Genomic DNA, 72,089 nt, shown 5'->3' with positions numbered 1-72,089 from the left:
TAGATCATGCAATAACCTAAATAGGTTTCACCATTTCTAGTATTTTAGCTATATTAGTTTTCACGATGAATTTCTACTGATGGCCCAAAATTTACGACGAAGTCACATTATTTCATTAAAATAATATATGTTAAAATTTTAATACAAGTTGAATGGTTGTTCAGACTCGTAATCTGTACTGCACGAAAAGACATCAACACGAGGCCTAAAAAATATGTTGTTTAATATTAAATCCTTCAATAGGCCTTTCATACTCGCCTGAAACATCAAACAAAAATAAATATCCTTAATCAACGCGTATATGTGTATTTTAATACGTATTTGTTATCAATAATTATAATAATAACACATTACAAATTACTTTCAATTGTTAAGAAAAATGAACAGGCTAAATAAAAAACTATTACAGAAAATGCAACGAACCTTGACATGCATGGAGGAGCATTTCACTGAAATTACTGACGGACAAATAATGAAGTATTTCAGGTATTGAAGCAAAATGTTACACTCCGCAGCAATGCATTCACTAGCTGCTGGAAATTCTATATAAATTAGATATATTAACGACAGGTATCAGCAAGGGGTGGATGGCGATATGACTTATCCTGGAATTCCTATATACTTGCGTGTTTTATGAATGGAGGAGCATTTCACTGAAATTACTGACGGACAAATAATGAAGTATTTCAGGTATTGAAGCAAAATGTTACACTCCGCAGCAATGCATTCACTAGCTGCTGGAAATTCTATATAAATTAGATATATTAACGACATGTATCAGCAAGGGGTGGATGGCGATATGTCTTATCCTGGAATTCCTATACTTGCGTGTCTCATGAACTGCTTTTAAGTTTATAATTTTTTCATGCATTCATAGTTATGCATGTTTGAAATGAATTGTGGTGCATGCATGCCTGTCATTTGCATGTGTATAAATGTAAAAAATTTTGAAAGCAGTTCTGGTGTAGGAATGACCGATACACATTTGGTAAAGCTTTTTGAATGTGTTTGATCCTTCTGGCTACGATTGAGCTGTAATAGTCTGGTATAATCCAACAACACTCTGAAAACTGCTCACTGTCTAAAGTAAATAATATGGCCATAAATTATATTCCCTTGTGATTTTGATAAATAGATTGTGTGGCGTCTTCTGCGTGGGTGATCAATAAAATTAATTACTGTAAATCCGATGAGTCAGCATGGCCATAGAAAGGTTATCTTCATCAATAAATAGTAACAATGCACATTAATAAATGAATGAAATTTGTGTAAATGTCTCTTACTCTACCTGCATTTCTCATTAATAGCTCTTAGAGTTAGCAACTGTGACAGAGCGCACTCTGCGTGATTGCTGGCGCCGCTGGTCGTGTTCAGTAAACGACGAAATACTTTTATGTTCGAATCGCACCATCAAAAATTGTGAATTCTGTTCAGATTGCCAGTGGGCAACCATTAGTCACTCCTTAGCTTCACATTTCTTACCAGCGTTGGATTATGTGAATAACTGCTATGGGTTTGCTGCCATTTTTTCCTCTATAATTCAAGTCTAATAGTGGGATTAAAAATTGCAAAGTTTTACTGGCTAATTGAATTACCACTTGATCTCAATTTTCAATAAATATCGTTTTATGCTATTTTGTCATGTCTTTGCTATGCCACGTCATGTATTTATTCTAACGACCAACACTCGCACAGGTGTTGGTCGGTGACATTCTTCTTCGATCATCAAGAAATCTTAAATTCAGCTTTCGATACACCATCTTTAATCTATCCTGTATAATTAATATTGAGAGGTTAAGTCGTTGTAACTTCTAAATCTAATCTCAAACCCCTTTACCAACCCTCTTCTTCAGTCTATAATACGGTTATAGGCCCATACAAAAGCAGCACCATGATGTTCTCCGGCGTCCGGCCTAAACCAAGAAATAGCGAACCTAAGACGCGCGTAGACATGCTATTGGCTCATCAATAATGACCTCGTCGCAATCAGAACCTGGCGTGATTTCGCTTATCGTCTGCTTTCTGGAGTATAATCGATTGGTTTAGGATTGCATCGTCTTTTATTACGCTAAATCCCTGATTCACTGACGACTGACGAGTCACCCAAGCCTAAGCGTTGTTGAACAATGACATTTAATTGCGTATGTTATTGATTTGCTAGATGGAATGTGCAGGCAGAAGTTACAGAATGAATGCTCATCACATATTATCTCACGTTATATTAAGTGAATTATCTAGGCTCAATTTCAATTTAGAATGCACAACCTCGTTTCCGAAAGAAGTAAGAAGATATATAAACTGAGTGTTAGAAAGTATACCATAAAATAGTTTTCTATGAAAAAGTAAAAAAAATATTCAATTTGAGCGTAAACTCACCTTGAGTTCTATCGTGAGTTCTATGGATCGCATCCATTTTAAATTATATTGGGCCCTGTTTTCCGCTTCATTTCTATAATTATTACTATTTCTTAACACGTACTTCGAACCTTCTAAATCTTATTCTCTGCCAACAGATGCAATTAGATGGCCAGTAGGCAGACTTTGGAGCTTTCCGATATTCTAATCAGCTGATATTTTTCTGCATGTTGATATATATCGTCATGCTTGTCTCTCAGCACCGTATCGAATCATCAATAATCAGGTTTTTTGAAAATTATGTTTTTTTTACTTGAGTTTCGTGACTGAGCAGGACAATGCAAACACGAAATCGAATGGTCTTGCAGTGACCTTGAGCAATTTTATGGTATTTATGTTATAATAAGATCCTTATCGAAGAATTATTTCAACGGCAAATACCAGCAATTTAAAGGTAAAAATGCTCAATCATCAACACTGATTGTCCTCCATACTTTCTTAGAACCTTCTCCACTCCATAGCATTCTCCTATGTCCTCCACCCCATGGCCCACGCATTGAAAATAGTCTGGAACATGATAGGAACTGGAGTTTTCCTACGGATGGAAACGGAAATATTAGATATACATAACCTATAAACAACGCAGACTTTGACAGATACACGAAACATGTGTAATATATTTATATGTATGACATTGACATGTATATATTCATGTATATATTCATGTATATATTCATGTATGACATGTATATATCCAATGTATGACAATGAATAAGAACATAATCTCACCTCAATGGGCCACGCCTCATGAAACAATGCCGGTTTATACTGAGGCTACTGTTAAATTTCGGCCGTGAATAGGTCTAAGCCTGAAGGTATTGTCGTGGCTACACATGAGACCGTTAACACACAACTAGCAAGTTTTGCTCGATGAAACCACTTAATTGTAGCGCGGCTAATCAATTCTTGTTTCCTAATAACTGCAAGTATTTTTGTTTCGATGGTAAATTTTTGGCAGCGATGTCACATACTGCATGTTTTCATACTATCTGTGAAGTATTGTGCCAATTTCGAAATAGATCTAATCAGGTTTACAAAAAATACTTTGAAACGGCACAAATATAAGCTATATATGGGGATAACTAATCTATGGCTTGTGTACCTACAAATACGTTGGTTATTTAGAAAGAAATTAAAATTTGGACGCTGTTTTTGTGACATTAACCAATTTCTTAACATTATTATCCCTCAAATAAATTGCGGTTTTAAATTTCCAAGATAGTCCAATTACGAAATTTGTAGGAAAATACTGCACATTTTAGTATCCGTAAACATCGGGCGCACATTTTGGGGAAAATGCGCATTTCAACCCTGCATGTTCTAAAAATGTGTAATAATAATCGTTATCGTAGAGCAGTGGCCTCGTAGGCATTGATTGTTTAATATTAGAGTAAATACATTTCCGCTTAATCAATAAGCGTCTGTGGCTAGAGATCACTGTAGATACCTTGAACAGCATATACGTACATTGCAGTTAATAAAGCTTGCGCTGGAGGCTGTTTTATTGCTGCCTAAATGAATAGGTATATTTCTGCTGGCCATTTTCATTTTCTTGTTCTAGGTGCGTTAGATTAATTTACTACTTTATGCCGTTAATAAAAAATAGTATTCCCTGTATCGCAATAATTAAATTTTCCCTTCACTGATCACCTTTTTCATTTGTACAATGCAATCCAGAAAAAAACTCGTAGGAAAAGTCACATTAAGCCAAATCTGCAGGGCGTGCCCGCCAAATGATCAATCGACATTCTTATTGTTACCCAATATCAACGTAGGCCTCGAACTCGAATTAGACATTCTTGGTCTAGACATTGAAGGTCTAATGCATCTATATATTCATACTTGTGAGTTAAAAACAGCCAACAAAGCATCGTTATCGAGGACATCGATATCTGTACCTCGGGGAAGTTTAAAAGAGACTTCAAATCTTAAAAGCTGAGATATTACTAAAACAAAAAAAAACAAATGTGAGCTAGACCCTGAATGTCTTTACATCTGTACTGTCTACTTCAAAAATTCTTGGGTGGCAGTGTTCAACTTTTTCGTTGAAATGAAAACCAATTTTAATAAAGTATTTTAATAATTTTACGTATATTATTTTTTCGTGACAATGTTTTGAGTGTGAAAATTTAGCGTGCCTCGATTATGTGATCTAATTCATAGTGAAAATATTTGCTCGTCTCTGGTAAACTTTTGCGTCACTTTTTCTCCCAGGATAATGAAGCAGGAAGTTCATAAAATTTAACTGTATATACACATTGAAATTCTTTATTAGAATCCTTTTACACGTACAGTAGGGTTGAGTGTAATTCAATTACAATTTAATTTTTATTTTAGTATAATTTATTTATAATAGATAACTGTATCATAATATAATATAATTATATAATATGTTTAATTGCATAAAATATATAGTTAAACTATAAAACCAGTAATGCCGGAGGAGTTTGTATATGCAAAACATTTATAAACACATGATGTTATTTGATATGTTTTAAACTGTTGCTTGTCACATGATGTTATTGATGTGTTCCCTACTGTTGCTTGTCACACGATGTTACTGATGTGTTCCCTGCTGTTGCTTGTCACATGATGTTACTGATGTGTTCCCTGCTGTTGCTTGTCACATGATGTTACTGATGTGTTCCCTGCTGTTGCTTGTCACACGATGTTACTGATGTGTTCCCTGCTGTTGCTTGTCACATGATGTTATTGATGTGTTCCCTGCTGTTGCTTGTCACACGATGTTATCGATGTGTTCCCTGCTGTTGCTTGTCACACGATGTTATTGATGTGTTCGTTGCCGTTGCTTGTCACATGATGTTATTGATGTGTTCCCTGCTGTTGCTGATGTTATTGATGTGTTCCCTGCTGTTGCTTGTCACACGATGTTATTGATGTGTTCCCTGCTGTTGCGTCACGATGTTCCGCCCGTTCGCGTGGGCGAGGAACGGCAGGTCGATAACGCAAGTCGTTGTCATGACAACCAACTGTGATCCCATTATGAGGCAGCTTTGTTCTTGCAACATTAAGATAAAATAAAAACAATACAAGTGATACTAATATTTCGATCACGGAATGATTTTTTTAACTCTTACTTGTTATATTTGCTAAACTTTTCCGTTTCTAATCAAACTTCTTGAATCTATTTGAACTATTTCGCAGATAAGATTGATAATTTGCTTTTGTTTTTTAAATCGATTTGCATCGTATTTCAATAATCTCTATTCGAATTTTAAGGCCAATTGATTCATTCCCTGCATGGTGTAAATATTTCCCATTGTTTGTTAAAATTATGTTAGATTATAATAGGAAACAGCTGTCGCGCAAGGCTCGTCATGCAATAGAAAGTGGGAAGACTCGAAGCGTCGTCTGCTACTGCTCTGAACTCCAGGCAGTCATTGCGCAGGCTGTACAAGCCTCTTGTGGTTCCAAGTCCGTACGATCACTCTTCTAAGCTCAGGTAGGTTTTTTTAGCCCTGAATATAGAAACTTGGAAGTTTTTTGTAGTGATGAAAACTTGTTGAAAGCAACGTATGAAATTCCGACATCATGGTGTTCTTTATCTGGAATAATTCGGGAAGGAGTTCTGGGTCTGTGAAGCCTCGACTGTAAAGACCAATTTTGACTTATAATAACAGAATAACTAAAACTAACTGCGACCTACGCGCATGGCCTTAAATATTCTAAGTAACAGTTAGAAAAAAAATTTTGATTCTTTACGCGGGGTCATTTGAATTCAGTTGTGAGAAAGCACAAGGAAGGTTTTCCGAAGCTCGCAAAACACCATCTGTTAGGATAGAATAGAAGTGTCGGCGCTGATGAAATAGACCCATAGCCTGTTGTCGATTATTGTACTTTTCGTGACTTGATTCACAGAAAACCTAAAAACCTGCCTTTTGACCACGATCTTTTCATTACTGACGTTAGTTTGAGGTAACTAATGGACTTATTACAAGTTCGTGAGGCGTTATGCATTTCAGGAGTGAACATATGCTCCTGCACAGCTGTGTCTAGTCTGTTCTTGAACGCGTCTAACTCGGAACGTTAACAATGTTATCAGAGAGGCTGTTCCACATGTCGGTGCCTCTATAAGCGAAAAGAACAGACAGATGCTTTTTGTCTTTCGCCTCTTCGTGATGAGAACTTCCTCTTTCTGCCTGTCTCTAACCGCAATATAATTCTAACTCAATTAGTTTCTTCATGCTTAGAAAATTAATTATTACGTCCTTTGTTTAAGACTTTCTCTGATAACAGATATGTAACGGGCATGTTATACTGGTGATTTGACTATACCCGCACCATTCCAATAAATAATAAGTCAAATAAATAATAAAAACAACGTTACGATAATATACTTCAAAACCCTGAAGTATACTTTTTGATCTATTCTCAAAGTTTCTATTCTTTGTTCTTGTTTCAAAAAAATGTATCTATTTTTTATGTGATGCATAAATAAAATATAATAAAATATATTTTGATTGGTTTTCTTCTTAAAGAAAAATATGCATTCTTTTATTTATTTCCTTAAGAAAAATAAACATAATTTAATTTATATAATTTATAAAAATATACATTGAATGTGTGTTAATGTTTGTGACAGCCATGCACGCGCAACGCAGGACGACGCTTGGAGCCTTCCTTCTGTTGCTGCTTGCCTGCGGTCACGTCACTGGTTACGTCACGGACAACGATGTGAGTGTGGCTTGTGTGTCTTGTGTGTGTCAAACATACAGCACAATGCTTGTATGTAATATCATTATCATGATGATGTGAGTGGGGCCTGTGTGCCTTGTGTGTGTCAAACATACAGCAACATGCTTGTATGTAATATCATTATCATGATGATGTGAGTGGGGCCTGTGTGCCTTGTGTGTGTCAAACATACAGCACAATGCTTGTATGTAATATCATTATCATGATGATGTGAGTGGGGCCTGTGTGCCTTGTGTGTGTCAAACATACAGCAACATGCTTGAGTGTGGCCTGTGTGACTTGTGTGTGTCAAACATACAGCAACATGCTTGTATGTAATATCATTATCATGACGATGTGAATGTGGCTTGTGTGTCTTGTGTGTGTCAAACATACAGCAACAGGCTTGTATGTTACATTATTATCACAACGATGTGAGCGCGACCTGAGTGGCTTGTATGTGTTATACATACCGCAATGTGCTCATAAATCACAGTAGTTTTGCAAATGGCTCATGATTGTCACTTTTGCCACTTGCTATTGCACGCAAAACGATTGCGAAGTAATGATGAAAGATTTAAAATGGGGAACAATTAGGGTCATTTGGATTATTTCAATGAGGTTTTTTAGTTACGACGAACTGCCTTGCGTTAATGGCGTTAATTTCTGTGTAACAATGACGCAAGACTAATGTTTGATGTCCTCGTGGTTCAAAACTTTACCAATGAGCTAATAATATCAGATTGAAGATTATAAAGCGCGCAAGCGATTAATCTGAAGGCGGTAATGAAGTAAAACAAATAATAAAAGAAAGTGAAGGTACGTTTGTTGGAGTTTAACGGTTTTGCGTGGAATTATATGAGAACATTAATGGGCTTAGTGATTCTGCTATACCGGTACCACGTAGTATGCTAGGTTGTAGTAAGTCCTCGACGATTCGTGAATATTCTCAAATATCATTGCATGGAATGAAATCTCCTTTAACTGTACTAATTCATACGTAAAGGATTTCTTTGTTTTGGTTACTGATTACTTCTCGGTAAAATATGTGGGTTCTCTGATCCGGCCAGGATGTCGGAGACGCTAGTATGCTGCGCGCGATGGTAGAGCGCATGGGCAGCGGACTGGCAGACTCAGCGGCCGCAGACTACCTACCGCTGCAGGCTGGGTTCGTAAAACTAGGTTCTGTTTTTCAGAAACGAACTAGGTTCTGTATTTCAGAAACGAACTAGGTTCTGTTTTTCATAAACGAACTAGGTTCTGTTTTTCAGAAACGAACTGGGTTCTGTTTTTTTCAGTTCGTGAAACTATGTTCTGTTTGACAGGGTTCTATTTTTCATTGTTGGAGGCTTCCCCTGTCGTGAGTGTAGTGGTAGGTTCAGTGTTCATTAAACGACAGTTACAGTAAAATACTTTATTGCACGAGACATCACATCACATGAAGAGTTTTAATCAAACATTAGAACTGTAGCACTTGTTCACGTTCATGGCTAGACAAATTGGCAGCGATTAGCTTTCAGTCTACAGGGACAAGCTTCACTAGACACAAGACGCTGCTTTCAAGACCACGTTCCTACTGCTAGAATAGAAGTGTCGGCACTGAAGATATAGGCCCATGCTACATTTTCCTATCCGCAATCTCTGATCACAGTTTCAATACTCTAAATCTAAAACATTCTTACAATTCCAACGCTGATAAATTCTAGAATGACAACACCTCTGATGAATAAAAGCTGATGTTATATACATTCAATTTCATTAACATCCTGGGAAAAATGTTTTCTGGTGAATATTTTTACAGGCACGTGCTTCAAATAAAACAATATTTAGAGATGTACTCTTTTTTGGACAAAATAAGGAACGGAGAACCCACATTCAAAACAACATTTATCAATAGGTATACCACCACGTGCGCCGTACCTAATCTTGCTCATGACTTAACTAAACTCAATTGGCGATTCTTGCTGTGTGATGTTGTTAGTGTATTGTTTGGACGTTATATATAGGTATTGTTGGGTATAACGGTATAGTGTGTGATGATGTTGGTGTATTGTTTGGACGTTAAATAGGTATTGTTTGGTATTACGGTACCATTATCAGAGTTACATCAAAAACGTGGTCTGAGCTACCCATAATAATGTGACTATAGCCTATACAGTTAGCCTTATATAATGGTTGACATCAACTGGGTGAATACGGCTGGTAAATACATTATTGCTGCAGTGGGACGAGAAACATAAACCAATTAAACCATACACATGTTCATTTTTAAATTTATTTATCTATATTTATTATTGTGAGTCAATTTTTCGGTTTTCCCAAGCGACATCAATATTTGACAGTTTAGCAGCTTGTCAAAATTTAGAAATTATGTTAAGTAGTAGTAAAAATTCAGAACTTCATCGATTTTCTGCATCATTTAATTAACTGCATCAATCAATCAATCAACAATAAAATAACGTTTAATCCAAGACCTCTACTGCCCAATTAAATAAAGATCCCAGCTTTTCTAACACTCAAAGCACATGATCGTCCGTCAAATTCCAAACTATCTCTACTGAACGATGGATTTTCAATAAAAAAAATATAAAATAAATCTATATTAGTAACAAGAAAAAATATACTCAGTACTCACTGCAGTGAGTGACAGAGAGCGCATTTTCTCGTCGACGAAAACTTGAGGTCACGGACAGACGGACAGACAGACAGACGGACATGGCGAGCACAATAGTGCATTTTTTCCATAAATGAGAAAATGCGCTAAAAATGATACAAATTCAGAAACTAAACACGCCTAATTAATAAATCTGAAAAATCTATAACCTCAACCGTGCGTTTCGATCTTTTATTTGCTCTCAATATTTCCTTTAGTTTAAGTTTAGTTGGCATTCGAGCGATTGAGGTAAGTTACATGTTCAGAATTCAGAAATTGAGGCCTTCCTGCAATAGAACCATACAACTTTTTTTAAAATACCTAATTTGAATAATGAATATGATGTAAATAATCAAAATTTATACACAACATTAATCAGTATAACACGGCACGATTCCCTACAAAAATTAAGCAATAACAAATAATTGCACTAAACTTTCTAGAAACACACCACAGCAAGATTAGCAGATGTAATGATCATTAAAGGTCACATGAAAGGTAATTGGAAATTACAATAACAAAAAAATTCTTAAAACCTAATACATGTTAACTTAGAAATTAAATATGCAGATATTAAGTTAACCTATTACTTCAAAATCATCTCATTGGCTTTGGTGCTATTTCATTTCATTTTGGGACAACGTTAAATTTTTATTTTCCAAGTCCTTTCTTCCGTTCAATCTTACTGTGCATGCAACGTACAGACGCATCTCTAGCTAATCAGGATTAAAGAAAAAGCTTTTTCGATTTTTTCGATACTAAAAAAAATAACTAAAGCTGTTTCTAAATTGTTTATAATTTAAATCTCCCTAAATTGAGCCATTGTCTTCCTCTACTTTTTCTTCAGTAGCCCAAAAATTCCTGACCGGTAAAGTCATCGTACATTCTATAATCACGGCGCTCACGGTTAATCGCCCTTCTAAATAGGAACTTGCATAAATAATTACATGAGCACAATTTCACATTTTCTGATGCTGCCGTACCCGTACATCAAGGCTCGACGTAGAAAAACAAGCGAACCTTGATGAAAACAATATAAGAAAAACAAATCAATTCACGTGCGCAGATACGATGCGCCGTCGGAGGCGATGAAGGCGTCGTTGTACGAGCGCGGCCTGCCGTCCGACGAGCTCAGCCTGCACGAGGCCTTCGACCTGGGCGGCGCCGATGACCTCGCCGAGGCTCTTGAACTCAGCGCTCGACGAGACCTGCGAGACCGCGACGACTTCAGCGCTACGCGTGACCTCCGAGACGGTTAGTTAGTGGCTTCTGTTTACGTGAATAACATCTTCTCGAGCTATTTTTATATGAACTTAATCAGGGTGAAATATTAATTAAGCGTCGGTGAAGACCAATTATCCAGCGGATGGCTCGATTATCAAGGGAATAGATCGGATATACGAATTACCTGCTTATTAATGCACCCTCCGGGATAAGCATTAAATTATTGAGCTTAATTTAGGCAGATTGTCTTTGAGTATAGATATGCAGGGGAATAACCTTTGTTTTGTGAATGTTTGCCAGAGTTGAGCGTTCCGCGCAACATCAGGGATAAGATAGACTTGAGTCTTGACCGATACGAAGATCAGCAAGCGCCGTACGGGGTGGAGCTGTCCGTGCATCCTTCCTTGCGTGACCAGGAATACCTGCACCACAGCCACCTCCTCGGCAACAGGATCACCAACTTCCAAAATGGCAAGTCGAAATTATACTCATTACGTCTCAATTAAGTACTTATATATATTAAGTCTGCATATATCGCAAGTTCACAAGGAATTTAAATCAAAGAAAACGCCAAGAAAATTCACGTTACGTTTTCAACATCGACATGGAGAATTTTCTTGGCGTTTTCTTTACTTTTAAATTCCTTGTCTCAATCAAAAATAGGACAGCAAAACAAAAATATTTCATATGCGTGAGATATCCCACAAACCTACGTCGGGATACATAACAAAGTTTAAAAGAATTTCAAGTTAATTCATTTATCATATTATTATATATTCTTAAGTCTTATTTTAACATTTTATACTGACGATGGTACGAGGACGAAGGATGCAGTGTTTGCTATCGATGGTTATTGAAATTGAAGAGAGAATTGACTCTGAGCTGGATAACTTTGCAGGAAACGTTATCAAGCACTAATCCTATTACCATTAAAAGCACTGTAGAATATGGAAAGTTAGATTTCAAATTCTTAAACTACTTTCGTTAAATATAATGCCCGCTTGTTGCGGATGTGTAATGCGCGATCGAACTAAAATCGATTTTAATCCATGATGTTAATTTAGTTTGATGCTGGCTCTCGACTAACCTGGTTGGAGGAAATACTTGGTACTTGGTTTAATTGTGATTCGTGTTCTGAACATTTACTCGCGAATTTAGGGGAAACTATGAGGCAATATTCGAAACAAAGCATTTTACATAGCTTGCTTACCACATGTAAAATATATACGCAATTATTTTTACCATTGTATCTCTTGGTTTCACATAAACTGGTTCTAACAAAAAAATAACCCAAAGTCATGAATTCAAAATGCTTCGAAATGAATACACAATGATTATTTATCCTAAATCTGAGAAATCGTTTGGAAAGAACAATGCTCGTCCATGAAAAGAATTTGGGAACTTCAAGTTTGATGCCAAGCTCATCTGTCGTAGTGGTGATACCAGCTCGTTCAGACCAATATAAGGCGTTCAAAAGTTGTCTGAAATATTTCGAAAGTGGCCTGTCAATTCAACGAAAGTTCAAAATGGATCCAAATTTTCAACGTCGTGAACGTCATAAGCAACGGAAAATAATGACTTCGATCCGAGAAAGCAGAAAATTGCAGAAGCAGGAGAAACTACTCAACGAGCGTAAAGCCGAGCTGAAGCGCCACCGACTCTCCCTCCAACTAAAGATACTGCAACTGCTAAGGCTGCTTTTGAGAGAAGTGGCAAACTTGATCCCGAGGCCGCAATAATGAATAAAATGAGGGCGACTTTTTGGAAGGAATTAGTGAATCACAGAGTACAATCCGTTAATAGGGAATAATTGCAGAAGAACTAAAGGAGCACGGATTTTTTTAAGTTTTCTTGAAAGTATCATGCAACCGCAAGGAAATTTTCTCCAAAACTAAGCGGAAAAATAATGTTGGTCGTCGATTCAGGAAAAATTTTGTTCGGCCTCACCTCAGCAGCAACTATCATCAAGACCAAAGGAAGTTCAGCTGGTTGAGTTTCATTGTTCTGGGAAAAGCTAAAGCCTCGTCGATGCTCTGCCGTCAGCGTCCGAAAAAATCATCGAAGTGATCTCAACGGCAACAACATAGGTACCTACGATGAAGCCAGTTAAAGTTGGGATATAGTTCATACACGAGAACAAAACTTAATTCGGATTCTTGGTTCAGTGCAACGAATGTCAGAAGTTTTTTTGTGTCGCTTGATTAAAGGAATGAACTCATCGACGAGAAGGAAGCGCCCATCAAGAGCATTGCTGTAGATGGCAAGAATTCGAGCGCCAATGAAAGAGCTATATTTGTGCGCGTCAAAACAGTTGAAGATAATGTGTCCAGGAAATAGCAGCGACACGCAGAGAATCAGCAGGAGGATCGAGTCATTCCTCCGGCAGAGAAGTGACCTCGATACCGTGGAACCATCGTGCCTGTGGTCTTCGAGACGATCTGCCTCTACCTCGTCATGCTCAATCCTGAAAATGCTGCCTCGACGTACCATGGAACCATCGTGCCTGTGGTCTTCGAGACGATCTGCCTCTACCTCGTCTTGCTCAATCCTGAGAATGTTGACTCGACCGCTAGCGAATCAGTGTGCAGCTCAATGCCCTGATGCAGTGATGGACTAGTTTGTAAAACGAGTTGCCTCTTTCATTTATAATGTCTTGGTGTTAAAATTAATGTTCTGTTCAATGCTGTAATTTTAAATTAATGGAAAGATCTTGTAAATACTTGCATAACTACTTTTACTGATTGTATAACGTTATTTAAGGCTAATAAAATGTGTAAAGGACATTCTTCTATGCATTTCTTTGGGAACGTTAGCTGAGCTATCCAAAGACGCGCCATCATGGCAGGATATAAAACGAGTATTCCATGACGTACGGTTTTAGAAAGAAATGACAAATATACATAAGAAAAACATACAAGAAAAAAAGTCCGCTATTTGCATGAAATGATAATAAATGACCTAAAATAAATCAACAATAATTAAACGGGATAATCAATAATTTACGAAATCTAACAATAAATCGAAAGAACTGAATATTGTAGCTTGGTTCCTCTGGTAGTAGAGGCATCCGTATTTAGGTCTAACAATGAATGCTGTGACGCTTGTGAAATTGACTGCGTCGAGTGGGCTTATTCTATTGCAACAAATTTCAGAAAAAATTGAAAATGGCGGCTACATATCTAGCCCCTATAAATTATTTAACATTTATACATCTCTAGCTTCACACAATAAGATAAGCTTATCAATAGGCCTCTTTATTTCTATAGTTTTGAAATTAGTGTTCTTCGCATCCTTATGTTTAGCAATCTTAACCTTAGCTGAACGAACATTGTAATCATTATCGGGATAGACTTCAGTCACTTCGAGGCAGTAACTGATCCACAACGAGAACCAAATCGTTAGGCTGAAGTGAACGACTGCTTCTCGTCCACTTCTGTCTCTCCTGCAGTAGTGGCAAATTCTGTCTGTGCCATCTAACCCAAAATAAGTTGGCTAGAAAATGAACTTGTTTCCATCTTCTCTTTGCGTAAAGATCACCTCGCGAAAACAATCCAGGAGGGAAAGTGACGCCTGAGTGCAGAAGAAGATGGTTGGGCGTGAGAGCTTCCAAGTCTGATGGGTCGTTCGTTAGTTAGGTTAACGGTCGAGAGTTGAGAATCGCCTCAACTTCACAGAATAGCGTATTCAATTCTTCGTCCATCAGTCGAATAGACTGCTCCTTCATCAAAGTGTTGAGGGTTTTTCGAATGGTTCTGATCTCGCGTTTCCAAACTACCCCGAAATGCGAGGCCGATAGAGGTTGAAATTTCCACTCAATTGTTCTTTGTTTCGTTCAATTCTTCTTTGTTTCGTCCAATTCTTGGAATTGGAATTGTTCTTTGTTTCGTCCAATTCCAAGAAACCGGAACGCTCTCATTCCGGTTTCTTATTTCTTCGGCCATCTCTTTATTTCCCGAGGTGAAATTTGTTCCGTTAATTGTCGGAGCGAATGACCTTCACGCACTACCCCGTTTTGACATGAATCTCCAGAAGGCATTTTTAAATGAATCTGTATCAAGAAAAAATAAGACTTCAATGTGAATTGAACGACTGCCTAAACAGGTGTATATTGAACCATACTTTTTTCCGTTCGACGACCATTCGTGACCATAAAGGGACCGAAATATTCTATTCCGACGTTGGTGAATGTCGGATGATCCCCCGTTACTCACTCGCTGGAAAGATCCGACATCATGCATCTGCTCACCTGGTTTTCCTTGCAGCCTTCGGCATATCATACATTCGCGCAGCAATCTTCTTACCAGCGTGTGAAGGTCCACAATCCAGAACTTACGGTGCATGGAGATGAGAGACGAGCATTTCTCGTCCCAAATGTCCCAGCCTTACGTGGAGAGAACGCACTAATGCTTTGACAACAGGATAGTCACTAAGCAAAATTATCGGGTGCTTCAAATTAGTGTCGTAACATGTTTCCCTAATGCGACCTCCGACTCTCACAAGGTTGTCCATCAAAATTGGTCCAAGCTTTGACAGATTGTGCGATTTAGGAACCTGACTTTTCTTCTTTAGGAGGTCAATAACGAACGTAGGGAATGTTGCTGCCTGAACTCTTTTCCAAATTTCAGCCTCAGCCGCTCCGGGTTCAGCCACCGTCAACCCTCCCGATTTTCGAGATCCGCACAAGTTCTTGAACCTCAAAAACCAAGTAACTTTGAATTTTAAGCGAAACGTCGATGCAAGTAATTTTTCTGTTGGATTGCATTCGTCAATTTCTGTGATGTTTTTACTGCGGTGCACTTCTTTACTTCTGGATCCCCAATCGTTGATCACACTATGTTGCGTCGATTGTATAGAANAGCGATTCTATGGGCCAAAATTCTTCTCGCTGTTGTAGGAACGATGGACCAGTCGAGTTCCAGTCGTGGAGTTCCTTCATCTTTTCCGGAGCAACTCCTCTGCTATAATATGGTAGGCCGGGTTGAAGTCGCTGGGTAGGTATCTCCATCTGGATCTGTAATACTCCTAATGAAAGCCACCCTATTGGAGACGAATCTCTGGAATCTCGCGGTGTCATTCCAAATATACTTCAGAACCGTCAAGCTGTCTGTCCAGAAATATGCTTTCGAAGGCATATTTCTTTCATTCTCTTTCGAGGATTTGGTGAAGGCATACTGCCAATTTTGCTGCATTCAACTCGATACGCGGGATTGTGCTCAATGTAGAGTTGTTTAATTAGCGGAGTGAGTCGGGCCTTGGCAATCAGAGGCGAACATGCAGCTGAACCGTCAGGCCTGATGTTCCTTGCGAAGGCGATTGCACCATACGCCGTTTCGCTTCTGTCTGCAAAGTAGTGAAGTTCGTAATGCTAAGTGTAGGCGTTAATTAAATTTCTTGATCAGCCCTAGAGTCTATTTACATAGAATTATTATATGAACTTGGTTGACATTTTACTACTACTGGGGACTGTAATTTTTCTCATGGCATCTTACTTAATCAAATTTCGTTACCAAAAATTCTTCTTGAATGGTTTTTTTATTGAATACAATTCTCTTTTTCATTTCTTACGCCTGCACTAGCGAATAAATGAGATAAAACTCTAACTACGTGAAAACTCATAGAAAATAATTAAGTGCATGTAACGTGAAATATAGCTAGCCATAGAAATATTATTGTGACCGGCGCTTTATATAGAAATGATACGCTGCTTCGTGGTAGAAAACGAGTATATACATAGTGAACCTAGCAAACCCCCTTTTAGCGATGTTGCGGATGCTCTCAAATTGCTGGCCAAAGTTTAAAATTAGAAAACATCTTGTTTTAGACGACAACCTTCCATCTAAGTGCCTCTACCAACAGAATCTAGTAACCCTGAGAATAGTAAATCCTGCAAAATTTTTAGCACCGTCGAGAGATAGTTTTTATAATTCAGAAAACCAGAAAGAGCATCTGAGTGAGAGCATCACTATATGAGAAAGAGCATCTGAGCGAGAGCATCACTGCATGAGAGAGCATGTGAGCGAGAGCATCACGACATGAAAGAGAGCATCTGAGCGAGAACATCACTGCATGAAAGAGAGCATCTAATGCTCTGCATGAATTATAACCGCTTCGGTATCTTCTTAGTGGATGAACCAAGATTCTTGTGGTCATTTCTTCAGGGCTGCTGGTGATGCAGCTCCCTTATAGCACTGGTCAGATGATATAGAGACTCGACTAAGTCATCAATTGAAAGGCTTTAACACTTTGAGTGCGACGTGCGCCATATATGGTACATGCATGCATGTCCCAAACTGCGATGTGCGCCATATATGGTGCACGCTTAAAAAATTTAATTTTTTAAAAAAAGCTCTTTAAAATATCAGCCAGATCATAAACTTGTGAAAAATATGATGGATAATTGACAATAATGTTTTCTAAAACCTATATGAACGTCGTACAATCGAATCTTAAGAATCTTAGTAGTTGGAATGTAGCGTGAAATAATGAGTGGGTACGAAAAAGAAAAAGTATTAAATTAAGGGGGTTATCCTGTTCCAATGTGTTGAAAATCATTTTTTCGGTAGTGGTATGGATTATAGCAGTAGAAAAATAAGTATTAGTCATTCGAAAGTTGCCTAAGCTCACACAGAAACAGAATGGCACTGTAAAAAGCAAGATAAACGGTGATACGGATTCCGAGTACTGGGCTAGCAATTGATAGTTACTTTTCTTGTTTTTTGTCCCACTTTAGCACCAACTAACTTCCTTTTTTTGCAATTATGTTAAAGCAAGACTCAGATCAGTAGCTCGTCATGGCATGAAGTTCAGGTCCTCAGCTTTAAATACTTTAGAGCTGGAACGACAACATTAAAAATTATTGTGATTTGGTTATAGAAATATTTCTTCACGTGTCTGACCTATTACTAGTGAAAATACACTAGTAATAGGTCAGACACGTGACACGGACAGACACGTAATCTTCAACAACTTCAGCAATTCACATCAATTTTTACTGACTATAGAACTGATCACCAAGCACCCAGGCATTTGCTACAGTTTTTGCCAACAACTTGAACAGTTGTTGGTACCACTTCATGCGTGCTTTGCTTAGAGCAGTATTGTAAGAAATCATCTAAATGAATTATAAACTTCACATTTAGCAGCATTTTACCCCAGAATGATTTGTAGCTTGATTATTGCAGTCACAATCCGATTTCATTTGCACAGAAAATGTTTTTTTCAAGCGTTAGTACCCGTGTGATGCAAATTTTTTATTGTAGTTGAATAAAAAATGCCGTGTACCTCATATGGCGCACGTTGCCTAGAAAGATGAAAGTTTCCATCCCAGGCGACATGCACCAATAGAGGCTCACAGTTTTTATGTCAGAAGCTTGTAGAACTTGCTCAGACAAGAGCAGCGCACTTGCCCTGATCTCGCTGCCTTGTCTGTAACTTGAGTTATTCAAGTTTGAATGAGTCGCACCACTGGAATACAGGCTATTTTGTGAGTCGCAGTCAAAGTGTTAAAGGAGAGCGGTGCTTTAAACTTTATGTGTTATTCATTCCTGTCACTAAAATGAGTGGCATTAAAGAAAATTTGACTAATGGCACGAAGTTTGAGACTTTAAACAAATAACGCAGACATTTCCCTTATAAAGTTCTTGTACTGTATATCCTAATGCCAAGATTACTTCATGATAGAGACGGCCGCATGAAGTCATTCATGGATTCAAAAGATATCTGTTCCGTGTTTCTGAACATTACGTGACGGCAGAAAACGGACGAAACTTGCTTGCAACATCAACTAGAAGAAAATTTTATGTTGGGTTTGACCTGACGGATTACATAACTTATGAAAGGAATTAAAAAGGTGGTGTCAAAAATGTTGTGCGCCATTACACCCTATATAATAACTATTGACAAAATTGTACCGCGTAAACCGTGTTTTGAACTGCTTTGCCCCTATATACCTATGCTCCTATATACATGCTCCTCTTATATAGAGGTATATACCTATATACCTATATATGTTACGTGAATTTTCAAAGCCGCGTGAGATACAAAATACATCATGTGACCACCAGGTCCTATACATATATAGTACAGTACATGTAGCAGTTTCATAGAAAAATTTATAATTTTCGTATAATGACGTAAACAAATCAGTTTCTATAGATTCTAATCACCAAAGGAATAAACAAAATTAGATTACCTTGGGAATTACTTGGTTTAATGTAGAAAAGAGAACTAAAAGATCAATAAAAATTGCTGCAATTATTTTCATAAGCAAATGAGTTCTTAATACTCGGAGAGCAGCGCCAGAAGCGCGGTCAAAAATACACGAGCATGCATTATTTGTATTCAACTGAAAATTTGTTTGATAATAAGTGATGTGTGAGAAACGTAAGCCAAATAATTAACATGGAAATACCGGAAATGAAATTGCTTAATGCTCTGAAATTCTGCTTGTGAATTAGTTAAACACCAAAGCATGAAATGCTCAAAGACTCGTTAGAATGTACCACTATAATGTTTGGTTATTTTTAATTTGCTTCAATTGAAATGTACTCAAATAGTTTCTAAGTCCATAAAAGTAATATCCTATATAAATATATGTTTATTTTCATAATACAGATTTATTTGCATGGAAGTAAGTTCAATATTTATGCTTCGGCACACGTTTTCATTTAAGCAGAGCTAAACATAACTTGCATTCGTTCACTTTCTTAATGCTCATTAGTTAACCACATTACAATCCAAGTCTTTTAAAATGCACGCATGGGTGAACTTCAATAAACATTTTCGCAAGTTAACTTGAAAAAACTCGTGCAATTCTTCATGGAGCATGAATTTGTACTCCCTGCTGTGCTGACAAGGAAGCTGAGATGCAAATTTATTTGCCTTCATTGCACTAATTGGCCAGAAGCCTGGGCGTACGGTGCTTCTGAGACTCACGTGTCAGTCAACTCGCGATGTGTCTTCTTGAATTCTATGCATGAGATTATTCATGGCATGTGACTCATGCATTTTAATATTGTCTGTGGCTCCGTGCTCCAGAAATACATGTCCGTGTTCTTCAGTTATACTTTCTTCGTTCATTCTATCATTGATGCAAGAGAAAGTAAATTCAATATGCAACAGAAAGTAAATTCAACGAGCGAGTTTATCATAAGATTCAATCAAAGTTCGATAAGATGAGAACTGGTGCACAGAAAATCATGATGATGAAAACTGATCTTCACAGAAGTGGAGTTCATAGGCCTCCAGAGCTTTGATGTTGCTGCGAAGCACACTTTGCTTCGATGTCTCCCGAGACAAGTGACACAAATTGACTCCAATGTGAACTTAACGAAGAGTCGTGACGTCGCCTCAGATGTCTCCTTCTTTGATGTCTCAAAATAAACACAATTTTCCTCACAAGCGCCTAAAAAACATGCGGAAGCCGAACCGGAATTCGTCAGCTAAAGTAATTTATGATTGCATGAGGAAGATGCCAGCTCGGAATTGAGAAGCGAATAACTCATCATGTTTGTTAATCTTTTTGTGTATATTTATTATATTCAACAAGCTAACTTGGTACTTAAGATATCTCATTTAATGTCCGGAGGAACAATTTTTTTCTGAATTTAGAACATTCCCGATAACATTGCACAAGTCCAGGCTCAAAAAGTGTTAAGCAAATGAACTGCATGACAGTGAGGACAGAATAAGCCAAATTTTCAGAGCATTTGCAGTATTTGGCCATGAAATAAATAATAGCAGATAATTCATTGAAATTTGTGTGATTTAGCACCCCGTAATGCAGCCATAATTTGCAATAGGGATGATGCGCATCAAGCCTTCAGGCGCAGGCGCTCCGTCTGCCACCTCAGAGCGCAAGACAGACGGCGTCCTGCCGGCCTACTGCAACCCGCCCAACCCCTGCCCCCTGGGCTACACAGGTCAGTGGTGACCTGCCGGCCTACTGCAACCCTCCCAACCCCTGCCCCCTGGGTTACACAGGTCAGTGGCGTCCTACCGGCCTACTGCAACCCTCCCAACCCCTGCCCTCTGGGCTACACAGGAGGCAGGGGTATTTATTAATTAGTATTTTTCCATACTGATTAGTTTATTCCTTTTGTATGAGGCTCATCAGTGTTATAGTTTATCATTTATGTGACTATATACATCATAAATGCGCAGAACTAATTTTCAAGAATCACCAGATGAACTTTCGAGTTGTATGAAATTGTGAATTTTAGCCTAATTTTTGCTTGGATCATAATTTATGCAAATTTCCTAATAATCTTACACCTTGAATTATAATCTTTTCAAAGTATTCATCGCGGAACTAAAGTTATTCATGATATCAATTGCAGTTGTTGCCTTCAATGTTTTTTTTAACAAATATGTAAATTTCAATCGTAATTCCACTTTGTGAACACGTGTATAATATTTTCTCTACAGTTGATCAATTGACTTTAAACATGTTCTCTCGAATACTGCATAACCTAATGCTATAAATGGAGCAATTTCTGCCACCACTCGAGCAGCCTCGGACGGCTGCCTGGAAGAGTTCCAGAACACGGCGGCGTTCTCACGAGTAGAATATTTCCATAGTTGTTTAAATGAACTTGAACATTTTCTCTCCAATACTGCATAACTTGAAGCTTTAAATTAATCAATTTCTGCCACCTCTCGAGCAGCCTCGGACGGCTGCCTGGAAGAGTTCCAGAACACAGCAGCGTTCTCACGCAACTACCAAGCGATGCAGGAGTGCATGTGTGATACCGAACACATGTTCGACTGCCCCGACACGACGCGTGACACAGAGATCGGGGCCCTGGCCCGGTCTATCCAGAACGAAGGCGTTCTTGATACCACCATCGATAAGATAGTCAATGAAATGGTGAGTTATTTGACGAAATAAGGCTTGACATTGTAATCAAAACGATTTGTTTTTAAATGGGTATTTCAGTTGAAGAAACCTTTGTTTCATGACAATCGATGCGATATTTGAAATGATTGTAAAAAAAGGTTTCATCACCACGATCGTCAGTGAAATAATTGACGAAACTGTGAATGTCAGCATTACAATTCTGAATAATATTTTTTTTACGTTAGATTCTCATTTTATCTTGCAGAGGCGCAACCCGTATATGAGCGGCGAGAAGCTCCCAGTGGCTGCCAAGAAGGGGTCCACGCTCCCTTAGACGCTGTACCTACTAAACGCACCCGATGGCTTAATTTAGTTGATGTTTAGGTCTGGAATTGCCATCAAGAATGAAGAATGTTCTATAATATTGCTGTAAAATTCTCGAGTGTTTTTAATACTTCGAAGACAGGCTTTCTTAAGTATTTTGCAGTCTCGTGGGGTTATCGCTTGGAGCCGATCTACTTGGTGCACATAATTTTAAGGAAGTGTTTTTGAAAATTCACATCTCTCATATCATGGAAAAGAAACCAATATATAAATATCAGGGAATTTCAAGTTCAATAATACTAGTGGTATTCATCACAGTTTTGCCCAGTAATTAAGAAAGAATATACATAAATTGATGGAAGATACTAATTTATAATCTAGTGCATCAAACTTTGATGTTCGAGATGCACAAAGCACGCTTTTCATCGTAATGAAAACCAAAAAACTTACTGTCTCGTATTACCCGATGATATTCAGTCGAATTAATTAATGACTCTATACTTGATCTACTGGTTGGATTGATGTGCTGGTGAATTGATGCGTTCAGTGATGTGCTAGTGAATTGATGCCTTCAGTGATGTGCTGGTGAATTGATGCGTTCAGTGATGTGCTGGTGATGTGAGGCGTTTCAAATGAGGCCAAGATGCTGCTTTACTACGCACTTATCGCTTATATGCGCTCGTATGGCTGTTTGTATGAGATACGTCCTCGTACGATAGCACTATTTTCTCACCATCGAACGATACCGCGTCAATCTAGCAATCTCAGACGATTGTTTCAATTGTCTTAGTCCATGTTGGTGGCTTATCGCACCATTCTCAAGGACTGTCAGTGGTGCTGTTAGAAACGAAAAATCAGATTTGATATCTTGCATTAGTATCTACTTTAATTGCCAAGTTTACCGTAAATATCACTCGTGATCATTGGAAAAATTTGTACCCTCAATCTTAACCATCTTATTCAATATCTGAGGGTACAGCGGGGGAGTACATGCAGCCACCGCCCCTTGTATCTCTGGGGAGGTTTCTCCCCCTAAGCCCAGAATTCCCCTTGTGCTACCCGCTTCTCCCAGCGTCGGCTCTGCAGGTCTCGTGTCTCTTTGACATTTGCGCCTCCGACGCTCCCCTTGAAAACGGGCGCGTCAGGAGCGTGCGAAACCCATATCCAGTGCCGCTATTACTACACATGCTCTGGGTACGTGGCAATGGATGAATTATTATACGTTGAAACCCATATCCAGTGCCGCCATTACTACACATGCTCTGGGTACGTGGCAATGGACAAATTCTTATACGTTGGTTCAAGTGACTCGGTCTTCTACTCGGCATATTTCCAAAGTCGGGATCTCTGTGCAGTCGAACTTCTGATAATTTGGTGAGGTATTTGTTCGCTTCTTGCACAGGCCGGTTATCAACGTGCCAAAGCATAATAATAAATAAGAAAAATAGCAAAATTAAGAGAAATGTCAGCAAATGAACGCGCATTCGTAAACCAGTTGATATTTACCTACACGATTATCCACAACCAGCAACACTACCAACTTTCCAACGTTGATGTCATTGTTTTAGTGGGTCCTGATTCCTATGCCTTACAGACAAGATATTCCAAGACCTTTACACATATATTTTCAATGCGTTTCACTAAATACATCATTGGATTTAATGGGCTTTCCATTGATCGGAAACTCTCATTACACTACTACGTTTTCCGGCGTTTTCGTTATTTGCGCGCTCATATTTGAATCAATACCTACTCAGTAAATTGTTTATTAAATTTTTCTACTGCAATCAGAAACTTGAATACAGTTGAATAATTTTGAATATTATTTTTGCAGTGGACATTGCTTGCCAGCATTTGATAATGTATGTATCAAAGAAATCTGTTCACCAATGTATTGCATCAACAGCTCTATTTCACGTAGCTGGGACACTAGTCTGCATCACAGCTTTACATCACGTAGCTGGGACACTAGTCTGCATCACAGCTCTACTTCACGTAGCTGGGGCACGAGTCTGCATCACAGCTCTACTTCACGTAGCTGGGGCACGAGTCTGCATCACAGCTCTACTTCACGTAGCTGGGGCACGAGTCTGCATCACAGCTCTACTTCACGTAGCTGGGGCACTAATCGTGTATGCATATTTTAATTGCGGTGGTAGCATGTAATTCTCGCGTAGCTTGCACTCCTGAGCAGCAGATGTGACCTCGCTGCCTCGCATTGACCTCGCGAATGCAGGAATGACGTCATAAGGTTGCAAGCATTCATTCGAGGACAACTGAACTCTCAATGTTCGACCTTATCTATTGTCTGAATTTGATGCTCAGTACATAACTTTTTCCTTCCAATATCTGAATAGATGATCTTTTGGAAATTCCAAAGTCCCTACAACTCTTAAATTTTGTTCTCCTAAGCCTTTTATTAAACGTTACATGAAATTTAGCACATGAACAAAACATTCCAAGGTTGCTCATTTCAATTATATTGGGATTTGTATCTGAAAAGAGTCAAACGTCTTTTGCTGTATGATCTTGGTAACAATTTTACCTGAATTTATCGGTACAATATTCTATCAACCCAAAAAAATCACGTATGCATGCGCCATGCTTCGATATAATATTTGGGCAGTATTCCGTGTTGTTTAATAAATCGCCATACATGTTCCATATTTCAACATTATCTGTACGTTATTTAATCTTGTCTGAATAATAGACTCACTTGCTTCATGCCTCACAATTGGCATCTCCTAGAGCAGCTACGTGTGAACGAACATAATCTATATACGTTGTTCCTATTGATATAAACAATGTGTCGTTGTACTGACCAGAACTTATACGTATATTATCTGAAAAATTATATTATATATTCACAAATGATATATTAGAATCCAAATATACCAGCCTAAAACAGTGTTGAAATTGCTCTTCATTTTCCTCTAAATTAATCGGTGTTTTAAAAAGCTCCCGAAACTAAGTAAAAACGCTATTTGCCCTTTGCATATGAATTATTTTCAAAAGCCAATGTTGCAGCGAACTCAATCCTCTAAATACATGAATTTTTCAACTGCCGATCTGAATTATTATAATTTTTGGTAAGATTTTTATTCGGCCCTGCGATAGATATTTGTGCACTCCACACCGAACCAACGAGACTTTGAATAGGCAACATATGAATGGAAAGAAGATGCATGCAATTGCAAATAGGTTGCATAAGAATGCAAATAAGTTGCATAGTATGGGAAAAATTTTGCATAAGAATTCAAAAAGGTTGCATAAGAATGCAAATATATTGCATATTGCATAAGAATTCAAATAGGTTGCATAAGAATGCAAATATATTGCATATGAATGCAAATAAGTTGCATAAGGATGCGCTATATGTTGCATAAGAATTACTAGCATCAGAGTAGAGAATGAATATTATGTATAAAGGATGCAAATAAGATACACTCTCCTCACAAGGTTTAGGCATTTTTCGATTGACGCTAATTAAGTTCACTGTTACGAGATCTTCACTCCATACAGCTTTTTGAAGCCCCGCGACAGGTGTTGATGCCTGAGTCACCATTTAGAAAACCCTGACATTTGATAATGCTTGTAAAACAACCTCGATCAAACCATCTCACCCCCACACATCTCACCCCCACACGACTCACCCCCACACATCTCACCCCCACTCCACATCTCACCCCGCAGCCCAATATAGCTCCACGACGCCCACACCCTCTCGTTGCCCTAGCAACAGACCAGCCTCTTCTTCCTCTCTCGCTCTCTCTTCTCCCTCTCTCTGGAAGCGACACTCTCTTCCATCAACTCTCACTCTCTTGTTTTCGTTCACTTATTTATCTCTTTTTCTCTTTCTCTCTCTCTCCCTCGAGCTGTTGCTGATTCTTTTTTATTTCTACGTCTTCAATTTCCGTTCCTTCTGGTCATGTAATTCAAATCTCTCTTCTCCATTTATTGCTCTCGCAACGGAACGGTTTCATCATCTGTCTTCGTTCACCTGCAGCGACTCGTCTTTATCTGAAGGAATTACAGCTTGCTAATATTTTATCTTTATTTTTTTTTATCATAAACGAGATGCCAAGCAAGATCCATTTGCTATACCTTGAATTTTTCAGCCATATGTTTCAGCCGTCTGCTCACGAAATGACCTCGCCTAAAAGTCTAACCTGATCTTATAGCATGCAACTAAGATGTCTTGATTTCTTATGAGGTTCATCTAAAAGCCGGACCAATCGACTGAATTATCAGAATTTCTGTAATTGCGTTATGATTGTGCAACAAGCGGTAATTTTTTCTCTAAAAACAATTTTATTATGTTTTTTTTACTATTACTGGCAGAGAGTGCTGGCTACCATTTGACTCCGAGGTATCGATTTCTCTGCCGATGTGACAACTTCTAAGTTTTCCCATCGAACTCAAGCGCTTCATAGCCAGGGATTTAATCTATAGCCCATTTCCTGAAATTTCTCATGAGAAGTTAGATTTTCGTACCACTGTGCCACTAAGAGCATGCAGATAAATCACATATATCTTTCGATTCTCTACTTCAAATGATCGAAGCAAACTTCGAAAATATAACTCAGTATTCACTGCAGTGAGTGACATAGAGCGCATTTTTCGTCGACGAAAACGTGAAGTCACGGACAGACAGACGGACAGACAGAAGACGGACATGGCGAGCACACTAGTACATTTTTTTTCCATAAATGAGAAATGCGCTAAAAATTGGTCATGCCCAACTGTAGCGGTTGGTTCTCACAAAACCTTACTATTTCAATGCTCTTAAATTGCCGCTAATTGTTTAAAGTTTCGTTTTTGTGGTTTATCGTTTAAAATTTTCCCAGTTGTTATGATGTTGGCACCGATTTCATGAACGCAAAGTAAAAACTAACGAGTGATTTCAAATTCTGAAAGAAATTTATGGAAAGCGATTCAATGCGGGCACAGCAATCAGATTTTACTTTACTTGTGCAAGAATTCATCTGAACTCAACATGATCGCACTGAGCGAAGACATGAGCGCTCTGCCTTTTGTTTTCATTTTTCTTTTCAAAGGACTCGCATTCAATATTTGGAAAAAAATTGAAGCATTAGAATGGTTCGTGTCACTAATCAAACTGAAAATAGCAAGAATCTAGTCATAACTGGAATTGCTGGACGCCGCCTGATATTTTAAAGTTTCTTCTACAACTTTACATAAAAGAAAGCAAGTTTCTTAAGAAGAATGAATAGTGCTCCTTCAGAACCAAAGGATCAGTCTTTGTGTAAAATATTTCAGAAATACATCAATGGGTTGAATAATTGATTTATTTATCGATGAATAATTAAATTGATTCCAATTCTTGTCACTCAGGTGAAACGAAATCCGATTGGTAAGCTCGTCTGAGTCGGGCTGTCGTGGATCAGCGGTGCGTTCGTCTCGATTTTCGACGTCACGCTCCCACCCTCGCTACAAGCTTAAAAACCCGTTGCAAGTTTGATCTAAAAATACACATTGAAAAGCATAGGAACGAGCGGGAATCTTCGACTGTGAGACCGAGTCTCTCATTGGTCAGTAAGCTCCAATGAACTGGCTCCTCGCATCAGCTTTAGGCGGCTTTGCGGCTGAAAATAGATCATATCCTTTCCATATGCTGCTATGAAGCATTCAATTGCATTCATTCACTGGATGAGACAGATTGATTCAATGTCTTTCCTAATCAGTCAAATGGCATACGTCAGTTAGAATACCTGTTTTTTTATCGCATTATGAACTGCTTCGTATTGATTCATTTTTAAATCAACGACGCCGTACATTAGAACTACAGAATGGTTACGGAATGGATTAACAATATGTGAGGATACTATAGCTAACTGTTCACTACTTAGCAGTTCTATTCTTTCGTTATACATACGTGTATTTTTGTCTGCTGAAGGTATTCGACTGAGAAGAAATAAGAGGATTTACAAATAAAATGCGTCTATGAAGATTAATAATGCTCCCATGACATTTTGTGAATTTTTCTAAAAGAATTCGTTATCTTTCGACGCGACCCGAGCAAGTACCGATCATGTCGGAAGAGTCCCATTGCTGGCAATTGTAAACAAGTGAATCTCACTTCAGGTCTTGTCACGAGAAGCAAACAATATTGAACTCTAGCTGAGGACGACCAAGTGGAAATTATCTAAATCGACTCACATGCACTGTTTGAATAATTTTACGATATGTGCAAGTGTTGCAAATAATTATTACAATGAATTTAAACTAACGATAGTCAGCTTAATTGCATACAGAAACTTCCACCACATTCAAGTGTGTCGTAAAGAAAGTTAAGGCAGTCGAAAGACAATGCGTAGAACTCTTCATTCACATTTACGTGATTCGTACAACAATTGCAATAAGACTCGTACATATTCAACGCTTTGCTCAATCAAACTGGTATTGTACAGCCGCAAACTTTTGTGCATTCAACACTTCACTCAATTCAACTTGCTTTGAGCAACATCTGCGAGCACACATTTGTGTACATAACATTTCACTCCATTCAACATGATTTGATGAACAAATACAAACACACTTTTAAGAATTCAACACTTATATCAATTCAACTTATTTGTGTGAAACAAATGCAAGCCATTTTAGAGAATACCCGACCGTTGTGCTGGTCAACCTCCAGGGCTTGGAATTCCAGAATGAAGCTGTCCGCATCGATCCCTCGGGATCGCTGGACCGCGGAACGAAATTTGGACCGGAGCCAAGAACTGGAGCTCCGTCCGAAGCCGTGCAAGGCGAGCTTATATTCACAGATCTTACTTAATTGGTCTGCAATCGAATGTTATTTAACTTCTTTGCCTCCAATTAGTGTAATAATCAATGAATTATATAATTATTTGATATTTTTTGTTGCCGTTTTAACAATAGCTAAGCATCAAATTTAAAAAGTTATAGAAATAAGCAGAAAGATTGTTCAATATTGTCATTACGAACGTATTTATAAGTGAATTTACGATAGCTTCAGCTGAAACGCGATAAAATTGAGATATCACAAAGAACTACAAAAACACGTATATACCGTATATATTAACTTCAGAATATCTTGCTTTGCAGCACTGTGATAAATTCCACGATTCGAAGAAAATGTATGCTCTTCAAATTTCTGAGCCTTAATCCAGTGATTCCAGGATTTTCTGGAATGAAAATTGATCTTTTTACAAACTGAGATTGAATTATCCGTAACGAGGTTAAATTTTTGTCTCGCTTATCACGCCCCGCGTGCAGAGAATGGCTAAAAGTTCATTTTACCCCAGACAGTTCATTTTACCCCAGACAGTTCATTTTACCCCAGACAGTTCATTTTACCCCTAGTCTCCTCTTGACTCCTAATTACCTTCTATGCACCACTGAATTTATATCAATCCGGATAGAAACCTGATTGATTACAACCTACTGAAATTACGCTATTCTGAGACTATTTACTACTGAAATTACACCTCAATGAAATTTTATCCGACTAGAATTACCCCCTACTGAGTTGCCCTACTAAACTATACTATACTGTATTTACAAAAGTATTTCTGATGCCAGTCCGGAGCCAATGGCTATTTTTTAGTGCACCCAAATGTATGCTACTAAAAATTTATAAATTAATATTACCGATTAAGCAATGATTGAACTTTCTTGCTTAAAGTTAATTAATATATTTTTCAAGCTATAATTAATTTCATAAAGCACAGCTCTACTTTTCTGCAATTACTATGGTTAATGATTTTAACTGAAATGTAAAATTATAATATGACATAATTAATTTTCTCAAAGTTTGAAACTCGACACTTGGACTACGCATAAAGTTGTCACCCGTGGTCGAGAAATTGTTTGCAATCCTGACATTCTAGGCCAAAAACCGCCGTGTCCCATTGTTCTGGTTCCGTTTCGAGCTTTCCGCTCTCATTGTCATAGTTGCTGAAGATTTCTTCCGCGATTCAGGATGCAAATTCTTGTCTAACTAGCTAGAATCCACACGCAGGTATTAAGTAATTTTGGTTCAAGCCAAAATACAACTACTAGATTTCAAATTAATTGTTATATTTCCTTCAAACCGGTGATGCGCATGAAAAATTTTGATGCTGTTTCAGTGCTCATCCAATGTTCAGGGACCAATGGTAGGTCACGAAAGCGATCCCTTCACACAACAACTTACAACAATGAGTTGTTACAACAATTGTAACAACTCATCACAATTCAAAATTACGCTGACGGACTGGTATCTCAGACACTTAATATTATAGCACGAATTGTGTGTTATTGATAGCATGCAAATACAACTGCGACCAACAATTATAGTCAGGCATGTTAAAATTTCTTCCGGAATAGAATGGTTCTGAAAATGATCTTCCCGCCATTAATGCAATATCTGCTAATTTACAAATTGATTTATGCTGCATATGCGTTTGCATTAATAAGGTGACCTCAACTTTGTGAAAATTCATTATACTTAAATACTGTCACCAAAGCCCGTAGATTTTATGGGCCGCATATCGTACGTATTAGATTCAATGCAAATCGTATAGCATCACAAGACAAACAAACCAATGAAACAATGTAAATTCTAATTTGTGTTATATATCACAACCATGATATAACAGATCCGAACGGTCCTTGCCCTGTGGATTTCAGCACAACACTTGCATCAATTTCGAAATTTTTAAAACATATTTTTCTGCCAAAATGTTTTCAGTTTGACCTGCGCGGCTCCTAGCAACAGATCTGGCTGAGCTCGAGTCACGTACGCAGGCTTTTTTCCTGAAGCTTTGGACTCCAGATCCTAGCATACGACCCACTTATACCTGGTAAAAACATGCCAAATTGCGTGCCAAGTATTTGAAATACAAGGAGACATGTCAGCCTTTCCTACACTTCACCCCTTGCTACTGCGAACAAAATGTTTCAACTCATAGAAATAGTTTCAATGTATACACAAAAAGTTCATCTCCATGACCCATAGCTGCTCTAAAAATATTATATCTCACTGACTTTTAATTATAATAAGCTCGTTTCCATACTTAAACCGTGTAATTTTCATTCTACATTAGAATTACTGTGGAATAATTCTTTACAGAGCTGTAGAAGTGCGGACAATAGCTTTAGACCTTGAAGTGCAGACAAACAGTTGGTTTCAATGCTGTAATTTCTAACAATTGTGTCATTGAAAAGAACAATTAGAATAGAAACAGAGAAAGCAAGTGCTCTCCTCGTAATTATGGTTGTAATTTAAGGAATGTTAAAACGTTATGTGGTATTATATCTTCGAATTCTAGCGGTCTTCAGAAGGTACAAAGGCTCAACGGTACAATAAATCCATGGGGTCTAACGACTTGTTTGAAGCCAGTACAAACAAATTTTGAAATATATTTTTCTGCCAAAATACTTTTGGTTTTAACTGCGCTGCTCCTAGCAACAGATCTGGCTGAGCTAGAGGCTCGTGCGCAAGCGTTTTTCTGAAGCACAAACAGATGTGCACAAACTTAAGATGAGAAAACGAAAAGCAAGATTAATCGCAAATATAAACACGTTAGAGAAAAGGTCGGAAGGTGGCTCATAAAAACCATCTTAAGAAATATTTTGGAGGTGAGCGGATAGATGCTACTCACTCAAATAACGGAATCAAGTTTTGCTCATCATATTTTTAAGCTAGTTGAAATTTACAAAAAGGTCAAATTTACATAAAGGAAAGAATTATAAAAGCTGTAAAGTTAGAGATGAACGCAACTTTTTGCGTTTCACATTAAATGTCTCAAACATTGATATATACTTTGTATACTTCTCATGAAATATTGGATGAAATGTCCAATTCGTAAAGATATACTTGTTGTTTGATATATACATATCATATTTCAAACGGTGTCACGATATCATATATGTCTAGTCATTAGAGTTATTGACCTAAATGGAATCCTCAATACAAATTTTTTTTGTTTGCTTACAGGTTGGCGAGTCATGGTATAGAAAAAGTCGTACATTTCGCTATCCCATCAATTTGCTGTGAACCGACTGACACTCAGCAAATTGCTATTTTCATTTCGTATATCTTCCAAACGCCGCACTATAGGAACAACTAGGAAGACTAAGAAGCTGCGACATATCCCGCATTCCTTCATACATTGTCGAACATTCCAAGGCCCTAAACTTTCTCTATGCCAACGCCTCCAGAACTTTCAAAAGCACCCTCTGACATAAACAGAGGGCATCTCCAGGAATAAGTTGAAGATGACGATAACTCTCCATGAGCAGATGAGGGACGGAAGTCATTCCATCCTACACAAACTATATGATTATAGACTTATAGCTTGGTCTCACCCAGTGGTCTTGGTCTCACCCAGTGGTCTTGGTATCACCCAGTGGTCCCAGTCCCCCCACACTCAGTTTCTGACATCAATTAAGGTCCAAGCACGGGATCTTATTAAGTGAAAGCGTCCAAGTCGCCGGTCATAGCAAGCGTATCCATTTTATCCTAACTTCTTTACGGATCAAGAAGTACTGAGCTTCTGCAACAATGTTGCCAACACGAGCCTATTTGTACCTCCTGAAAATAGAAGGAGTGGAGTCGCTTTATCTAGGAACCTCATGCCATAGGAAGCCCCAAGACGGGGCTGTTCCGTGCAGTATGGAGAAAAATATTCATCTCTCCGGCACCCCGTTGCGCCGGATAGAGGCCCATGTTAAAATGTTGCTGTGTCTTGAATAATGATAAGAAAGGTTAAGAAGTTATTGTAATGTGCAGTTGTATGACCCTCACAGGGTGCTGATAACGCCACTACACTTCAAGCTGCGGTACAATGCAATATTTCTTGGCTCCGGATGTCTTCAGGAGCTCTCAATTACCGCTATAATTAATCTTTCTTCAAATCTCTGTCAACGATCAAAGCTTACGCCTGCGTTGGACCACAAAACAGGGAGATTTAACAAAAATTTAACTCCTCGTGTTTTTATTCTATAATTCAAATGTAATGATTAAAATATAGACCTTGCCTTCCGAATGCCTGTTCATGATACCCTGATAATTGTTGATGTTGATCATATTTCTTATCAATCCTCATACGCTAACTCTTAGACAAAATTAAAATAATTCAACCCCGAGATGTAAGCTTGAAACTGAGCTATAATATAGCCAAATATTTTGCAAAATATTCGGTATGTTTTTATTCATTTCAGACACATTCGTTGATTAGCTTAATTGTGTCGGTCCCGTGGTTCTTGGAAGCGAGTAATAACCGGAAGACATGTTCCACGTGGCCACATTCTCGTTAGTCTCCCTCTTTCCTTATTGCTTAACCCACGTGACGCACTCATGAATTTCAAATTAGTCGAATCCAGCATAAAATTATAGTTCTTCTTGTTAAAAACGTGAGATCTAGTTGCTGCTACGTATTTTAAAAAGGCAGGAAGCCTGAAACAGTTATTTACTGATATGTAAAAATGCCGAAATTTTAAGTTGCATCACGAAATTTTAAGTTGCAGGTTGGCATTACGTTCATTAAATTTTTTTATATCTGCTCATTCTTAGATGATAGTGATGGCAGAACTTTGGGGGAAATTCAGGTACAATTATTACATCTGGGAAGTGGACTAATACATCTGTTACGAATGCACTTGTGAGATTTTTAGCATGCATGCCTCTTAAGTAAGCCAACTTGAAAATTAAATTAAAAATGTATAAACCTCAACATCGTTCGTCTAAACCCATTCCTATTATTATATATAAAACCTTTCTAGATCGGTGAGGTCAATATTTCTTTCCAGAGCGAGCGAACATTCTGTCTGGGAGGGGGCGAAAGTGACACAATTGTTGTCCATGGCAACTTTTATACTTGAGGGCTGCTTACTCTTATGACACAAGTTAGAAGTTACTTGGAAAATCAAATTGCCTAACGCTATGTTTGGGACTGATCTTTTTATCGTTTTAGGCCATACTTGAATGACTGAGCTTTTTTGAATAAGCACTTCAAAATACTTAAGGCGCCAACAGCATGAGCATCATACAACAAAGACGATCAAGAATAGTGCACTTTATGTTATAAGATATATTTTTCTCAAACTCAAAATGGGGAACATTTGCAACTTGCGACTAAAATTCCTCATGGAAGGGCCTGTAACAAATTTAATTATCATATTTCTCGCAGCTTCCTTCAAATGTTAATCAAGCTGCGGCTCAATTCAGTAAAAAATCGTAACTTCCGACAAGGACTTCCTCAACAACAGTTTTGTTAGCCATAACTTTGGGGAGAAGCTAATTTCTCTAAACCTAACTTTAATAAATAAACTATGGTGAGATCATATGAGTTGTATTAGTTATTTAACACGATATTTTCTGCACGTAGATTTGCTCGACTGCTATTAATTGCTAATACTGCTAATTTCCCTTCTTGGAACTTCTCTACGTCTCCACTTCGTTTCATTTCACGCCCTCTCACACCTTACATCGGTGTTTCACCTATCGGATTCGTTAGCCAAATCTCTTTTTGGCCAAATTTTTGTCCTTCTGACATATCCAACCAATTATCCTATACTCTTTGATGTTTTCGATGGTTATCTGTTGCAACAAATGTCATATAAAACTATACATTTTCTTGTGTCTGCACTATCACTTATCTGCGCTCCTACTTTCTCCTAACTCACGTGCACCCTCGCATCCTTTTACTATCCAGTCTGGTCATTCCGTTATTCTTCTCGCTTCTACCACTCTCACCTTTTTCGTCGTCTTTAATAATACTTTTCCCAACCATATTTCCACTGCGTTGTCCAACCTCTTTCCCATCTCTTAACGCATTCTACCAACTTTTACATCCTCTTCCTTTCCTTATTCCCTTCCCTTCCTTATTCCCTACCCACTCCTTCCACCCACTCCCACCACCCACTTCCACCACCCTCCCTTCCTTATTCCCTACCCACTCCTTCCACCCACTCCTTCTTCCAATCATTTAGCCCTCTCATTCAACCAAATAATTCCTATTATTCCATTTTTCCTCCTCTTTTTTACCCATCAGCTTCTTTCACCTCTTCCTCCCACTCCCCCCATTTTCACCCATACCACCCCATCTCCACCCACTCCTCCCCTCCTCTCCACCCACACCACCCATTTTCACCCACTCCTCCCCTCCTCTCCCACCCACTCCCCCCACTTGCCCCTCTCATCTCATCGCGCTGAGCTGGAGCGCAGGCGTCGATAGCTGAGCCTCCCACGCGTGCTGCGGCTGAAGCAGCAAGATGTCAAGTTTGTTTCTACTTCTACTATTGTATCTACTATTATTATATCTACTGCTGTATCTATTGAGGTTATTAACGCTGCATTTAATGCAGCAGTGGCTATCTCCTTCACATTTAAACAAATTTCTGTAGCCACGTCTTCTAATGATGTTTAAGGCGATCCGTTCACTGCTGCTGCTTCCGATGGTAGTTCTTCGTCTTTAGTTTAGCTGCAGCACATGCAGCATCTACTGCAGCACATGCAGCATCTACTGCAGCACATGCAGCATCTACTGCAGCACATGCAGCATCTACTGCTACGTATTCTAATGCGCTTTAGAATAAACTGCAGTAGATGCTGCATCTATTGCTACGACATCTAGTGGTGCTAATATTGATTTAGAAAAAGCTGATGAGATGCTGCATCTGCATGTAGATGCTGCATCTACTTCAACATCTACTGCAAAATCTATTGCTCATGGCGCTGAAGTTGTTCGATTCTTCATATCGCTGTGTTATAGACATGACATTGCAGATTTTGCTAAACGTTTAAACACAGGTTAGAGCCCAATGAGAAAAAAGGTTAGCATTTGCACTTTTTTATTAATAATCCTGAAGTCATTACTTATCTGATTATAGTCTATGTAAAAAAATAGACTATTGTAATAGTCAACTTCGACTGTGAATATTTGAGCAGCATCCTCTCCATCTCAGTTATATCAACACTTAGAACACCGCTATCTCCACTGCTACGCTTGCTCCACTGCACCGCTTGCTCCACTGCACCGCTTGCTTCACTGCACCGCTTGCTCCACTGCAACGCTTGCTCCACTGCAACGCTTGCTCCACTGCAACGCTTGCTTCCTGTCTCTTATACACATCTANTGCTACACTTGCTACACTGCAGCTCCTGCTACACTGCTACACTTGCTACACTGCAGCTCCTGCTACAATGCTACACTTGCTACACTGCAGCTCCTGCTACACTGCTACACTTGCTACACTGCAGCTCCTGCTACAGTGCTACACTTGCTACACTGCAGCTTCTGCTACAATGCTACACTTGCTACACTGCAGCTCTTGCTATAGACTGCTACGTAGCTATTGTGATCTGCTTCATCCTAATCGATATTTTCCCTTGAACAAGTTACCCTGAATTTATTACTCTAGCAAACATCGTTTGAATGCTCCCTCTGCTGCTCACACTTATGATTTATAGTTAATTTTCACGAATTTCATGTATTGTTATTCATTCCGATGCTATCAGTGTAATAACAATCAGAACAATTCAAGGCACGAGCTTTTCATTAAAATGAATATAAGTTGAATGCTTTATAAATTGAATGCATTGACTTCTGAAATTGAATGCATTACCTCTTGAATATATTTGTTTGATATTTTGAAAACATCGCCTAAATCCTCTATGTAACGGGCTCCCAGCTCGGTCAAATCCTTGTGAACTGAGATCTCAAGCTCTGATTTATGAATGAAAAACATCAAGTGATCATTGAGGCTACCAATACATCAGTTTCGATCCTTTGAAGGCAACCATTTAAAATCTTTGACTTACGCCAAGTTTTGGATCCTGGAGCTGTCTTATAGGGTCCAAGTTATTGCCGGGACTAGCATCGTCAAATCGTTCCTATGGGTAGTCTAAAATCTTCTTCCTGGTTATTTTGCTAGTTCATCGATAGTAACGAATCTTAGTAACCTGTATCAGTCTTGCTACAGGTTACTTTGTCTTGCGATACTAGGCCTAGTACTCGTAGAAGTCCTAGTGATCAGTCTTGAAACTTCACTAAGCCTTCTACGAGTTTGACAGTGTGGGCAGTAAAAAAAATTATATCACTCACCACTCCAGTGGTAGGAATGAGATGCTGCATCTACTTCATGTTGACAAAAATTTTACATTTTCACATAGTCAGGTCTCAGCCACAGAAACAGCTTCAGAAACAAGAAGATTGCACCAGTCATAGTGAAATTAAGTCTATATATTCTTCAACAATCTATAATCTTTTGATGATTAGGCCTCAATATCCTGGCTCAAGAGAGGAATATCCGGATACTGCGGCTCGGTTAAATTCCATTCTAGCAATTACGTATAGAAAAAATGTTGAACAGGATTGTCAAGGCAAAATATCAAAAATTCTTTGAATAAATATATTTAAATAGCAAAAGTTTACAAATTTTAATGATTTAACAGATTAAAGATACATTGAAACAATAGGTCAAGTAGATAGGGTGAAAAGTGGATCGAACCTGATAAGATTTAGAAGCAGTCCTAGAGGAATGGCCTGCACTTAAGAGATGAAAAAGACGATTGGCTTAGGATGGTTTAAATCTTTTTTATGGCACAAATACGGAAAACAACAAAATTAAATAAGCGCTATTACAAGATAAAAAGCCTCATTTGTCATGTATGGGAGGAAGTGATCGGCAACAAGTGCATGTCGTAAGATTTCGAACTGCAACACGTGCTCCATATTATTATTTATGAACTCTTTTTCTGCTTCGTTAAAGGCGCCTTCTTAATCCTGATATGTGAGGCATGTTAGCTATAGAATAGAGTTTATGAACCAAGTGAATGAAAAGTTTGGTATTGAATTTTGCATAGTTCGTTCACGAATAATGAAATAGTTATTTCTGTATTATTCTCTACGTATTCTAACGCTGTACAAGGGCTCAGTAACGATAATTGTAATTCATACGAAGACCTTGAGAATAAATGAAGAACTGAAATGATTGGCCGTACGACCAGCCAATGAGACAGTGGCGCGTGGAGCAGCAATGTGTGGGCGCTCGCCTGTGCCATCAGGTATCATTTAACACTTAAAATAATTTGCTACGTTTGAATAATATTATTTATAATATAATAATAATATTATTATTATTGCATTATTGTTTCCTTCTATATCTCATTGCCTCTATTCCGATAAATCATAAAAATCACACAACGTGCATCTTTCGCATTTTTATTAGTCCCTACATTATATAATTTTATCGATTTAGAAGTTTCATGCAGCTCCCAATAGTCCAGAAACTGTCCCAGACTGATTATGTTACGTTAGATACCACACATTGCATGAATAAATCATAGATGCTATATAAATAAACGAAATAATGATAATTAATCAACAAATCTAATATGGAATAAAATCTGATAAACGATGGAGAATAATATAATTGATCGCGTCATGAGCGCGCCGGGTAAGCAAGCGTGGCGAGTGCAGCAGCCGCAGCGTCAAGCGCTGCCCGCCACCCGCGGCCGCTGGCGTCGCGAGCCGCTGCTTCTGAACAATCTTTTCCCGCGCTAATAACTATTTTATGGAAGAATTATTATCTTATTATTTAGATTATTTCAACATAAATTATAAATTATAAACGCGATGATCTAGGCATTTCGCGCGATTAGTGCAGATCTAAAATGCGTGGAATCTAGCATCATTGCAGAATTTTGAAATTCTATGAAAAATCATTAGAATTTGTGACCGGATTAGGGTCCAATGCCAATAATTAAAATAAAACTTTGGATCTAGGTTTTTTGTATATTATTCTGCGAATTGTATATTGTATATACAATTCGAATAATACACGAGCACGAATAATACAATTCGAGCACGAATTGTATATTATTCTGCGATTTTATGCATGAAAAGTTTTTTTAATTTTTATTTATTATATTATCAATTAAACTGTCAATTACTTAACCTAAATTACCTATTATTTTATTAAATAAACAATTAACTAATAAAACTTGGATAATAAATTAATCAATTAATTAGTTAATCAACTATTAAAAAATAATTAAACTATTTTCCATTGATTATCTTTTTCTTTAAATAAGTTCTTGCTTTACATTTCTTCTTAAAAGCAGACTAGTTATTGTTATTCTGCTTTTGAAGCTTTTGTCCAAATTTTGTTGTCATACCACGAGTAGAACACCAGTTTTCGTATGAGTATTGTTCTAGGGACAGAAGTGCGACTGGTAGAACACGCAGTAAGTGTGCAAAAATAGCAGGAGACTTGGATCGTCACCTTATTGTGCTAAAATTGAAGAATTTTCCTTCGGTTAGTCTGCTTCCTATTCCATTATAACCGTTAAATATTATTCTTTGTAGGGAAGTCTACCAAATTCACTCACAACTCAAAAAATATTGCATAACATAAATTGCTTAAAATCGTTAACGACATTTAAATGATTTAGTTTTTTTCCTGAATATCTCTCATGTGAAGATAGTTTGGTCCGGTTTCGTTAGTGACTGGAAAGCAGTGAACATCCTAACGTAGGTAACACTTCAAATTGCCATCTGTTAAACTATACAAATTTATGAAAAATGAATTCGACTTCGCCTCTGCGCAACAAATACAAGAGCCATCAATTCGACTCAAGGTGCCATAAAAAATATAATGAAAAATTCAAAAGCAGGGCACAGAGATCAACAATCAGAGGGAATCAACATTCAAAAACAACTTAGTCAGACTGACCCAAAATCAGAAATGAGTCAGAATGGCCAGCCATTGAGAGCATAAAACAGTTCAAAGAGATAACAACTAAATTCGTGTCACGGTGACCAATATTCCCGGATTTCATAGATCACGTACGCTCCTGATGGCCAAGCTTTACGCTTCATCGATTACGTGGTCCTACTTAGGCTAAAAATACGCCAAAACACGATAACGAGCGGGCTAAAAATACGACCTGTGTCATCCGCAGATGCACACGATGTCGACCCTAATAGTCTTTGTGGACGTCCAAAAAATTTCATTTTTAAAGCAATATCTTTATTTTGAGGCACAATAAGTGTTGGTGAAATTTATTATGTATTTGAGGAAGTTTGTGCGTGCGAATGTATTATTTGAAGCCTGTTTGTAGAAGTACAAATGGTGAAATTTTTGGTGATGGAATCATGAGTTGCTATGAAAACCGGAGGGTGAGGGGTATAATACAAAATATTTTTTGTTCATTTTTTTGTTCCATTTGGCAGATTTTATTGTTTTGGAAAGAAAAATTAAGAAAAGTATTTTAAACTTTGTAGCGGTAGTTTGTTCAATGCGAGTTCGAAGAGGTCATGATAGTATTGTCGTCAATTTCCTTTAAAAACAGCTTTTGGTATTTTTGAATTCGGTATAGCGAGATTTTCTGTCATCAGAGAACAACAATCACGAGCGATGTCAGGAGTGACACTAAATTGGAAATAAAAATGCCTTCTTATAAATAAATCTGATTTATGTTTTTAAACAAATTGCATAGAATAATTGTCACTTCTTAATCTTCACAATATTTGATCTGGTATCTATTGCTGATCTATATTTCCTATTACTATTTCAATACTGCACAGAAATTCGATAAATAAATTTCTCTCAAGCCCCACGACGATAATTTACCGTATATTTGTAAGAGAAGGCCTATTTCGTTGCAATGCGTAGTAACGTTCGATGGACAACATTGGCGTAGCTAAAATCAAATATTTTAAATCAAATTTTAAATCATTTTCAGTAAGTATCACCCTTATTTTAAAAGTTCATCGCACGACGATGCGGCGGGTAATAGTCATTTCTTAGAAGACGCCGACCTCCGCAGAAAACAAGGAACTGCCAGGCAGCGCTACAACGGTGGAAGAAAATCAACAAGTGGCACACGTATGCTAGATCAAAGAAGCATACGCAATTTTTGATGTTACTTCGAGACAATTGTTGCAAATTTAATTCACGAAAGGAATGTAAGCGCGTCAAGAATCTATTAACCGGTGCAGGTGCCATGGATTATTTTTAGTAAAAGACAATTCTTGAAAACTTTGTGCAAAGTATTTGTTATGTACACTTGTGGAAGAAACATTTTTATCATATCGACGGTCAGCTAATTCTAATGCACACTTGTCCCAGTTAAGACTAGTGTAAACACTAGTCACCACTTTGAACTTATTATATGAACCAATTATATGAACACCAATGAACTTATTATATTCAGACTATTGTTAATTTTGGTGTACAAACGATTGTCGGCAACTGTTTCCAATACAAGGCGGGTGTTACAGCAGCAGCAGGCTGCAGGGGTCAGGCGGAGTAGGCGTTTCTATCGGAAGGCCTAAAGGCTATCCCATACGGCATATAGCGCTGCAATAACTCTTTGTTTTCCTGCACTCCTTCTTAAGTGCTACGCACTTGCCTTATTGTTGTGAAACAAGACTCTAAACAATAGCAAACAAATCTTCCTAGTGCTAAACCACAGAATTTCGTCATTTTAGATATACATGCTATTATTATTATTATTAAACCAAAGGAGTCCATTATGCGAAGGGATTTTATCTGAAATATTTTTTAAAATGTAATGATATGAAAAATATTACTGAAGTTGCTATACTTCAATGATATTATTAGATGATAAATTAATAAGAACAGGTATTCACTTCTAAAAATTGTTAAAATAAAACATGACTTTGTCTCACTAAAGCGTATTTTTAACTCTAAAATTAATGAACTTTAAAATTTGCTGCCACAACCAATTTTGTGTGCCTGGTGGATAACTTGTTAGTTCAATTCCCGTTCTTCAGTTCCCGTCCACATTGAAATGTCCTTGTGTGAGATTGTCATCTGAAGCATCAAATTACGGCACCAAGTTCCCATAAATAACTCCATTTTACTTGTTTTTCTAACGCTAAATTTATTAAAATTTGACCTTTATTCAATGTGTTTCCAAATTTTAGCACATAACATGTATGACAACTACAGGTCAAATTAATTCTGAGTTGCTATCATCTCATTGGATTGTCAAGGCAAAATATCAAAAATTCTTTGAATAAATATATTTAAATAGCAAAAGTTTACAAATTTTAATGATTTAACAGAATAAAAATACATTGAAACAATAGGTCAAGTAGATAGGGTGAAAAGTGGACCAAACCTGATAAGATTTAGAAGCAGTCCTAGAGGAATTGTCTGCACTTAAGAGATGAAAAAGACGATTGGCTTAGGATGGTTTAAATCTTTTTTATGGCACAAATACGGAAAACAACAAAATTAAATAAGCGCTATTACAAGATAAAAAGCCTCATTTGTCATGTATGGGAGGAAGTGATCGGCAACAAGTGCATGTCGAAAGATGTCGAACTGCAACGCATGCTCCATATTATTATTTATGAACTCTTTTTCTGCTTCGTTAAAGGCGCCTTCTTAATCCTGATATGCGAGGCATGTTAGCTATAGAATAGAGTTTATGAACCAAGTGAATGAAAAGTTTGGTATTGAATTTTGCATAGTTCGTTCACGAATAATGAAATAGTTATTTCTGTATTATTCTCTACGTATTCTAACGCTGTACAAGGGCTCAGTAAGATAATTGTAATTCATATGAAGACCTTGAGAATAAAATGAAGAACTGAAGTGATTGGCCGTACGTCCAGCCAATGAGACGGTGGCGCGTGGAGCAGCAATGTGTGGGCGCTCGCCTGTGCCATCAGGTATCATTTAACACTTAAAATAATTTGCTACGTTTGAATAATATTATTTATAATATAATAATAATATTATTATTATTGCATTATTGTTTCCTTCTATATCTCATTGCCTCTATTCCGATAAATCATAAAAATCACACAACGTGCATCTTTCGCATTTTTATTAGTCCCTACATTATATAATTTTATCGATTTAGAAGTTTCATGCAGCTCCCAATAGTCCAGAAACTGTCCCAGACTGATTATGTTACGTTAGATACCACACATTGCATGAATAAATCATAGATGCTATATAAATAAACGAAATAATGATAATTAATCAACAAATCTAATATGGAATAAAATCTGATAAACGATGGAGAATAATATAATTGATCGCGTCATGAGCGCGCCGGGTAAGCAAGCTTGGCGAGGGCAGTAGCCGCAGCGTCAAGCGCTGCCCGCCACCCGCGGCCGCTGGCGTCGCGAGCCGCTGCTTCTGAACAATCTTTCCCTGCGCTAATAACTATTTTATGGAAGAATTATTATCTTATTATTATTTAGATTATTTAAATATAAATAATAAATTATAAACGCGATGATCTAGGCATTTCGCGCGATTAGTGCAGATCTAAAATGCGTGGAATCTAGCATCATTGCAGAATTTTGAAATTCTATGAAAAATCATTAGAATTTGTGACCGGATTAGGGTCCAATGCCAATAATTAAAATAAAACTTTGGATCTAGGTTTTTTGTATATTATTCTGCGAATTGTATATTGTATATACAATTCGAATAATACACGAGCACGAATAATACAATTCGAGCACGAATTGTATATTATTCTGCGATTTTATGCATGAAAAGTTTTTTTAATTTTTATTTATTATATTATCAATTAAACTGTCAATTACTTAACCTAAATTACCTATTATTTTATTAAATAAACAATTAACTAATAAAACTTGGATAATAAATTAATCAATTAATTAGTTAATCAACTATTAAAAAATAATTAAACTATTTTCCATTGATTATCTTTTTCTTTAAATAAGTTCTTGCTTTACATTTCTTCTTAAAAGCAGACTAGTTATTGTTATTCTGCTTTTGAAGCTTTTGTCCAAATTTTGTTGTCATGTATAGCCAGTTCAGAATGTAAAAAAGTCATGGCGATATTAATCCGGTTTTGATAATAAGCAGGCATTATATCGACAAGAATCACAGCAAGCTCGTATATTGATTAAAATTTTGTGCATTATACATTGCAGCTTTGACTATATGACGTCAGTCGAGGTATATATGCAGTCGAAACTGCCATGTCATATCAGGGACTCTAACGTCTCTCATATGAGCATATATGAGGGATTCTCACATCCTTCATATGAGATGCCTTGGAACCTAGGAGATCTAAATATAATGAATACAGTGAGAGCCTTTTTATGAAGGATTTGAATTCTGCAAGTTTGGCTTCGCCCAAAATAGTCCAAAATTTGTGGTTTATAAATATACATTTCAGAGTATCAAAATATGTACAAAAATTTTCGAATTGAGATTGAGAGTTCAGTTCAGTGATAGGTGTTGACAGTTGGGACCGAGTTATCAATAACAGAATGTTTGGCTCTTGAGCATCCAACGCAAGACTTGAATTATGCCCAAAATATTCCATTCTCATGTTCTGTTCTTTCATTATTACCTTTAAAATATTTTGCCTTTTCTCTATATTCTGATGAGACACTTAAGTTAAAATCTAATTCTTCAACACTTTTCAGACTTGAATATTCTTCATTTAATGTCACATCTCACTTGTGTTTTAATCATCTGTCTAAATAACATATTAATAATTCATAAATATTTTTCAGAGCTCGTCAGAACGATCACTAGACCGAACTATGACGCGTTTTAGACATCCGCTCATGACATATTGTAGGCTACTTTTAGATTTGTTCTCTTCAAACTGAGCCCACGAAAAGCTCTGCAAAGAAAGTAATGGCGAGAGTTATTTACAATTTCCTATTGAGATACTCTCATACTACTGCATTATTGGCCGTCCTTCTTTTTGGGTCCAAATGTGAGTGAACTTCTCATATCCGACATTTTATTTGCAATAAATTTTGACATTTTAATGCAATAATTTTTAGCATCAGACCAGGACTTCTTTCAGGAAGCAATAACAAAAATATTATATTCTTTTGTATGGATGACATGCATATTACTAGCAGGATTTGATTAGATACAATTTGCCACTAAAAGGCTCATGTTCAATGACTGGCCCATAACAATGCAAGGCAAAACGTAAAATTCTTACATGGAAGCCTCATACCATATGGTTCAACAAGTGATAATTTTTATACAATTAATGACCTATGTTTTGCAGGTGAACGATTTGGCTTACATTATTGAGGGAAACAAGCATAGCCCCATGTTCGCATTGACGTCCTACCTGCCGGTTGTGTGCAACTCCAGTCTTTAATGCCATGTTCTATTGTCACCAGGCGACCTTTTACCAGGAATTTTCATGTTTATAAGTACCGAGTGCAGCCTATAGTGTCGTTTTGTTTACTGCACGCAGCTAAAGCCTGGTAAGGTCAATGGCGCTGCTTTGTGATAGCAAGTTGAGTTGTATGATGATTATTAACGTTATGTTGGAAAAAATGTTTTTATTCTCATTAATAAAGATCTCTGTGGGGATTTTAGTGGCCTGTTTATGGTCGGCTAAGGATAGTTTAACTCATGAATGGTTGCGGTTTGTTTGCTTATTATATTTTTCAGTAGGTTTAGTGCGATGTTTTGTGCATGACGAAAGAGTCGCGTATATTTCATCCAGGGCAGTAAGAAGACTATATTCATGATCATTATAGTCCCTATTATGAAGCAACACTGGCTCAGAAAGTCTCATTATTGGCTTATCGCAAGTCTCACAAGTTTATCAAGCACAACTTTGTGAGGTCATAAAGCATAAACTGAATCGCTTATTCGCGGCTCGTTTGTGTAAGTTCAACTGTCAGTCAAATCTGCCAACTCGAGAAGTTGAGCTGAGATGAGTTCGAGCACGACCTTGAATTTAGATTAATGAACTAAAGCTCCATCCTAAGGTCATGAATGCAGATCCTATCAAGTCCGTCATTGTTGCATCAGTCACATTTTTATCAATATAATGTAGGTCTTTTTGTATTGATACTAGGAACCTTCCATTTTAGTTGTCACCAACATCTCGGCAACTAAAATTTTCAAAAGTTCGTCCCAAGTCAAGGCCGTCGTAAAATTTCCATTTTGTTCTTTGTCGATTCTAACTCCAAATAAAATCAGCAGCTCCAGTAAGTGGAGCATTGCTGAGCAACAGATTAAACCTTCAAATGCTCCACAGAGATGCGCTGTTGTGGAAGTTCTCGTCGTTTGCACTGCAAAGTAGCGAAGGCTAGCTCTACTGCGGAGAGCAATCTTCTTAAGTGAAACTCCGAGAAATCCAAGTTTTATCCAACTTCAAAATGTGGTGCGTTTCTTAGAATTTTAATCACGCAGCCGGCGGTATTCTGTTTGTTTGGTACATCTTATTGTAATGCTGTACCAAAGCTGATAGCTAAATAAAGTGAAATGCGAAATGATTCAAGCAATTTCCAAAACGAATGAGCTCAAAATTTTCAGCGGTTTTCGAATGATGATTTTCATCTTCGTCGACCGATCGTGCTAAATGGCCATAGAGATAAATATTTAGTAAAATATTTTGTGACTTTTGCTTATTACCCTTCTATCATAAATTCTAATTTCTACACTTTCTACCATAAATTTTGCTCAACAACATTACCCATTTGCTCCAGTGGCTCTGTTACTCCAGTGGCTGCTCATCCAGCATCCACACTGTTAATAACCTGATTTTTTTATCCTTCTATTCTGCCCTAGTGCATTTCCTTCATTTTTTCTGCGGCTTTTGCGGTGATGGAACTTTTTTCATTATTTTCATCAAAAAAGGTTTTAACATCTCGTGGATTGTCCTGCATTCGGGTATAAATCACATGTTTATGCAATTACATATGAAAACGTACGTAGCCTAGAGTGATGAGGTTTGAAAGACAAAATTCAAGCTTCAACGCGTCTGCATGGAGTTTTCATATCATTGCTTCAACATAGTTCGCCTTTTGTTTATTGTTTCACTGTAATTCTTATCTTCGCTTATTAGGTTGTCAAATCCTCCATAGAATTCGCATTTGTTAAAAATAATGAAAAACATTTGCCTATATTTCTAGTGCGTGACTGCTTTCATTTTTCAAGCCATATTTTTGTTTGACGGTGAAAGTAAGATAGCTTATCTCTTCCAACGTCAGCGTGCAATCGAACGCCTGAAAGAGCGCGTCATATAACAGCGTCGATTGAAGCTGTTGGAAACATTGAATCAATGCCAAACCCAAAAAAGAAACAAGCATGTTGCAGTTAATACTGTGTTCCTCGATGGTCAATCATTTGACTATTTTTCGCAACGCAATACAAAAGTACTTCATTTGCTTGATGCATTTCAAATTCATCGTCAACTATATTTGTAAACTCCTAAGTTATTACTGAGGCATGAGTCCATGTCACTCATGGATCCTAATATAGATTCCAGCAGAGAAATATAGCCGACCTCAAGGATGCTTTGTTTGTGCAGTGGGTGCAAGCAGTCTGTGCCTCACGTAGCCAGCCGGAGTCCCAAAAATATTAGACCAAAGCTGACCTTTGGCCCACCCATTCACAGGCGCTTCATTCATGGAACGCCAGGCCGGGCTACAGATCAATAGCGTGCGCAGAAGAGGCATTGTTTGTGTCGGGCTCGCGCATCGCTCGTTGGAGTCTGCGCGTTAGTTACGATAACTTATCGCAACTTTCTGGACTTTCCCTTTGGATGTAGTCTTACCATTCGTAGTTTGTCAATGTTAAGATGGTATATCAAATGAAGTTCAATGTTAATATTATTTTCTTAGTAGCCTGATAACAGCTTGACCATACGGTAGAACTTCGTGTTCAAAGTGGACATTGATATCTGTACCGAGGAACCTATTTAAAATTACATTATGTCAGTGATACAGTACATCAGCGTAATTCATCACGAGTTACATTGAAATACCACAGAGACTATGAATTATGCGTTTAGTCAAAAATTATGTTTTAACACTAGATATTTTTGTAGTTCTCCATTTCACGATCAGTAAGCTACACGCATGACGCTGAGCGTATTACGGCAAGACGTCCTCAAGTTATACGCCTATAATACGCCGCACAGACGTAACACAGCCTCTCGCAATGCCTTATACTCTTACCAATTACAAAGGTGCAATATTGCAATTAGAATTTAATTTTAAAAATATTTAATTTGGAAAAAATATCCTCAGAAAGAGGCCTGATCTAAGGCTATATTGACAGAAAAAATTCAACAGAGATCTCGATATGACCTAAGAATTTTAGGAAGTTTCGAGATTCAAAAAAATATCCCAAGTATTACTACAACGTTATTTCCGTAAAATGTTTGTAGGATAGACTGTATTACTTGTGATTCTTGACTGCAACGGATTATTTTAGGAGGCTTCCGGGTCGTAATCACGAGGATTCGATTCAATTATTGCTAGAGAGCGAGCAATACGAAGTTTTTTTAAGCAAATGGAGAATTTGCTGCATTTTGATCAAACTCGGCACGTGCCCCAAAATATGTTGGGAGGCAGCGCATTGAACTGCTCCATAAATTTGCTTCTACACGTATATATTTTGTTTGTTTTTCAGCAAATTTGACACCCAATGTTGAAAATTTGAATTAAAAAATTTATGGGTGATATAGCTTGTGAATTTGATGCTTGCAGATCGAGCGTAACGCAATACAAAAGTACTCCATTTGATTGATGCAATTCAAATTCATCGTCATATATACTTGAAAATTCCTATTTTTCCTGCGGCATGAGTCCCAAGAATCCCAAAATTCCTGCGGCATGAGTCCCGTGTATTGCGTTACGACCCGCAAGCAAGATGGAATATTGAAGTATTGGTAGTAGTGTGGTATAATGTACCATATATTTCACATAGAGCTCCGTTCTAGATTATTTATTATTCCAACGTCAGTTCTCATCAAAATTCTCTTAATGGATCCTACATTTGATAACGTCCCACTTAATGGATCCTACATTTGATAACGTCCCACTTAATGGATCCTACATTCGATAACGTCCCACTTAATGGATCCGACATTTGATAACGTCCCACGTAATGGATCCTACATTCGATAACGTCCCACTTAATGGATCCGACATTTGATAACGTCCCATTCATTCGCTTGCATATTTACGCCGTCCCAATCACTATATCCTAAGATCGACGACGTTCTACTTACTTCCATCAACGTAAGTAGCAAATGAAAACAAGAAATTAGAGCGCTCAATTAGTGGTCGCATTGCTTAAAATGTATTCCATATATCTTAATCAATAAATCTGTTGATCCCAAATAAGCGATTTAAGAGCAAATATAAATTCATGGTTACATGAACGGTGCTCTAGACAAAAATTTTGATTTTATTTATTGTTATATAATGTTATTCGTGTGTTGCCTACGGCTAGCAGATGATCAGCTTCAGTGCATTGACTCGTACAAAACAGAATGATTCTGCATAAGAGAAATCCCTCGTTGAGGCAGCCTTTGAATATCGATTAACTCGAGGCTCCGTTTATATGATGAAGTGCGCCTGCGCGAGAGCTGTAGCATCGTTTATTCATGTTAGCTATTTATCTAATTTATTCATATCTTGTCGAGTCAGGCTTTGCATCTGTTTAGCTCTTATTTGTTTGAATTTATATTTCTTGTAAGATTTGGAATTTCATGTTGCAAATCAGAACACTGAAAAAAACACGTTAAAAATTATTTCTGCTTCTGTTGGAAAACTTAACGCGTAATTTCCACAGTAAAGTAATTGCAAAACTGCTATTTCAATCCATTTTGTCCGAAAATGTAAACTTCAAGTTTTAAGCGAATTTCTATCTAAGTCAGTTCGCGAAAATTTCTTTTACGATAACAGCGATTGATATTAAAAGCAAAATTACATAAATTTCTAACTAAACGGACAACTAAATTGATTTCACGAATAGATAATGCTTAAATAGAATTCGTCGTACGGTACTTTACTTGCCAATTAACCACCTGTCAAATTAAACAAACGTTATAATCGTCCAACAAATCCAGAGATTCCTTGATTCTAAGGTATCAATAACACTCGTATTTATTGGATTTTTTCGTGAATCATCATTTTTTTATTATCTAAATCTCGCTTCCTGCTGTACCCAAATCACTTGATCGTCGATAAATTGAAAGTAATTGGAAGTAAACACCCTCCCATCAGTGCGTGCCTACGATTAATGAGTTCAATCGACCGTTCATTAATGCCGTTCCAATAAGCTAGTTCCATGATTTAATGGTAAGTCACTCCAGCTTTATAATATACTTCAGTTGAGGACTTTCTTCATATCTTTGACTGTGTTTTTCACAGAACATTTCCTATTTGAGTTTGCTCAGCAAATTGAAACGCCAATTAATAACCTTCACTACAATTTAATACGTGAATGTCGTTCGGATCAAACGAATTTAAATATAATTCAATCAAACACATGAATATAATACATGCGAGCGTTGTTGCTAAAGCGTTGTTATTCAAGTAGGTTTTATTTTTTTTAATATTTTTGCGGTGACCTCAAAAATGAATAATCCCATATATTTTTGTATACAATTTCCTATATAGGCGTTCTGCTTGGAAGAAATAAATCGGACTGCTTCAGCCTCGCAAAAATGCAAGAAATAATAAGACTCCTCATCACCGATGTTCAGAAGCGACCTCGGCCAGATGGCTATTGTTCGAAAACAGCATTTTGGGGGGCACCCATAAACGCGGACCAAATGGGGGGCTAGCTTACCCCCTCGCGCGGTTTCTCCTTAGAACTCAGGCCATTCTAATCGAGCTCTGCTAAATATAGAAACTTGGGGGTGAGGAGGAATTGGAGGGGGGGGGGCAAGCGACCCCCTTGGAGGGGGCCAAGGCTGCCCCCCGGGGTGGCAGCACAAGCCCAAAATTCTGGAGGCTTCGAAGATCAAAGACGCGCCCATTGAAAGGCTTCGCTTGCGGAGCTTTGAGACGAACGACGCACACAAACTAATTATTCCCAGACATCCGAGCTTCAAAATTATATCATGGAACATAAAAATTTTCAAAATTAAGTTTGGTAAAATGTAAACGAGAACTCGACGAAATTGTAAAATAAAATACTCGAGGGTATTTTCAACTTTTGAATTTTTGCGCGGAAACTTGATGCTGCTCGTGGAAGGATACCCGTTAAGTGAGCCTCGTGGATTATTTATCAAGCTAAGATTGAAAAATAATCAATTAATTTTTCCCGTTTGATCTTTTATTAAAATAAAATTTAGGCTGATTTCCTGAATTTGATAGCGCAATATGACTAGAAATTTCGCAGTGTCATTTCACAATGATATAACACGTACAGTATTATATCACAATGCTGTAACGTTATAGACGATGGAGAATTTTGTCATGACGCTCACTTAAGCGGCTTGATGTTACAATATATTCAGGTTAACTAATTTGAATGCTTGAGAGCTTTTGACTTAAAACAAACTGAGCCAATTACCAGCTCCGGGGGCTGGAATGATGGACCGCATCATGTCATTTGGGACATATAGAAGCATCTTGGTGGTGACTAGAATGATATTACAGCGTCAATTTTCTTCCACTTTTGCCTCCGTATAAACGATCTTCGTTGATTGGCTACTTGAGTATTTATGTCGGTACCTATTTATGCACCATGTTCAGAAAAAGAGGATTGACAAACAACCAAAGACATGCTTACATCGTTTGATTATTTTAGGATGACGAATCATGTAAATATATCTCTTTAATAGAGGGATCAAATATTCCGACAGCTAACATGAATGCTGCTGCTGCATAGGCCTTTTAATAATTGAATTCCTAGGAAAAATTCAATATTTCTTTGTTCCAGGACACAAAAGTAGCATCTCCAAGGAAACACAGACGAATAAAATCAACTCAAGTCAAAGCCCGCACTTCGCATCGGCTTCCTGTGAGCCTCAGAGGCGAACAAAAGCTATCGATATCGGACCAGAATTCTAAAAATACACAAGTTCGCCCCTGAGGACCGCCCCAAAATATCGCTGTTAACAACGCCTTCGACTACAAGCCCCCTCTTGGAGTGTTTTTTTTTCTCGAGACTATGGATTTTAATCATGTAGCTCTTTTATCACGTATCTTCTCAAATCATTTTTTATGGCACATTACTTCTATATCAGAAGTTTAATTTTAAAAACAATTTAAACAAACTTGCGTTAAATTTGCATGTGTTAAAACGTTTCGCTGAGCTTTACACGTATGTCTTACACGCACATGTACGCGAATACGTTTTTGATACTGGTAACAAAAGAAAAGTTTTCGGTTTGTAAGTAGCTCCAAAACATTTAGAAATTTTGCAGACATGTAAAATCTTCTTACAGCAAGAGAAATGGAAAAGTTTCAATAGAGCAGCATTGTGTTTGCTACAAAGTATTGAGGTGTGGATAATGTTTTGTTCGTTAAGTTCGGTCTTACAGGTTTTTAAATAATCAAGCAAGCTGTAGTAACGCATGAGGATGCCGCATCGCCCAGAAATTCTGTATGGAAAATTATTGGAATAAATTAAGTTGTTGCATACAACTATGGAAAGAATCCAATAAAAATATGGAAAAGTTTGATAAATGAGAATCATAAAAAATCGAGGCAATTAAATCCTAATGAAGTACCTTAAGTGATTGGTCCACTTATGGCAATTAAATCAAAATTAATTACCTTAAGTGATTGGTCCGCTTAAGAGGCCTGTAGCCAAATGTAGTAAAGTATTAATGGGGTTAATAAAGCATAATTGGCCGTAAGTTATGAATTTTTAGAGTTAGTATATGCATTCAATTATAAGCTAAGGACATTAAAGTTGGGAATTTAATTGACTGAGCTAATCTTAGCGAAGTTACTCGAAACGCAGACGAACATGAAAGTAATATAATAAATGCAATTAGCATCAGAATACGCAAAAGCGCCACCATCGGCGGTTATTTACTATAAGCGCTACTCATGAATTTATAAGGCCGACCAGGAAAGCTATTTCTCTCTTCATTTTGTCAAGAAACATAGAAAAAAATTGTTTCTAATATTTCGATTTCGCTAAAAGCTGCAAAATGAATGTTCAATTTCTAATATCATTTGCCTACGAATACTTTGGTCAAACTCGTGCCCAATAACAACATTATGACCACTGTATATCCCATACTTTTACAAATACGTCTTCACTACAACGACGCATACTTGACTATACAACATATATTAGGGAAATTCTTACTAAATTTCATGTTAACTCGACTCTACATACAAAATCTTCATTGATCATCTGCCACAAATTAGTCATCAGTCACAGTCAAACATATTTTAAATCATTCCAAATATCAACCATGAAAATCGTGTAACAAGTTTGTTCGCGTACGAGTACATGATACAGTGTTTATTTACCCATTTTATGTAACCTTAATCATGTATCACATCCATTACTACAAAGTACCACTGCCAAACATAACCGAAGTCCCTGCTTAATCTCTTCATGCGCGCCCACGAAAGTCAGTCGTGTGGTTATGAGACAAGGGTACCACGAGTAGAACACCAGTTTTCGTATGAGTATTGTTCTAGGGACAGAAGTGCGACTGGTAGAACACGCAGTAAGTGTGCAAAAATAGCAGGAGTGGGTACCACAACCGTAAAGCAAGCATCGTTCAAAACGCTACGATGCTAAAAGTAGGGCAATAGTTGGTGTGATTATTATCCTGGGGACAGTGGGGCCACGGATATAACACCATTTGGAATCTGATGAATAACTGGAAGACAGGTATAAGTTACGTATAACATGAACATGACACCAGTTGATGTGTATCATTCTGGCGACAGATAAACATCTTGTAGATTATTGTGGTTATCGTTATGTAGTACAAAGATGCTACGAATACAGTACCAGTTAGCATGTACATAGTATCGTCCTGGAATTAGGGCTACCAAGAATTGTAAGTCAATCGTGTGGGTTATGAGACAAGGGCACCACGAGTAGAACACCAGTTTTCGTATGAGTATTGTTCTAGGGACAGAAGTGCGACTGGTAGAACACGCAGTAAGTGTGCAAAAATAGCAGGAGACTTGGATCGTCACCTTATTGTGCTAAAATTGAAGAATTTTCCTTCGGTTAGTCTGCTTCCTATTCCATTATAACCGTTAAACATTATTCTTGGTAGGGAAGTCTACCAAATTCACTCACAACTCAAAAAATATTGTATAACATAAATTGCCTAAAATCGTTAACGCCATTTAAATGATTTAATTTTTTCCTGAATATCTCTCATGTGAAGATAGTTTGGTCCGGTTTCGTTAGTGACTGGAAAGCAGTGAACATCCTAACGTAGGTAACACTTCANAGCAGCAGGCTGCAGGGGTCAGGCGGAGTAGGCGTTTGTATCGGAAGGCCTAAAGGCTATCCCATACAACATAAGCGCAACGCGTAATAACTCTTTGTTTTACCGCACTCCTTAAGTGCTACGCACTTGCCTTATTGTTGTGAAACAAGACTCTAAACAATAGCAAACAAATCTTCCTAGTGCTAAACCACAGAATTCCGTCATTTTATATATACATGCTATTATTATTATTAAACCAAAAGAGTCCATTTTGCGAGAGGCATTTATCTGGAATAATTTATAAAATGAAATGATTTGAAAATTTGACTGAAGTTGCCATATTTCAATAATATTAACAAATGATAGATTATTAAGAACAGATATTCACTCGTAAAAGTTGTTAAAATTAATCATCATTGCCGCTTTAAATCGTATATTTAACTCTAAAATTTATGAACTCTGATTAATTAATAAAATTTGCTACCCCAACCATGTTTGTGTGCTTGTTGGTTTACTTGTTAGTTCAGTTCCCGTTCTTCCTACAAAAATTAGGTGCATTCAGAAAGAGTTTCCCCATTGAAGTGTCCTTGTGTGAGATCACAACCCGAAAAGTTTGTTTCTGTCATCCGAAACATCTAATTAAGGAACCAAGTTCTCATAAATAACTCCAACTTACTTGTTCTTCTAATGCCAAAATAATTAAAATTTTCTTTTCTTCAATGCGTTTCCAAATTTTTGCACATAACATGTATGACAACTACAGGTCAAATTAATTCTGAGTTGCTATCATCTCATTGGCAGAAGCAGCACCAACATTATCCAGGAAGGGGGCTTGCTGCAATTTAATTTTGTACGCTGACCTGGATTTCGCCTCGGCACATTCCTATAAGGATGACAAGGACGAAGTTAACAATCAAGGCCAATACGAACCACTGCAATGTAGTTAACTATCTAGGGCAGTGACCAAGACAATTCTGATCGCAGATTGGAAGCGACACAGTCACATTAAATTAGTGTGTTACTCGGTTGACATCCAAGAAAGAGTATTTTCCCTATCATCTATCCCTATATTTTGTATTCGTACTGTAACGTAATATGGCTGCGCGAAATTGTATTCAATTGTCATTCAAACAATTTCTGGATTTAATTGATGTAATTTCACTGTTGCTACAAAATTAAATTTCTGAGAATTTAATTTACATGCGTTCCCCATAGACCTATAGCCATAATAATATCTGTAAGTTCACTGAATTAAATCGATATATCATTCTATCATAGATTGCTTTCAGTTCAATTCCTGAAGCAGAACCGTTTGGACGGTCGGGAGAAAGTGCAATAAAAGCAATAGGGGGATTGACATGTCAGGCGCAATAACAAGAAGACATTGCTCCTCTTCTATTCTATTCACTTCCGTATCGGATCAGTTGGAAGTAACACGTGTTTTTTCGTCCGAAATCTGCAAGGAAAATGCGAAAGCTTATCGTACTGCAGAATGAATGTTCACGAGTGTGCTTAACTTCACAATTTATCTACTTATTTAAACTGGATGTTTGAATAACAAGAGAGACAGTGTCCAGAACATTTCCATCCCTAAATCAATTCGTTTAACTCTCGTCAAATGTGTTTTTTCTCCTTGTTGAGGAATTATCTTGCCTTTGCATAAGCTCATCAATATATGAACGCATTGGTTAATTTGATAATTTCTAAACCATCTTCGTTGATAAATGAATTTCAAAGAGAATATGACAGTATTGTTCACAAAATCACTGAAACCTAGAACTTGAAACCTAATTGTGCTAATTAACTCTACCGCATATATTTTCTTGCCGGCGCTCCAATATTCTCAAGCTTGAAAAAGCTCTGAACATGAAATCTTTTCACAATCTGCAAAGCCATCCATCATCATTAAAAATAAATATTTCTGATGACTGTATGCCCATTACTAACTGTGCCGTGACATCACTCTAAAGCTTTACCCTTCCGCTTTTTCTCTGCCCCACAAGCTTTCTTTCATGCCAATGCATCAGCCAATAAAGCCTTGGAAAATTTTACACTAATTAGAGAGACCGAGGTTTGAATGAACGGCTTTGACACAGACGTATCGTCGTCCGATCGCCTAGCCTATAATGAGAACCTCTTAAGACACTTGATGTTTTTTAAATAAACATGGACTCGGTGACCGAACTCTCGCTTCTCTTTACCTTAGAGATTCTAATGAGATACTCCCAGGAAAGAAATCATGTTCTGTGCACTCATTAAATGTTTGTACTCGAATGACAGTGCAACATCCGGTCGAATGGTCCTTCATGGCGCGTTTGATCTTATTTTAATCATAACTTGAAAATAACTCGACCTGCTGTTGCGCTAATTAAGCAACTCTTGCTGTCATTCTCTCTAATTCAAAAAGAAATAATAGCCCACTCAACTTAATTGACGACTAAACTGAACTGATAATATTTATCGATTAATTAACAGAGAATTACGACCATTCATCATAAGTACGACTTAGTAAGTGATAGTTGGTAAGTTACTCCATGTAAAACTATTTGGTTCGGCATAATATTATATTACGTTATAGCTGCGCAGCTGGGTGGTCGCACTTGTGCAGCGCACCGGGTTCTCATGGCTTTTTTTTTATATTTTACATATTTCTGGCAAGGTAGAGGTGCTTCCTCGTTTATTTGAATAAGTTAAAAATGTCTATCACGTTAATTTATTTCGATTTTTAAATATTTTTGGGAAGGTTGAGGTGCTTGCTCGTTTATTTCAATTATTTAGGAATGAGTTTTAAATGATTCCCAAGTCAATTTATATAAATTGGTACAGACTTCTGAGATGGTAAAGGTACATGCTCGTTTTTTTTAATTATTTTAAAATTTTTGGACCATGGATGACCTCGCTCCAAACACCTCTGACATCACAACGCGCTTCTATTTAGCCAAGATGATTCGATACAACCACTAACGCAGTAAGCCATGCATACTCTCACCGACATGCACAAATTTTATGCTTCATGAACTTGAAGTTAAATTTAAGATTCTAATGAAGGTTTTTCCAACTAAATCTTCAGCCATATGTTTTTCCTATACATTTCATTGAAGGAACACAGAATACGATGTGATGGTACAGTGTAACGATGGAAGAATCAAATCTCATATATTTTAGTCCATTGATGTTGTGCATCTCTATGACTTGTCACCTGTAGTTGCTGAGCAGAATGGTCTTTGGCTGTTATGATAAATATTTGTATGATAACATATTTGTATGACATCATATTTGCACACAGGTCTCGGGCAGTAGAACGGATAAAACACGACACGACTAGGCTTCAAACAAGCAGACACCGCCAATTATTTATTTTTTAGTGCGTTTTCTTTGTATGGATGGCTGTAGCCTAGCTGGCACTAGAAGGGCCACTCCATCGCGTATCCACGCTATGATCCTTGTCTGCATGTTGCCTGGATATCACATCTTGTTTCTCGTAGATGAATCATTGATGGTTTCGAACTAATTTTGAAATGAATTATAAAATTAAATGAAATTTAAATCTGAAGAAGGATGTATTTTTGCGAATTTAGGGTATTTTTAGGTTTTTTTAATAAAAAAATTTTTAACTCAATACTTCTGATGATTAAATCTTGAATTGTTAGGCAGCATAAGCACGAATGCCAAATTTCAAGTTTCTAGGATTAGAGACGAAACGAAACTAAGAAAAACGTGGTAAAATTAAATGAAATTTAAATCTGATGAAGGATGCATTTAATTCATAATGAAAGATTTCATTTCGTTTACAATTCAGAGCAGGGGGAAAAAATATGGATTTGAATGAGTATTTCTCTTTACTTCGTGTGATTTCAGTTAGTAAATCATTGCGATAGTGCGGAAAATGCTTCTTAAACGAATTTTAATTCTTATTTTTATACTTATACTAGTAGTGGCAGTTTCACTATATAGGGCAAGAAAAGCGAGCGCTGCAGACGGTTTGTTCGTATTTTCTTACTCAATGAATTATCGAACATACATTTTTAAACCTTACGTAAGATGTTTATTTCCTCATTATTTTATGCACCTGAACACATTTTATTTCTGATCAGGGTGATTAGTAACGTCTCGATGTTCTTGACAAATTACTGCAATTCATATAAAAAATTATTCGTCATTCTAAATCTGAACCACGGCATACACTCGGAATACGTTGCGTAGAACGCGACGATGATACCTGTGATACCAAGTGAGGCTTTTACACAATGAAGAAAGCAGAAACTAACACATATTTTCATATATAAAAAACATGCAGAGACTAGCAGGTTAACCTGATGCTACTGAGAAAGTTGTGTGGTAAGATAAGAGGTTAACGACGGTAAGCGGGGGTGGTAGACAAGTTAATTCGACCGATTATCCGAGCATAGCAGTTTAACCCTGTGATGCTTGGAAAAAAACGTTGTGCGAGTCCGTTGCAATTCAGACGTGGTAACCAATATAAATTTCACCCTCGCTGAAGATCACAACGATATCTATGTTATCTCTAAAAGAATTTATGACAGATATTGACATCCTTTATTGATCCCAGACTTCTGGCGAACACATGCACTTCCACAAATTTCATAAATTTTGCTTTATTTCCAATATCTTGAAAATAAAGATCTTGCATGTTGCGTATTCAGATATAAGAGTCCTTAGTGTTACTGAGGCTTTTTCTATCTATTAATACTGATATTCAGAATAACTACTGAAGTAATAAAAATACTCAAATGAAAATGAAGTAAATTTGCTTTCATTACTTCATTTTCCATTCAGTATTGCTGAGCATTTTTTAATTCCAATTGGTAAAAACATTTGTAAGATTGATTATCAACTGGTTGAACTTGTCATATGTATGCATTACAACAATTTTGAATCGATGACCAGCACTATGTCTAATAGTAGTGTAATAATGGTATTAGATACTTGAATGCTTGAAGCATTCTCCGTGGATTTGTGCCAAATTTACTCAATTTACTAGAGATGACAAAGACGCAATAAGAAATTGCCTGGGAGCGTTGGTCCCTCGGAGAAGCTGAATCAGTTTATCCGTCCATACACCCCGAGGAAGCTGAGCCCCAAACCTTCAACAGTTGGAAAACCCCCACTTAACCCCACCACGGTCCGATGACGTCACTGTTCTATAAGAGGACCGTATTACTGAACGAAGCCTTGGCCTGCCACCCCTCGGTACATCACCTCCCTTTTGTAGTGAGCCCAGCCCTCGGATTGGTCCGCAGATCACACGTCAGGGGTGAGGCACGTTCGTTGGCCGCTTCTTGCGGTAGTAATCAATAGGGAACTCAACAACCAATGGCAGACTCGCTTCCATCCTCTTTTGGCTCGCGATACATAGAAAGAAGATAGAAATTTATATAAGTCGCGTAGGAGTGTGGAACCCAAGCTTCTGTCCCTCCAGTCAGCTATATAAGACTCGGGAACTCTCTCAGAGGCCAATCTCGCGCCACATCTGCACCACGACGGTTATCTCTGCAACGACCTACTGTGGCTGCTGCAGCTACTGAGCCCTGCTAATAAGGTGTCTTGACTTGTGATTATCAGTGAACATTGTTATTAACGGCTTACTATTTCGAGAAAAGTGATTGCTAATTGTGAACTGGTTAATACACGGTACATCTCTCCACCGTTCATCGTACACGGTGAGTAAACCTTAAATTTCATTGTTTCCGACAATTGTTTTGTACATTCGTCCTTTAATCATTTCTGTGTAGTTTTATTTAATTCAAGTAACATTCCCGTAGTGAATTGTTTACCAAATGTCTAATTATAAGCCGCATTTGTGGCTTCAAGAATTTAGGACTTAACAATAAAAAATTATTAGTGGAATTTAGCCGTCGATGATCAGTGTTAGGAACTGCAGATTGGTGCTTACTTGCCAGTTCGTTAATAGTCCTAATTTTAGTGAACAAAATAAAGGGAATTTCCTCTCTCCGTACGCTAATAGTGTTCGATGTACGCTTTATTTACTGTGAAACATAAACGAATGTCCAATTCACGATGAATGCATAGATTAAAACAGTTATTTCATATATGTTACGAACGTCAATCACACCTATCACGTGAATGTAAAAATTTCATTCAATGAATTGGAAGTTTGCGATTCGTCAAAGTCTGATTCGAAATCTAATTTGGAAATTATGTTTGGAAATGAATCAAATCAGCGTTATTGTATTTGGAAATGGGACAATAAAGCGTTATTATAAGAAATTTTTTGCTGCTCGTTGATTTTGTGAAGTTTTTGTTATCAATGATGAAGATTGCATAATTCATCATGAATATTGATATCGAAACTATTTGGCCCAAAATTATTTGAATTTACTGTTATGAAATGTTCCGTCTTTTATTTGAAATTAATATAGTTTTCATTTTATTTGAAAAATAGTCATTCAACAGGTTAATGTGTACAGAATAAAATTTAATATTTGCCACGAAAAAATATTTATTTTTTTCGGTCTCTCTAGCCGGATATCTTTACGTTTATCACATACTTCTCGAGCTTGAGCGAATCTAACTTCCAAATGCGCTGTCGAGCCAATACAGCTAATGCGACCTCACAAAATTTCCGTAATGGCATTTATCCATCCTTTACTGCCGTCAGGGGCCATACTTTCAAACCCCGCTAAGTGAACGTAAGTACTTACGCTCTATTTTCTTGTCTATGATTGGTGGATTTTGCTTGAAAGACCGTCAATGATCTCTTAACTTTTTTTGAAAGTATGGGCTCGGTGCACATACTTTCAAAAAAAGTTAAGAGATCGTAAGTTCATCAGCCAATCATTGACGGCCTTTCAAGCAAAATCCACCAATAATAGACAAGAAAATAGAGCGTAAGTACTTACGTTCACTTAGCGAGTTTTGAAAGCTGACCACGGGCTCTGGTACAATTAAGAGGACATGTATTCATCCTGTACTTCTGTCGGCACCACGAGCTCTGGTACAAGATGATATAATAAGCAGTGAGTGAAGTGAGCACCCCTCCAGCTCTAGTACAAGAGAATATTATAAGCCTCGGGTGCAGTGAACACTCCACCAGTTTTGTCATTAGCGGTTATAATAGACAGTGAGTGGAGTAAGCACTCCACCAGTTTTGGCATCAGCGATAACAATAAGCTTTGAGTGGAGCGAGCACGCCACCAGTTTGCCATCAGCGATAAAAATAAGCAGTGATTGGAGTGAACACTCCACCCGCTTTGGCATCAGCGGTTACAAAAGACAGCGAGTGGAGTGAACACTCCACCAGTTTTGCCATCAGACCTGACATGAACAATTTGGGAGCTTCGCTATAATCTGCTATTTGAATAACATCTGTTTTTTATTATGTTTGTCTACTTATTGCTGCGAGCCTTATATACTCTTTGCTTTGCTTATGTTGGATTTTTAATATCAATTTCGCCCCTCTCTAAAATATAAACTACTTTGCGTCAAACTAGCCCAGGACGCTACCTTCAGCCGCGCCTAAATAACATACAGCTCAGGGTCACGGCTATTAACACGCACTCTGTTAATGCCCACAAGGATAGACCATGTCATGCAATGACCCTAGTCTTATTTTGGGTTTGCTATTTATAATGCCCACAGCCTCTGTCCAGTTCATAACTTGGGTCATATCCGTTTCTATTCTGAGCCTGGAAATGTTCTTGTGGCGCCATAAGTTCCCAAATGACCGAGTCTGAGCGCCTGGGACGATTTGGGGGCTTCTAAAATAGCCCGATGTCAGGCATTCATGTTATTATGTCGGCTTCACTCACCGCAAAACTGCCTAACTTCCAGAATTACCTCCAACTTTAGTATTAGCTATCTTTGATCAGTACTACTAGGTTGTAATCTTCATGATTATGGTATACATTCTTTCAGCATGAATAGAGATCCCTTCATTGACTTAAATATCGAAGCAATGGAAATGAGCTCTATGTAATCTTTCGTTTTGAGTGAAAATTTATGTGATTAAGATTCGCTTTTCGTCAAATTTATTTTTAACTCGACTCTGCACGAATTACCCAGCAAATTTCGGATATTATGTTTAAATATTACTAACGTAAAAACCTCATATTAAAACAAGCGTTAATCATTTTTGCAAGTTTAAAACGAAATGTAACTTTTTTATTATTTACTATCACAAGATAAAAGACAATCGACTGAAAAGCTGTTATTGTCCTCATGTAATCATGTCTATTAACCGAACTCTAAGCTGCACTTATTTCGTGCCTCGATCATTTCCTGGTTCAATACGATTTTTTCAGGCAGGTTTTTCAATACGATTCTAATATAAAACTTCCTATACATAGGATGTTTCAGGATTCATTCTTCAATAATGCAGCACCGATTATAATGCCTTGCGCTAGATAACGGCTGTTGAGGAGCGTGCTCAGAAAGGTTGCCTTTTTACGGCCTTTCCAAGAATAGCCGACCATTTATACGCTTTGATGATTGGGCTTCTGATCAATACAGTTACTCACTTGCGACTGCTGATTAACGTACTTGCAACAGTGCATTTCTCAATTCAAAGAAATGTAACATAACTTCGAATTTGCGGCGAACTCTTTCCGGCCGAGGAAACATGGAAAAGAAGTATATTATTCTTTGTTTATGTAATTTGGCAAATATTTTCTACCCGCCCATATCGAGTAATCATCATTATATCAGATAGTTACTCTAAAACACTTATCAATAGATTTTAAATTTTTTCTGTGCATAGTACGTATAAATTGAACTTGAATTTACACGTGCGATGCTGAATACTGATTATATTCGAGTTAACTACATGGATGAAACCATTAACTCGAAGACCGGAACTACGAGCTTGCAATGAAGAATATTATTCATATTTCGAGATCGGATGACCAATGATATTCGTATTGAATTTACACTCTGAATTACATACCTTTAGTCATTTAAAATGGCCTTTTAATGCAGCCCTCACGCTGGAAATAGTCACGGGTTTTTAGTGCGACTGACGTCAAGCTTACGTCATTTCTATCGAGCCGCCCATTGCCTTGGCGACGAGACACCCAAACGTCTCCACCCTCATGAAATATACACGAGGTTCGACAGCTGAAGCTTGCGTCTCGCTAAATGCACATTGAGAATGGGACACGAATCCAGCCTTGCTATAAATTTATACGAATGACTGACATAGGATTTGTTCAACCGATCTTGAATATTGCGAACTTGTTTAGATTTTTGTTCTCTCATTACGCTGTAAAATAATCTCTGGTCCATTGGATCAGCTGAAACATAATTTTTAACTTTACGTCCATCGTTGAGCCGTGTTTGTCGTGACCGCGACCATTTCGGCGGGAATTTTCAGACCCGACATTGCTCAAGTCATATAATCTGTCGCATCACTTATTTCATTGATAGTTTTAATATGCGTATTTTTAAATGTCAGCTGATAGAGTTATTTCAAGTGAATATTTTAGAAATAAATATCGCAGTGCACTAACGCAGCTTCTGCTACCGTCCATTCATCGTTTCTGGCATCCAGGAAACGCGCAAACTTCCAGTGGCGAGCAATCGATGACGAAGTTTTCAATTCCGTCGCTCTTAATTGGATTCTATTTTATATGACGTTCCATTCATCAATCCCTTCATTGGTTCTCAAAACATGCTTCTAAATATCGAACGATAACTCAATTCACTGATGAATGAATTCATTCCTATTTTGCAACGTTTACATCGCAAATGCAATCAAACCTCCGGCAGATCCGTATAGCGGCGGTCACATCAGGAAGCCCGGAGCGTTGCCTAGCAACCCAAGTAGAATCTCGGCCGCCTCGAATAACAGAACTCCCAGTTCTCCCTTCATCCCTGTTATCTCACATCCTAGTTCTCTCCTCATCCCTGCCCTCCCTATTCGCCACTGAACCCTGTTTTCCCAGTTCTCCATTGAACCATGTTCTCTCTGTTCGCCATTGAGCCCTGTTCTCCATTGAACATTAGCACGTAGCTGAAAGCAACCTATTTTACCCGACTGATAACAATTCAGTGCCCAGTAAGAATAAAAATTTATGTTAAATTATTAATCGAAGCCATTTTCGGCTGAAATTTCTTTTTTTCAAAAAAGAACATTTCTTTGTTTCAGATCCGCGAAAGACAATTAATGAAGATGCATGCCATGCTGAGAACAGCCGTAACCGTGACCGTAGCATTGGCCCTGACGACCGCCATGCCGTACCGAAGCACGCAAGGAGTGCTCAGGAACCGAGCTTCGCTAAACGACTTTCTGACGACGTACCTACAGGCGGTGCAGCAGAGGGCTGAACCGCAGTACGGATACTTAGAATACCAGCCTTCTTACCAACAGGGATTTATTGCTCACCGACCCAGGAGAATCTCCGTGAGTTTTGAAGCGATAGTGAAAAGCACCTGAGTGACTTGTCGTGTTAAACATAGGTAAACTTTGTGTTTATGCATGAGATTTGTGCAAGTGAAGTATAATTAAAGAAAATTCCTTTATCATGAACAATTTGAGTCAGTATGGATAACCTGAATAACAGAGCGTTTCTTATTCTTTCCTTGCAGCAACGGGCGGAGCCCTTCGTTCAGTACCTAAGATCTACTAATATCCAGCCGGATTATCAGTCCTACGATTACCCTGAAACTACTGATGAAACTTACGATGGAATGTGGTACGATGAAGCGCCTAGCACTGTCATTGGTAGTCCTAGTTTCGTCCCACAAACTCCCGCAGTTTCCGATATGCTGGAGAATGAGCCAACAGAGCAAGACTTGGCCCTGGCCCAACTTATGCTAGACCACATCGCTGGCAAATACTCGCTGGAGGACCTCGAAACCCTGGAGAGGGAAGCGCGCATGGAAGAAAACACTGAACATCAACTCCGTGCTCTTACAAAGAAGGTAAAATTCATGGTATCTGAAAAATCATAATTTGTTCGCCTAATTACCTAGTATTTTTTACGACTTTACTATAATTTCATGTGTTCAAATTCTAACTGAAAATTCATGCCATCGATGCTATTTGACATCAAGTTAACTCTTTTGATTCTCAAAAATTTTCACGATTTACCTTATGAACGTTCAGGTGCACCGTAAAAAGTCCCTCGCTCTACCGTTCATGAGCGACAACCAGCGAGTCCGGTCTTCAGCTCTCTCATCACCTCAAAACGCCGGAATATCCAAATCAAGGACCACCGCCAGACTAGTGGCATCTGCCCACCCGTCCGTAGTGTCCATGCACAGTATCGGCCAGCGGCGCGGGCAGAAGGAAGAGCCCGTCATGGTGCCGGCGACAAGCGTCCGCCGGCCTGTCTTCGTTCAGCACCTCGAGGAGGTAAGTTTAGACTGATTGAAAATTATTACAGTGTTGAGCTTACTCTCATTTTTCTTGAAACGTTCCCTTTAATGACAAATTCTAAGAACCTAACATGATTCCTAGAATTTGTAAAGGAAATCTGCCAAGGTCATTCAATTTATTGTAGAATTTACTCTTCGTTCCTTTTAAAAAGCTAATGGAGATACGAATGAAATTCTACAAATTTCTAAATGTCGAAACAAAATCGTAAGAAGGGTTCAACTAAATATAAACTTACTGATGTGTTGGTTCTTGATGTGATACTTTTGAAATAAACCTTTCGATATAAGTAAGTCTACAATAAATGTACAGAGTAGTCATTAACACAAATTTGCGCATGTATTTCCAGGAGAAAAACACCAAAGACTCAGCTTTTGGCTCAGGGTTGCATCAGCAGGAATTAGTAGAAAAGAAGAGCCTAAACTCAGCTCCTTTGGCTCAGTCTCTGGCCTCCTCGACTTCCGGTCCAGTTGAGGCGATGGCAAAATCAGACAAGTCACTGACATCAAAGCCCTCTTCTCCTGTCCTTGACACACCAGCCGGAAGCCCAAGAACGAGCGGAGTTGTCGAAGTTGTAAAAGTCGGCACCAAAAGCGCGTTGCCGAATGCATCCGGCGCTGAGGATGGAACTGGCTCAACGATGGCACCTTACGTGCAATCTGCATACGAAGCTCTCAAGCATTACCTCGAAACGGAACGAAAAGCACGAATGGTGAGTAAATGTATATCAATTTGATAATTAACTGATGAATCCATACGATAATTAGAACTAAGAAAGTGATAGAATGTAATCATATGTTCTGATAGTTTTCATTCTATTGTCGGGTTATGTTTAAACCGAATTTTGAGACAAAACAGCTAGTAGTAATTAAATTTGAAAAAAAGAAGCAAGTGACGTAGCTAGCAATTTCTTAGGTGTGCATTAAACCTATTGTTGTATTTAAAACTGATATAAAAAAAAACACCATTGACGTTGCACATGGAAGCCATGAATCACAATAAGACTTCCTTGTCAAGAGAAAACTTAGAGATTAGAGAAGCCCTGGAAGTGGCGTTGTCAGGACAACGCAGGTACAACCTGTTGCCAAAGTTAGTGGGAGTTGCGGCGGTGCCACGATAGCACTACCGCGCAAAATCGTTAGTCGTTCAGCCATGATTCCGCTGTATTGACCAACAAAACAATATTTATAGATCATTTGCGCTATGATTGCAAAATTTGTATCCTCGCTAGAGCCAACTTCAACAATAAGAGCGAATATCGCCGACCCTCGTCAGAGTCACGTAGCAATTGCAAGCGAGGTTCTGAAACTATTGACTAGGCAGACGTGGCACAGCGCACCGCCCACTCGCTCCTTAAAGTGAGATGTACCTCACGGACGGCAACGGCGCTGCCGCCCCCGACTCTGGTGCAGCTTGCAATAACTCAAAATATTGTTAGAAACACACTGCGTCCCTTCCTGTGTCCTATCTCGTAGTCACGCTTCGTCTCTTTCTGGGAACTGTATCTCGTAGACACGCACCATCTCTTCCTGTGTGCTGTATCTCGTAGGCAAGCACCGTCCCTTCCTGTGTGCTGTATCTCGTAGAGACGCTCCGTCCCTTTCTGGGAACTTTATCTCGTAGACTTGCACCGTCCCTTCCTGGGAACTTTATCTCGTAGACTTGCACCGTCCCTTCCTGGGAACTTTATCTCGTAAACGCGCACCGTCCCTTCGTGGGCGCTGTATCTCGTAGACTTGCACCGTCCCTTCCGGGGAACTTTATCTTGTAGAGACGCACCGTCTGTTCTTAGGCGTTTTTTTTTAGAAATGTTAGATAAATGGGAAGCAAACGCGCGATCGAAGCACATGAGCCGATATGCGCTAAGTAGGTGTGAGCAAATAAGTTAGGTTGATGCGAGCAGAGATACATTAAGTAGATGTGAGCGAAAAAGCATTCATTGACTTTTAACATCACACGTTGGCAGATATTAACAATCGCACGCTCTCTAGATGTGAGAAGAAAACTCCCTTTGTTAGATATCAACAAACAAATATTTTTAAATTGCAAAAATAACATTTTTGCAGCAGATGTTAGCAAAATTTTCCCCTACAGGTCCACTGAAGCAGAAACTATTTCTGCCGTGCAGTTACGTTATTTTATAATTAAAATGAAAATAAAATTATTCCTTACTATTTAAAATCATTCTGTATTTTCTCATCTTTGCAGGATGCTGATCAAGAATCATTCAAATCCATACAGAAGAGGTTCATCCAAGAATCTGATCCCTTGGCACGTCAACTGAACGCCCTCAAGAAAACTATCGCGTAGATGAAAGATCAAGTAGAATACATCTTTTGAATTGTTTGTGGATGAGGTAGAACCGTAGAACTACTTCCGAGAAGAAGGCTTCATGCGTCCTGAGATCACTTTTCATCTCTACTGTAGATAGTTCATGATGAGCGTTATTCGTGTGAACACATTTAATAACTTCGACAAAACTTTGATTCATTTTTGAATATTTTATTTATTTATTTTCCATTTAGCCCATTATGAGATTCAGGAAAATGCAGCTCGTTAGTGCATCACTTCAACAGTTATGCTCGAGATAAATTGAATAACTGAGAAGAAAGGAAGCTCAACGATTGTCACTCATTGTTGCTGCAAACTATTCTTATTTATTTACCTGCAAACTAAGTAAAATTTAAAATCTGCTCTGACATAAATGTGTTTTGTGATAAGTGCAATGCTTCGGATATCCCGAAATTTGAATATAATAGTTATTCATCTAAATTATTTCTTATGACAATTTTTCTTCGTAAAAAAATTTTCCTAGTAAAACTTACGTAATTTATTCACTTAAATAAAAAAAAAGCATGCTTGATTTTTAACAAACAGTTTTGGGCCACCCTGTCTCACGTGAACGTGAATGAAGAACTCGAACAGTTTATACTTCTGACTTCGTTATACTTTTGACAGTACCTCTGCAGGTCTGATGTAACACGCTAATCGGACAAACTTAGAGGCACAACATTATCCTATGCTTAACAAACATGTGTCGTAATATTTGCCAAATTTTATAGTAGGAACTAATTTAGGTATTAATTAAATTTTGTTTTTTTTTCGTGGCCTTGCTAGCAGTAGAACTGGGCTTCATAGCGTCAATTATTCTAATAAAGTTTTTATTTAGGTTATAATTTTACGATTATTTATAATGGAAGCATTTTACAGTTTGAAATTTCTGTTGTACTTTTTTCATCTGATCATCTGTTCATATTGCACTAGTGCTGACTTCGCTGTCACTAATAACTTATCTCAACAATGGAAGACTTGCAAATTTTAAGCGTGCAATTTTGCACCGTATTCCTCATAACGCCTTGGTAATCGTGTCACCATGGCCTCACATTCACCACAATAATTACTCATCGTACGCCAATTAAATTACTGAAAGCTTCAATACCTGTGCTATCTCTTCATAATTTGAATGAGCAAAAGACGGGGCAAATAATAAGTTGAATGTGTGTCCCTCTCACTCTTTCTTCTCATATCATCTATCTCATGTTATCATGTTCACGATGATCATTATCATCACTGCCTTCCATTCCATATAACTGCATGATTATACACCCATTACTAATTTAAGAGTATCATTATCATATATATAACAGTATAACACTGCTTTCTATAATCATCTTTTTGCACATTACTGCTCTTGGAACTTAGTTTCCCATATTCACAGCTGACCGCTAACCGTTCTCATCAAATAAAGGAAAGTTTCTATCATATCTCATATGGCATGATATTTAACCATCATTGCCATATCTCTGAGAAAAAAAAATGAATTGCCATCACCTCTAATCGGGTCAATCTTACTTATGTTTTTTAAGAGAACATCGATATACCCGACGAGTGAAACCAACTATATGGCTGGCTGTCACTCATTCCTACTTAACGGAAACTCTGCAGTGCAAATATGAAGCAATTCTGCTGGCGATTCAAAAAAGGTGTAATGTCATCATCTCCAATTCGTGCTTTGCGAAGTTACACTGAATATGTCTCTGAACGTTCCTCTCAATGCAGTTCACACGGTACATGCCTGATGAAAATCGCATATCATCAGAGTGTTTCATGAATTCAATAATTTTCTATTTAGACTTTACTGGAATAGAGGAAAAGTATAAAATAATCATTGATGCATCTCATTGATGAAAAGATAGATTACGATGAAACTGCATATATTATACAAAAAGCTAACTTATTTTTATATCGTATGTCTATACTTCCTTATGCTTAAATATATAAATCAATTTAAATCCTAAGTCTATACGAACTATACTTTAGGTTAAGAATATTATTGACTGTACATTTAAAGACAAAAGCAGGACTGCATCCGTAAGAACATATGTCAATTGTACGTCATGTGCATCTTATTTATTGCAGATATTTATTTATATAACGTGCAACTTTTACCAAAAATATTCCGGTACGAAACGTGATGTTAATTAGGCTACATGTTGAAAGCGCTGCTCTTGAGATCCTAACTTTTTGCTTAATTTGCCATGTGCATATCATCAAATTTTCAGCATATTCACAAAGGAAAACAAGTAAAATTCTTACTAAATCACTTTCAAGTAATAGTCTAATTTATCGTACCGCTCTTCCTATGAACCGCCTGTGGTTTGTACAATGACTTCTTTAGCCGGGAGAACTACCCTGAGTGATGGCCTGTTGGCAGCACTGTATAACACTCATCTTTGAGCGCGTAACATAAAAACTAACTGTTGTGTAGTCTTGGAAATCGCACGTTTCTCTGCAAATGATGCAGGTTATTGTATTTAATTTCATGCTTTATATATTAAAAAATGTGATAACTCTATAACATGTATAAGGATTTGTTGAATAAATCTTCTATTTTGTACCAAACGGTGGTTTTATTTCTTCCCGCCACACAATAAGTTTTGTTCACTCTACAACATATAGATGATAGAAGCAATTGCATGGACCTAAGTAGTCCTGCACTAAAATCATGCCAATTTGAATGATGATTTCATTTTGAACGGAAGTTTTCAAGTTCTTACTGCCAAAGTACGCTAAGAACTGCCTTTTTGGATAAATTTATCGGGACGTTGCTTTGCGGAAGTACAATACACCTATTCTGGTCCCCAATACCCGTTTTCTATTCGCGCGCGAAAACGCGAATCGCCGCACCTCTCGGGCACTTCATTGGTTCAGACGTTCAGTCATCTTCAGTGTATGCGTGACCTTGGTAAGGATTGGCTGTCGCAGTCACAGGGTTTTCAAAAACCTGGAAACTTCATTTGTGTTGAGTAATCATTCGATATTTTTGTGGTGTATCGTTGAAACAGTTCATTATATTCAACTTGATTCCAAGTTTCGAAATTAATGCACTCTCTTACCGCGATAAAAAGCGAGTTTGTACACTCCATTCATGCCTTATGGATGGAGTGGCACTGAGCAGTGCCCAGAAGACTCTTCAAGCAGTTTCATTTGCATCTCCCAGCGAGACATGGTTGCATGGACGTACTTGCGCATCCTTGGCTTCGTTCGTACAAAGTTCAATTGTCATGAGGTTGTGCTTGCGGATCAACAGTGGTGATAGTATCGCACGGTGAAGCCGAGTTAACGTGCGATCAGCCATGCGTACCCACTGAGAGGAGACTTGAACTCAGCAGAATCTTCGTGCAATGATCCTAATTTTGTGCTGTGCGTAATAAACGTCGCGCTCCCGGTCCAGATCCAATAACCATTCATCGTATTCCGACTTCCGAGTGACCTTGATTTCTCTCAGACAAACTTTTGGAAAAGCACTACCGTAGAAGGTTTTCTCATGATCAAGCAATTACAAAATACGACTGAAGCATGAGATTTTAAAATTAATCTTTTGCTACATATTTGAACAACAAATAAGAGTGCAAGAAATTCAGCATCTGTTCATCATGATTATACCTACGTTTACGAATGCAGCTTTTTCTTCAGTTCGAAGTATTCACGTGTAAGAACTTTTATTACAGCAAGTGCAACATTATTGATAACTGATAAGGTTCCTGAACCGCAGTAGTTAACAGAATGGGACAAGGGGTGAGGAAATACTAAGTAAGTTTTAATGAAATTGTTGCCAAGGGTGATTGATGGGAGAAAAAATGATTTATTTTTCCCTACTTTACTTACCTAGGCTCTGCTTCTGAAACGGTATCCGAATCCTATGAATATATTTTGTTGGAATGCCTTTAGGCTTTGAGTGTGAATCATTTTTACCATTGTCATTGATATAGGATCGTTATTCGAACTGTCGAACATAAAACATTCAACATATTTAGGGGCTACTTGCAATTTTTTATAGATAGTGAATGGAGTTGGACGTAGTGCACATCATTTTGCATCAACAATACCTATTAGGAATGCATCACGATACTCGTGCAGGAACAAAAGGACCTGAACATCGGTC

At 37.8% G+C, this 72,089-nt stretch overlaps 2 protein-coding genes across 2 annotated transcripts; both read left to right on the top strand.

Moving 5' to 3' along the window:
- The first annotated feature begins 5,811 nt into the window (after window positions 1-5,811).
- LOC108679866 lies at window positions 5,812-25,056 on the top strand. The gene is made up of 8 exons (XM_018168595.2): window positions 5,812-5,878; window positions 7,019-7,110; window positions 8,181-8,278; window positions 10,830-11,017; window positions 11,288-11,458; window positions 20,788-20,907; window positions 21,652-21,854; window positions 22,090-25,056. Exons 2-8 carry the CDS (start codon window positions 7,021-7,023, stop codon window positions 22,156-22,158), a joined length of 939 nt encoding a protein of 312 aa, XP_018024084.1. The 5' UTR covers window positions 5,812-5,878; window positions 7,019-7,020; the 3' UTR covers window positions 22,159-25,056.
- Window positions 25,057-59,778: 34,722 nt separating this feature from the next.
- LOC108679867 lies at window positions 59,779-68,436 on the top strand. Its single transcript, XM_018168597.2, has 6 exons — window positions 59,779-59,972; window positions 64,415-64,669; window positions 64,855-65,190; window positions 65,375-65,623; window positions 65,994-66,356; window positions 67,853-68,436. Exons 2-6 carry the CDS (start codon window positions 64,433-64,435, stop codon window positions 67,952-67,954), a joined length of 1,287 nt encoding a protein of 428 aa, XP_018024086.1. The 5' UTR covers window positions 59,779-59,972; window positions 64,415-64,432; the 3' UTR covers window positions 67,955-68,436.
- Window positions 68,437-72,089: the final 3,653 nt, after the last annotated feature.

The sequence above is a fragment of the Hyalella azteca genome, unplaced genomic scaffold, assembly GCF_000764305.2.
Source record: "Hyalella azteca isolate HAZT.00-mixed unplaced genomic scaffold, Hazt_2.0.2 contig13536, whole genome shotgun sequence".
Classification (NCBI taxonomy): Eukaryota; Metazoa; Arthropoda; class Malacostraca; order Amphipoda; family Hyalellidae; genus Hyalella; species Hyalella azteca.
This window is presented reverse-complemented; position numbering and strand designations above follow the sequence as displayed.

Bases quoted from the DNA above. Each gene is read 5' to 3' on its own strand.
- LOC108679866 (XM_018168595.2), top strand. From the start codon at position 7,021: ATGCACGCGCAACGCAGGACGACGCTTGGAGCCTTCCTTCTGTTGCTG. The intron at 7,111-8,180 runs GTGAGTGTGGCT...TGATCCGGCCAG, and splicing joins GTTACGTCACGGACAACGAT to GATGTCGGAGACGCTAGTAT. The intron at 21,855-22,089 runs GTGAGTTATTTG...TTTATCTTGCAG, and splicing joins ATAAGATAGTCAATGAAATG to AGGCGCAACCCGTATATGAG.
- LOC108679867 (XM_018168597.2), top strand. From the start codon at position 64,433: ATGAAGATGCATGCCATGCTGAGAACAGCCGTAACCGTGACCGTAGCA. The intron at 65,191-65,374 runs GTAAAATTCATG...ATGAACGTTCAG, and splicing joins TCCGTGCTCTTACAAAGAAG to GTGCACCGTAAAAAGTCCCT. The intron at 65,624-65,993 runs GTAAGTTTAGAC...ATGTATTTCCAG, and splicing joins TCGTTCAGCACCTCGAGGAG to GAGAAAAACACCAAAGACTC.